The sequence below is a fragment of the Tenrec ecaudatus genome, chromosome 10 (assembly GCF_050624435.1).
Source record: "Tenrec ecaudatus isolate mTenEca1 chromosome 10, mTenEca1.hap1, whole genome shotgun sequence".
NCBI lineage: Eukaryota > Metazoa > Chordata > Mammalia > Afrosoricida > Tenrecidae > Tenrec > Tenrec ecaudatus.
Window position 1 is genome coordinate 117,945,200 of NC_134539.1, and position 70,191 is coordinate 118,015,390.

The 70,191-nt window shown below is 56.0% G+C and overlaps 1 protein-coding gene across 1 annotated transcript; it reads left to right on the top strand.

Annotated features, from left to right (window-relative positions):
- Positions 1-12,685: 12,685 nt before the first annotated feature.
- TMEM132E (transmembrane protein 132E) lies at positions 12,686-38,588 on the top strand. The gene is made up of 10 exons (XM_075559621.1): positions 12,686-12,751; positions 13,244-13,325; positions 26,764-27,700; positions 28,473-28,619; positions 28,856-29,048; positions 29,654-29,797; positions 31,671-31,876; positions 35,240-35,528; positions 36,567-36,758; positions 37,533-38,588. The coding sequence occupies exons 1-10, from the start codon at positions 12,686-12,688 to the stop codon at positions 38,586-38,588; spliced, it is 3,312 nt and encodes a 1,103-aa protein (XP_075415736.1).
- Positions 38,589-70,191: the final 31,603 nt, after the last annotated feature.

Below are 70,191 nucleotides of genomic sequence, written 5' to 3' on the forward strand. Positions count from 1 at the left end.
GTTTATAGAGGTCTCAATACAGGCATGTATATATGTAAATATATTTATGTATAATGATAGGGATATATATATCAAGTATTAAGGTAGCAGACGGACATTGGGCCTCTACTCAAATACTCCCTCAACGCAAGAACACCTTGTTCTAATAACCCGACATTCCTTGATGCTCACCTTCCCAACACAATCACTCAAGACAAAGCAGGTGCATAAGCAAAGTGGTGAAGAAAACTGATGGTGCCCGGCTATCAAAAGATATAGCATCTGGGGTCTTAAAGGCTTGAAGATAAACAAGTGGCCATCTAGCTGAAAAGCAACCAAGTCTACATGGAAGAAGCACACCAGCCTGTGTGATCACAGGGTGTCGATGGGATCAGGGATCAGGCATCAAAGACCCAGAAGAAAAAAATCATATCAATGTGAATGAGGGGGAGTGCAGAGTGGAGAACTAAAGCCCATCTGTAGACAACTGGACATCCCCTTACAGAAGGGTCACAAGGAAGAGAAGAGCCTGTCAGGGTGCATAGCACCGATGGAACATACAACTTGCCTCTAGTTCTTTAATGCTTCCTCTTTCTCACTCCCTGCCCCCACTATCCTAGCCCCAAATCTACCTTAAAACTCTGGCTAGACCAGAGCATGTACACTGGTACAGATGAAAGCTCACAACACAGGGAATCCAGGACAGATAAACCTCTCAGGACCAATAATGAGAGTAGCAATACCAGAAGGGTGGAGGGAAGATTGGGGGATAAAGGAATCGATCACAATAATCAACATATAACCCCCTCCCAGGGAGATGGACAATAGAAAAGTAGGTGAAGGGAGATGGGTCAGTATAAGACATGAAAAAATAATAGCAGTTTATAAATTATCAAGAGTTCATGAGGGAGAGAGGGTGTGGAGGGAGGGGAAAAAAATGAGCTGATACCAAGGGCTCAAGTAGAAAGAAAATGTTTGAGAATGAGGATGGCAACAAATATACAAATGTGCTTGATTCATGGATGGATGGATGGATGGATTGTGATAAGAGCTGCACAAGCCCCCAATAAAATGATTAATAATAATAAAAAAGAAAACACCGTGGCTTGGGTCGGGCACACTTTCGTCCTCAAAGTAACGCCCTTGCTCTAAACACTCTTTTAAAGTCTGTGCCGCACGCAGATCTACAACTCAACACAGCGCATTGCGAGAGCTCCTAAATGCTGCTTCCAGGAGCGTTAACTGCGGACCTAAGGGAGACAACATCCTTGACAACTTCAATCTTGTCTCCATTGACCATGATGTTCCCACTGGACCAGTTTTCATTTCACTGCGTTGTCATTCAGGCTGGACACTGCAGTCCTTCATCACCAAGTCCGTCAGGTCCTCCTCACTTTCAGTAAGCAAGGTTGTATCAGCTGCATATCACAGGTCATTAATAAGCCTTCCTCCAGCCCAGCTCTCGCATCCTTCATGTAATCCACCTTCTCTGGTGATTTGCTCAGCATACAGATTGACTAATTCTGGTGAAAGGATACAGCCGTGGTGCACGCCTCTCCTGATTTCAAACCATGCGGTTTTCCCTTGTTCTGTGTACACTGCTGCCTCTTGATCCATGTATGAGCTCCGCGGGAACATAATGGGGTGCTTTGGGATTCCCGTTCTTCTCAAGGTTCTCCATCGTTTGTCATGATCTACACCGTAGAAGGCCTTAGTCAAGAAAATAAAACACATCATCAGTCGCCTCAGTCAATGAAATACAAGTAAACATGTTCATGATAGGCTCTGCTTCCAGCCGAGGTCCACCTGACATTAGCAGTGGGATCCCCTTTCCACATCTCTTCTGAATCCAGCCTGAATCTCTACCAGCTCCTTGTCAATGTCCTGCTGCAATCGCTGTTGGATGATCTTCAGCAAGATTTTATTTGCGTGTCATATTAATGATATTGTTATACCATTTGAACCTTCTGTTGGGTCACCTTTCTTTGGAATGGGTACAATTGATGGCTCTCTTCCAGTCAGCTGGCCAAGTAGACCTCTTCCAAATTTCCTGGCACGGAGGAGGGAGCGCTTCCAGTGCTTCGTTAACTTGCTGAAACATCCACTTGGTATCCCATCAATGCCCGGAGTCTTGTTTTTGGCTAATGCTTTCAGTGTGGCTTGGATTTCTTCCTTCAGTATCATTGGCTCTTGCTCAGATGCTACCTCTTAAAATAGTTGGATGTCTGGTAGTTCTTTTTCATGTAGTGATTCTCTATCTCCTTTCCATTTCCTTCTGCTGCCTCCTGCATCATTCAATACTGTTCCCATAGACTCATTCCGTATTGTAACTCGAGGCTTATTGTTCCTCTCTCAAGTTCTTGAAGTTTAAGATATGCTGAACGTGTTCTCCTCTTTTGCTTCCCAGCTCTAGGTCTTTGCACCTTTTAGTTGGGTGTTTTGCGTTGTCTTCTCAAACTGCCCTTTGACCGTTTCTGCTCAGCTCTTTGACGTCATTATTTCTTCCAGGATTCTTAGCTGCTCTGTGATGAGGAGCAGGTTTCAGTCTCTCTGGACATCGTGCTGATCTTTTCTTTCTTGGATGCCTTTTAAATGACCTTCTGCTTTCTTCTTGCGTGATGTTCTTCATGTCATCCCGCGGCTCATCGGGTCTTTGGCATGGGTGTTGAGTGCATCAGATCTGTCCTCAAGGTGTTTGGGAAACTCAGTGGGGCTAGATTCAGGGTCATATTTTGGCTCCCATGGACTTGTTTTTATTTTCTTCAGCTTAAAAATGACCTTACAGCTGAGCCATTGACAGTCTGTTCCACAGTCGGCCCCTGGCCTGGTTTGAGTTGCTTATATTGAGCTTCTCCATTATCTCTTCCCACAGATGTGGTCAGTTTGATCTCTGTATTCCACTGGGGGAAAGTCCATTTGTATAGTCATCTTTTGTGTTGTTGAAAAGGGGTGCTTGTGATGAAGTTATTGGTTGGCAAAATCCCCCAGCTTCTTTATTTTAAATCACCCAGGGCATATTTTCCAACTGCTATTTTTTCCTCTGTTTTTCCAGATTTTGCATTCCAATCAACGCCTCTTGATGGCATGCTTGATCAATTTCCCACTGAAGACGTTGGTAGAATCTGTCAACTCTTCATCACTAGTTTTGGTGATGGGCGCATACACTTGAATAACACTTGTATTGGCTGGATTTCCTTGAATGGGGGTAGATAGAATCCTGTGGCGGACAGCATTGCACTCTGCGCTAGATCATGAAATGTCCTTCTGGACAATGAATGCACTGTTATTCCGCTTGGTTGTTTCATTCCCAGAAGAGTAAACCATGGGATCTTCTGATTCCAAATAGCCAATAGCAGCCACTTCAGCTCCGTGTTGCCTACAAGGTTGATTTTATGCATTCCATTTCACGTTTACCACTTCCAGGTTTCCTACATTCATATTTTGTGCATTCCGAGTGCAGATTATTAGTTGCTGTTTGCAGCTGTTTCTCATTTGGAGTCGTGCCCCAGCAGCATCACCACGGTCGACTTGACTTTGAGACAACAGCTCAGCCCCTCTGCAGTCCTATTTCCAGTGCCTCCCGACCCGAGGGGCTCATCTTCAGGCTCACTCTCTGACGATGCTCTTCTTTCCGCGGGCTTCTCAGTACCTGTCCGTGTTTTGAAGCTGGGTGTTAGGATTTCAGTGGCTCCTTCCTCAGAAGCGGACAGCTGTTCCTTCGTTGTTGTCTGGCGACAAAGCTTCCAGCATCCCTGCAACACTCAAGCCACCACAGTACACCAAACTTGACAGACAAGGGGTGGAGTCCATGCCCTAGACAGCTGTAGGACAGCTGAGAAGGAGAGCTGAGGGGCCCTGGCAGTACCAAGAGTTACGAATCAGGATTGCTCACAGAAAGGCCATCAGTTCAGACGCGCCAGGTGCTCCGAGGGAGACTGCCTGCTCTGGAGATTTGCGGTCACAGAAACCCTGTGGGGCCACTCTGCTCTGCCCTGTAGGGTCACAATGAGTTGGCCTGGACTGACAATTGCAGGCTTGTACAAAGCTTCCCTGACAGTGAGTGGGGGGCGAGGAGGACGGTAGCAGGAGTCAAACAGAATCGCCTTCTCAAGACTCATTCCAGGCCTCCTGAATGAGGATGGCTGGAAGGGGCCTGGGGACCCGCCTCCCCTCACTTCTCAATGCTGAGGGCCTTGGGGGCGGGGGGGAGAGAAGTCTAGAACATGGGCTGCAGCCAGATGCGGCCTCTTTTTCAATGATGGGGGCAATTCTTTGTTATTGTAGATGTCCTTGTCTTCCCCCCTCTCTCTTGGGCCCTGCTTCAGAACACAGGACTCCAGGGAACACCCTGAGAATGGCAGCACAGGCTTAACAGACACATAGGCGGGGGGGGGGGGGTGCTGTTTCTTGAATGAATTTCAAATACAGTTGGCTCGACTACCCAGGAAACCCAACCACTGCTGATCACACGGATGCCGTCACTTGTGCTCTGCTGCTGGAAGCCAGGCCACCCAGAAAACTGTTTTAAGTGCCAGCAAGGTTACCCACCATGGTGGATGGGTGTCAGCAGCGTTTCCAGGCTGAGAGAGACTAGGAAGAAAGACCTGGGGATCTACTTCTGAAAAGTCGTCAAGGAAAACCCTGCGGACCCCAGCAGCGAGGCGGCGCTGGATGGTGAGACCCATGAATGGGAAACCAACCAAACTCAGTGCCACCGAGTTGACTCCAACTCACAGCAACCCTCCAGGACAGGACAGGACAGCTCCCAAGCATTTCAGAGACTGACCATAACTCTTGACAAGATCAGAAAGGCTGGTCTTTCTCCTGTGGAGCAGCTGGTGATTTCGAATTGGCGGCCTTGAGGTCAGCATCCACAATGCATAGCTCACTGTGCCATCAGGGTTCCTCCCTAGATGAGCAGGCACTCACATACCAAGTGGCCCCAACGGGCTCGAGCAGACAGGGAAGGCGGGATGGAGCGGGAGTGACCAGCACTCCATTCTGTTGTCCATGGGGCCTCCTTGAGTTAGACACCACTGGGTAGCAATTAACAAGAACACCGGGAGATGGGTTGGAACTGGCTGTCTGAATTCCACCTGCAAATTCCCAGCAAACAGTTGATAAGCAGCAGCCCCTATGTAAAGTGTGTGTGTGCGCACGCGCACGTATGAGAGAGAGAGGGAGGGAACCCTGTAAAGACCCCACATGCAGGTTCTGCACTGAGCCCAGAGGGGGAATTTATGGGGGTGGCAAAAGGAAACCCATCAGGGGAGGAGGAACCCCTTGAATGGTGGCTGAGAAGAACAGCCACGGGAAATGCCAACGCAAGGCTGCCACCTCCAGGGCAGGCAGAGGCTGGGCCAGGAGGGCCCAGGTTGGAGTGTGTAGTCGGGGACTTGGCTGGTGGTGGGTCAGGGCTGTGCCTTGAATCACAGTTGGGTCCCTGCAGAGAAGGGGCTTGCTGGGGGAAGCCTGAGGTCCGGGGAATACTGCTTGCCCAGGTGCTCTGGTCACAGGGCCCTGTCCCAGGCCAAGCAGCAGTGGGCACTAAACCTGTGCTTGCTGTGGGAAGGAGAGGGGCCTAGCCCACCAGGGAGCAGGAAGAAAGGAGAGGAGCCTGGGGTGGGGAAGACGGCCCCTCCTGCTCCTCTGGACTTGGGCAGGAGCAGCCTTAGGAATGTTGGAAGGGAGGGGAGCTGTCCAGAGAGCCCAAGGAGGGGTCTGGCTTCATCTCTATACAAGAGACCTGAGATGACCTCGCCCGGGCATTGGGGAGGGGCGTGGTGGAAAGCCCTGAGAAGTGTGGAAGGGGGTCCAGAGGTCTGGGCAGTGTGACCTGGGGCAGAACTTCCCTTTCCCTTGGGCCCCTAGGAAGCGAAGGAGCTGGGCAGTGTGTCTGGGGCAATTTCATGGTCATGCTAGCCCCTGGCCTCCTGTGACCTTCCCTGTCGGGGGCTGGTGGGAGCCATTGGGTTCAGGACCAGGGTTTGCAGACCTCCTTCAGTACCTAGGACAGCGCTGACCATGAGGCCAGGCTGCCTGTGCTTCAGGGAGCTCTGGTCTCTGCCTACAGACCCTTTGTTCCCAAAGCCCCAGCCTTCCTTGCGGCCACAGAGGGGGACTCCAGAGACTTGGCCATTCACAGGAAAATGACCCCGATGGCATTGGGAGGGAGGGCCTGCCCTGACCACACAGGGTGACAGTGATTAAATGCACCAGCAGCTGGGCCACCGGGACCCTCCCTGCTGCTAATTTGGGTCAATTAAGCCAATTTGTCTTTGTCGACTTGAGGTCCCTTCTCTAGAATGGCTCCAGCCCCCCTGGGGCCTCCAAGAGAAGGAAGGAGGATGTCTCCCCAGCTGCTGGGCTGCCTCTCCCAACCCCAGCCCGAGGCCAGAGGACCTTCCTGCACCATGTGGCAGTGACAGCCCCCATCTCCAAGGTCCCACCCAGGCCCTGCACAGCTGTCACTCTGCAGCTGCCCCCGGTCAGTGCCTACCCCACAGAAGAGGGCAGTTCCAAGCTCAGGGCAGAGAGGGGACGCCTGGTCCCCTGTGCCTCTCTGTGCTGCTGGCCACGAAATCCCACAAGCCTTTGCTCTGTTGGCCTGGCTCTGAGGGGTTCTAAAGAATCTGGTTTGGAAACCATCTCCTCACCCCATTAGAATCCATCTTCCACAAACTCTGGGCTCCCAGAAAGTAGCCCACTGCCCCTGCTCGACTTTCCAGCCCCGGAGAAGCGGCTGTCTCCTAGAAAGGGCAGTGTGCTGCCTTGAAGCTGGACCCTGGGGACGTGGGCCTGTCTGTGTGGCCTGTCTGTGTGTGCTTCGGGCCTGACCTGGCCACCAGAGGGGTTGGGGCGGCAGCATTTCTGGTGATCACTGACCAGCCCCCCAAATGGCCCCTGGTGCAGTCCGTCCTTCACTCCTCTGGTCCCCAGTTCACCCACATCCAGCATTAACAGAGGCAGGACTCTGACAGTGCTCGCATTTAACAAGAGAGTGGGTGGCAGTTACCGTTTTCACTTCCGTGCCTGGGAAATCCACCCTCCCTCCCTCTCACCTGTTCTGAGCAGGTGAGTGCAGACACCACATGGGGAGACAGGCGGCCCTGAGGGTCCACCTGAGTGTCTTGGCTTCCTGAGCAGAGCCTCCACTCTCTTCCCCATAAGACCTGCGTGGCACCTCAGGGAGGTGGGGGAGACTGGTGGATGTGTTCTTTTTCCTGGGTGGCAGACACCATCTTGGGGTGTCCTTAGGGTCAGTGCACCCCCTGGAGGCTCTGTGCTAGCTTCCAGTGACTCCCAGCCACCTGTGGGGTGTCTTGGCTCATCATTTCTGCTTACTTCCCTCCTCTGTGTCTCCGGGCCTGCTCTAGGTCCCAGCCTACTCCAATATCATCACCTGTGAACCCACCGCATTGCCAAAGATCCTGCTTCCAAGCAAGGCCGCCCTCTGTGGTTAGGTTCCAGGTTGAGGCCTTCCACATGTCTTTGTGGGGACCCAGTACAATCCATAGAGGGGTGGGAAAAGTGAACCGGAGTTGGGGGAGATAGTACAAAGTGAGTGTGTTAGTTCAACTGGACTAGAGAAACAAATCTAGAGACACTCATCTGTGTGTAAGAGAGTTTTATATCAAAGAGCAATTGTACATTACGAAAACATCCCAGCCCAGTCCAGATCAAGTCCATAAGTTCCATAATTGCCCATATGTCTGATACCAGGTATAAATTCCTCGTCAGACTCATGCAGCCATGCAATGACACTGAATACAGGAAGCTCACAGGCCAGTGGGTGGAAAGTCTTGTGGATCCAGTGGCAGTGGAAGCATCTCAGCACTGGCGTAGGACCTTCAGCTCCAGGGCCCTGGCTCTGTAAGTGCAGCTCCATGTGGCTTGTCAAAAGGAACGTCTCGCAGGGAGTGAGCATGTAGCTGACCTCCAGTGAGCTATTTATCTTTGTGTGTGCCTCCCAAATGAGGTCATGAAGATGCGGCCTCTCTGGCTAGACTTCACCCCCTTGCAAGTTGACAGGAAATCATGTAACTGTCACTGCGAGGCTAAGTGCCCCCACAGAGCTGGGCGGGAGGTGGAGAAGCGGGTGCTGGGAGGGTGGAAGTCAGGGGACCCTTTGCAGAGAAATGCGGGCTCCTCTCAGGAACCTGTCCTGCAAATTTTGGTACAAAACGCGAGGGCCAGCTGCCACTGGCTGGGCAGCGACCTTGCCCCTGGAGAGGAGTGTTTCCTAAGCCAGATCCCCCAGCCCAGACCTGGCATATAAAGGACAGGGCGGAGCCCAGCGAGGAACATCTGGTCTGGTCTGAGTTACTGTAGCCTGAATGCACCCTAGTGAGGGCCTCAAGGCTGATATCAGGGAAGTGGCCCAGGTGAGGAGTGGTGGCGAGTGACAAATGGAGACCGTGACCCTGTCCTCCAATCCTCTCATCCTGGGCCACTTGTTACAGGACAAGTTGCAGGTGATGGTTCATTTGAGGTGTGTCCGTGGATTTCCCAGCCTGTGGGTCTTGGGGCCTCGAGGACGGGGGACCAGAGAGAGACAGTCCCACAGACCACCCCGAGTCCTGGACAGAATTGGGGGAGCATAGGCATGGTCTGAGGTGGCTCTCCCAGCCAGTGCCTCATCCACACGTGCTCCACGGAGGCCCGCTGGAGACCCCAGGCCCTCAGAGCTCTGCCTTCCAGCTGCAGCGAGCAAACCTCCCTGCTTAGCTATCTAGTGTGCAGCGGCCACGGTGCTGGGGTGGCGATGCTGTGAGGAGACGGTCCCTTCTCTGGGTGTTGTCTGTGCACAAGCCTCCCCTGGCCAGCCAGCCCTTTCTTCAGCGTGTCCTCAGAACCTGGCTCTGGTTTCTCAGTCTCACGTGTTCCAGTGTCCTCACCCTCTGAGATGCCCCCTGTGAGCACCCTTCTGGACACCTCTCCCCTGCCCTGAGTGTCGACCCAGCGCCAGCCATTTCTCAAAGGTCTGTGCACACAGCACCTCATTTCATCCTCAGCCTCCGAGGGGTGCTGGCAGCCCTCCACTGCAGACAGAAGCAGCCCCGTATGCATGCACGCTGCCTGCCACCGGAAGATGGACCACGGCAAGCCCCACACAGCAGCAGCTGAGCTCCCCTACTCTCCTGGGACCACAGCAACTGCCTCCCGAGTCCCTCCCCTGTTCCCAACCTCTCCCTGCAGCCTCCCCTCCAAGACGCCTCTCTCGAGAGGCTGATGCTCATTGCCACTCACTCCCCTTCCAGTATGGCTCCATCTCCACCACCCCTGCCTCTCCCCATACCGCACCCACCTGAGCCCACGCAGGCACTCACCCTGTGCTCCAGCCCTCCAGGGGCTGTGACTGCCCCGCTCACCCAGGCTGCAGGCCCCACGTGGTCACCCTGACCCATCCACCCCTCCACTGCTTCCTCAGCCCCTCCATTCACTACCTGGGCATCTGTGCCCCTCGGGTTACCAATGGTAACCTTTCTGTGCCCTCACCTGGCACAGGGAAATGTTGCTGCATGTCGATGATCGTAAGGAAGGAATGCGTTTTTGAGCAAGATAAAGTCCGAGATCTAATAAGAATGGTTCATTATTAATAGCAATCACCAACATTTATCACCTAGCACTTAATTCCATACCAGTTACCTGGCAAAGCACTGGCTAGTACTGGTGTCAGCACTTTGAAGGAGAAGCGGCTGGGACTCAGAGAGGTTAAGCAATTCACTCAAGGTCACACAGCTGAGAAGAGACAGGTCTGGGATTTGAAGGGAGGTGTCTGTACTCAGAGCCCCTGCCTGCCTTTGGCCCGGCTGCAAGCACTGCCAGGATAACAGCCATGGACCTGCCAGCTGCACCACGGAACATGCCATGCCCCGGTGTCTCGAGATCTGGCTGGAACCCCTGAGTAACCAGCTGTGACTTCCTTAGTGAGCAGACTCAGACCCCTCGCCCCGCCTGTCACTCGGGCAATTGGAGGCCCACAGAGCATGGCCCTCACTGCTGGCTCCAAGGAGGAGTCTCCATCGACAATAAGGCCAGGTGTACTGGGGACCTCGGTGGGTGGCATCGGGCCGGATCAGGGTCCACCCCTCCGAAGCCAACTCTTCCCACCACCACCACCCTTTCCTCACTCTCCAGAGCAGGTCCTGAGAAGCCCTGAGTGCCCCACACCCACCCAGGGTAGACTGCCTCTCATGGGCTCCTACTAAGCTGGGCCTTGGCTACAGACAGAGGAAGGGTGAGTCTTCAGGTGCTAGGACTTCACAACCACACTGCATCACAGACCAGCCCCAGTTCCCTGGCACAAGACACGAGCATTCCTTTCGGGAGTGAGCCGGTGCCTGGCATTTGCCTGCTCCAGACAGGCTTGGCTGACCTGGCCCTGTGTTGCTGGCTGGGACCTGGGCTGCCTGGTGTTGCTCTCATCCCCGTGGGACCAGCCACTGCGTGGAGCTTGCTCTTCTGGTGGCAGGCAGGAGCACCAAAGGACACACACGGTTGGGCCAGCACATCTCCAGCCTCCACAGGGGGTGGGGGGTTCCATTACACTGGGGCTGCAAACCCCAAAAGCGGAGGTTCAAATTCACCCAGAGTGCCTCGGAAGAAAGGCCTGACAATTGCCTCCTAATCATTAGCCACCGAGACCCCACACAGTGGGGAAGAGTTCTTGGACACACCTGGGGCTGTCCTGGGGGTGATGTCAACTCAACAGCCACTGGGAGGGCTGGTTATATGGGTCTCAGTCACTGCAACCTCACGAGCTAAAAGCGAGTCACACAGTGCACCCAGAGGTGGGAGGCGGGAGGTGGGAAGCGGGAAGCATGCACCGGCCCCCAGAAGACCTGGCAGTAAGACTTCCGGGAGGGAGAAATGAGGCGGCACATTGGGCTGCCCCCCAGCCTGTGATGGTCAGAGCTAGAAAGAGTTAGCTTTGGGATAATTGGGGGTAATGTGCGGGGGGAGAAGGGAGGGATGCTACTGTTTCAGGGGTCATAGGTGTGGACACTGAGTCCCAGGGAGGGGAAGGGCTGTGCCCAGGTTGCACAGGGAGAGCTGGTGAAGACCCGCACAGGCTGCCATCAGAGCTCTGGGTTCCTCCTGCCCCCCGCTTATCTCTGCCCTGTCCCAGGAGCTCCCAGGAAAGCCCCTGGTATGGGTGCTGAGGGACTTGAGACCCCAGCCTCACCCTATTCTCAGCCCTGCGTTATGAGGCCCCTGGTCAGAGGGCGGATTGGGAGGCAGGCAGGGCGCAGGGGGCAGACACTGGGATCAGGGAAATGTGCACCTCCAGGGTCACGCTGGGTGGTTCGTCCTGAAACAAGCAGCTTTCCATGGTTCTCACTACACCGGACCCCACCTCCGACACGTTGCAGACATGAGCGCCCCCTCCAAGACAGCACGACTGTCACCTCCCATAAGGTGGGCCTGTGCTCCTGTTAATGTGGCTTGAGGCCTGGAGATAAATGCACCAGTCCAGCCCCGGCCTGAGTGGCCAGGTCCGTCCCCGTGAGCGTGGTGATGCAGTGCGTGGCTAAGCCGCGGGGCCCTGATGTGTACATTTGGGATCACGTGCGGGAGAGAGGGGAGGGGTGGTACTCCTTCATGGTGTCAACGCCCCTGCTCCAGAAGCCCTCGTGGCTCCCTGTGATGCACGATTGGGTGGGCAGGCTTGTAGAGGCCTGTTGTCTGTCGGTGCTGTCAAGTCGGTTCTGACCATAGCGGACCTAGGTTCAGCAGGACAGAACATGAGCCGTTCCTGCGCCGTCCTCCCAATAGCTACATGGGAGTCCATTGTAGCAGCTGCTGTCCCGGTCCATCGTGTCCAGGGCCTTGCCCTCTTTCACCGACCCCCCACTTGACTAGCATGATGTCCTCAGTGTCCTCAGTACACGAGGGCCCGCTCTCCCCTCATGTGTCCTAAGGACAGGAGGTGCACTTTCGCCGTCCTGTTCTAAGGAGCCTTCCATCTGTGCTTCCTCCAAGACAGATGCGTCTGTTCTTCCGGCAGCTCTGGGGTGCTCAGTGCTCTTCACCAACACCATGACTGGAGCACATCCATCCTTCTGCACCCTGCCTTATCCACTGACAGGCGCACCTTACCCTCAAAGAGACACCTCCGCTCTTGAATCCCAGAGCATACCCCAAGTCTCTGCGGGCTTTTATGGTCATCCGGTTCCTTTATGGGTGAAAGTTATGAAAATCTATGGCAAGATAGCTGAAGCTACAAAGTATGTTTATGGCCTCGTTTATTGGAGAAGTCTGGGGCATCTTCAGTGGGCTCGCCAGGCCGGTAGGTCACGCTCGTAAATAGAAGACTGTGTGCTTCTGTTTGCAGGCTCATTCACACACACACACGCCCCCCCCGCACCCCCCCCCAGCGGGCGGTGCATGGTTATGTTCAGCCTCTTCACCGGCCCCATAATTCAAGTGCCTCAGTTCTTTCTGCGGTCTTCCTTAAGCAGTGTCCAACTTTCCCGGGCATGCGTGTCACATGTCGTTGTTAGGTGCTGAGTTGGTTCCGACCTATGTACCATGGACCGGAATACTGCCTTGTCCTTCACCATCCACACAGTTATTCTTCCAGGTGAGCCCATCAAGGCAGCCCGGTGTCAACCCATCTTGTCTGGGGCCTTCCTCGTTCTCACTGCCCCTCTCTACTTTCCCAAGCACGATGTCCTCCTGGGCCGAGGCCTCTCCTGACAGCATGTCCGAAGCACCTGAGCTGAAGCTGCACCATGCATATGAGGCAATGGAGAACACCGTGGCTTGGGTGAGGCTCACCTTGGCCTCCAAGTGACCTTCTTCCTCTCTAAAGAGTTCTCCTGCAACTGATCCTGCCAGGGACGTATGTGACCTGGTTGCTGGACGGCTGCTTCCATGCGCATTGATTATGGACCCAACTAAAATGAAATCCCTGGCCATTTCAGTCTTTCCTCTGGTGGCCGTGGCGTTGTCTGTCGGTCCAGCAGGGAGGGTGGTGGTTTTCTGGACGTTGCCTTGCAGTCCGTACGGAAGGCTGCCGTCTGATTTCCATCAGCAAGTGCGTCAAGTCCCCACAAGGCGAGCAAGCCAGGTTGCATTGTCTGCACATAGAAGGCTGTGACTAAGCCTTCCTCGGATCCTGAGGTGGAGTTCTTTAGACAGCCCATTGGAGCTATTCTTCATGAGAAAGAAACCCACGGCCGGAGAGTCCATTCAGGTCCATCGTGACCCCACAGGATGGGGTAGGGCTGCCTCGCCGTGGTTTCCACCTATCTCCCAGACAGTGGCCAATGGGTTTAAAGCCCGGATCTTTAACCACGGCACCGGCACCGGCACCGGCACTGGCAAGACTCCGCACTCAGGTGAAAGCCTGTATGAAAACCTATTCTAGAGGCTGCCCAGGGCCCCGCCCCCCATCTGGGCCCCTTCCACAGAGCCCCGTGGTCCAAGGAATATGGTTTGGGAACTCCTGAGGGTCTCTCTGCAAAACCAGACTCACTGCCATTGAGTGATACCAGCCCCCCGCGACACGGCAGAGTTGCCCCTGTGGGTTTCTGAGACTTAACTCCGAACGGGAGTAGAAAGTCAGACCAGACCTTCAAACCTTTTGCTTTCCTGGTGCCAGCCACCCTACGCAGTTCTGTCTCTCACTTTCCCCCGTCACATGCCAGCTCATCCAACCACCCACTGGCTCCACCTGCACTGGCCCCAGCCCCCACCTGGCCCCCCGCTGACCAGATCAGGGGGGCTGCATGTCCACTCCAGTGGCTCATCCTCCTGGAACATTCCTTGTGGAGTCACCCGGCTCTTCTGGGAACACCCAGGGAGGGAGCCCTGTGTGCCTGGCCGCACCACTGTGCTTCCCACCTGTTGGCGTGGTAGTTATTTACGGCCCCAGCCACTTGCTCTCCCCATTAGCCGGCAAATTCCTCAAGGGCAGAAACGATCTTCTGGCGCTCGGTCTCCCTGGCAGCGCCCAGCGGGGTTTTGTGCAGAGAGAACGGCTGAATAAATATTTATTTGTAGACTGTGCTCACGGAGCGCCTGTCATACATCCTGAATGCTGTACATGCTAAGGGGCCTGCCCCCTGCCCTCGGTCTCAGAGCAAAGCATGCCACCTGCCAGTTGCCAGGAGGAGAGGGAAGGTCGGACTGCTGGAACCGAGCAGGTCAGAAGTCAGTGCCCAACCCCATCTCGCAAGGAGGGCGAGTCACAGAGTAATTGGCACCTGGGAGAAGCCCAGGATCAGCGACCTATCAGGTGGGCTGCCGGGAACAGCATAGTGGACAGAGGGAACAGCATGTGCCCAGCCCAGAGGGCAGAGCTCGGTCGGACCTTGGAGGGCAAGGCACTGTGGGAACCTGGGCCTGCAGCAGGAATGGAAGCATCTTCCAGGGACCCGACCGAGCCGCACCGAGCTCAAGTGGCTGGGCGATCTCAGCCAGCACTGGCCTCCTCCCTGGAAAGTCAGCTCTCCTCTGTAAAGGTGCCAACAGAAACCATGAGTGGTGCCCAGCAGGGAGGCTCCATGGAGGACAGGGTGGGGGGAGAGGGTGGGCTGGGAACTAGCAAGCACTCTGTAGCCACGGCAGGGAGGATTTTGATACACCCCTTTTGTCGAGGAGGAAATTGGGGCTCAAAGATGAAGTGTCTTGACTCCAAGTCTGTGACTCATCCCCTGAGACCCCCTTCCTGTCCCACAGGCAGGCCCTGCCCTCCCAGGACTCCACCCACCCATGACAAACATGGTCCTGGCCCCACAATCCCCGGTTCCTGGCTACTCCTGCTCAGCGCTAATTATCTCAGCTCTGTGACCACCTGGAGGGGTGGGGAAGGAGGAGGTGGCTAGCTCTGCTCCCAGGCTTTGCCTGGGACTGCGTTCCCTAGCGGTTCACCGCAGGGAGGGCACGGGAGTGTAGGACTTGCAGTTTATGGGACAAGTCAGTCACCCCACTCATTCACCAACAAGAAACGGAGGGCCTCTCACCTCTTACAGGTGACAGGATGCCCACAACCCCAAGCATCTGCCCTCCCAGTGGGTACGCACCCACACTCCTGCCTGGGGATGGACACCAGAGGCTCTGTGCCCCAGCTGCGGCCTCGCCCCTGGGCCAGCACCCTGTTCTGCCTCCCACCTTGGGATCTGGCCCCACGGCCTCCCCTTTCCCACCAGTTGCTGTCCAGTCAGGTCCCTCCCACTCAAGGCAACCCTGAGTGTCAGAGTGGCTGTGTGCTGTGCAGGGTTTTCCATGGCGGATTTTTTTGAAGTAGGGTGGCCAGGCCTTTCTTCCGTGTGACCAAGGACTCCCACTACCAGGGGTGTGAGTTGGTGGGGAGGGAACCGAGCATGTTAACCGGGGGACTTCTTGGGTGCCATGGAGCTGATTTCTGAAGCCATGTGACAGAGCAGGATGGTCTCAGAGGGTTCTGTAGCCAATCATCTGTACTGAAGAAGTGTGCCAGGACTTTCTCCCTTGGAGCCTCTGGCTGGGTTTGAGCCACTAGCCTCCCAGTTAACAATCAAGGGCGTAGGTGGGGGGCCTCTGGGGTATTTCCTCGCTTAGTTGCAGCTGCTGTGCCCCATCGGTTGATTCCGTGGTGGCCCTCTGGGACAGAGCAGGGCTGGCCCTGTGGACTTTAGGGGAGCAGATGGCTGCGTCTAGACTCCCCCAAAGTCCCTGGTGGGCTCGCCCCCTTGACCATCAGTACCTCCAGGGCCCCTCCTTTCCCTCTCTCAACCCCTGTCACAGTGGAGAAGGCAAGCTTCCCGAGACCATTGCCAGAACCTGCAGAGAGCATGCAATGTGGGGGAAGGAGGGGCTTGCCTCCCCCATCACCCTGCTCCCAGCTCTAGCTTAGGAACACCAGGGGATGATGGGTAAGCTTCGTGGTGGGTAAGCCTCACCCCCCACTCCCCAGGAAACGGAGCCAGGGGACAACAGGCTACCCCAGCTATGTTTCCCTGTGCCAGCCTCTTGGCCTCTCCGACCTCCACTGCTGGCATCAACAGGGCTGACACTTCCCCAGCAAGGACAGCTGCCTCTAAATATTACCTGGAGCCCCACTCCTACACCTAGGGACCCTGCCAGGGGCTGTGTGGGCTGGAGGGGACCGAGGTTCCCAGCTCACCCCAGAGCCTCCCCTCCCCTCCCCGAGGCTCAGCTCCAAGCCCACCCCTACCCACCGTGGGCCTGCTGGCTCGCACACACTTTCCTTCTCCGTTGTTTGCGGCTAATTGTTTATTAGGAGATGCAGGCGGCTGCGCCGGTGGGAAGGCTCAGCTTGCTCCGCTATAATTAGGATAATGCACATTAGTCATTTAGTGTAACTCAGAGAGCGGCCCCTCGCTCCACTCCCCCGCCACCGCTTCTCCTGGGGGCACACTGCTCCCAGGCCAGCCATGCACGGGGCTGTGGGGGCCCTCCCACACGGCCACCCCTGCGCCACCACCAGGGCGTGCCCCCACCTGACCCTGGGACTGACTCCTGCACCCGAGGGCCAGAGGGGCTGCCAGCCATCAGCCACCACCCACCAGGTGTGTGTGTGTGTGTGTGTGTGTGTGTGTGTGTGAGATACCTCCCGTTTTCCTCCTGCCCCACCCCTGCCTCTTTTCTGCTTTTCCCTCCCACTCTCTCTTTCTCCCCCCTTTTCACCATCTCTCCCGCAGACTTCCTCGGCCTCACCCCATCACAGTCTGTGGTCTATCCCTCACTCCCTCCCACCGCGAGCTGGAGTCAGAGATGACAAGGTGGACAGGCCCCTGGGCAGTGCAAGGTGCTGGTGCTGCACTATGCAGCTAGAGATTGGTGGCTCAAACCCACAGCACCACAGAAGAAAGGCCTGGCAGTTGGCCTCAGGAAAGATTACATTGTGGGACGCATGCAGTCACCGTGTGTCAACATCCGCTCCATGACAGGGGTTCTTGGGTTTGGCTTAGGACCCCAGAACTGGCTAGGCTTTGGGGCCTGTGAGAAGACCCAGCCCCCACTCTGTTCCTCTGCCCTGCCCTCCCTGTGGCCCTGGCATTGATTTGGCTGAAGCCTAGGCGACACGGGAAGGCCACTGTCTCCAGAGTCCCCTGCCTTGAACAAGCCAGTGTGACTTCACTGTCTCATTCCCCAGAATAGCTAGGGGTCACCCTGAAATCCCCAAATCTGGCCCCAGCAGAGTCATGTATTTGGGGAGCAGGTGGGAACCCTCCACCTCCCATGACCTGAGTTGGGCAAGGGGGAGCAATTCCAATAATACACGGGGTCCTTTTGTCCCTGCCCCCTCACCCCCTGCCAGATCCTAGACCCGGTGACATGTGGGCTTTCCGACCCCTGTTCCTCCACCCCTGAGCCCCCGGCCCAGTCCTCGGCCTACCTACAGGAAACCTCATGCCAGAGCCCATCCCAGCTGGACAGGCAGAGGTCTGGGGCCAAGGAGTCACCCTGCAGTCATCATGGGCAGGGGTGGGGACGGGCTGTTTCTGGGCTGAAGCACCAGGCCTCCTTGTTTGAGCCTCTGGTCAGGGCCTGAGGTCTCACACAGACAGCCCTCGCTGCAATTAAGTGCAGGCTGCCAGGACCACTGTGGCGCCCCCAGGGCACTGGGAAGAGGCAGGACTGCCCCCTAGAACTCTGGCCCCTGGGGACACCCACCTCCTGCCAGCGGCTCTATCTCGAGCTGTACATCCTCCAGGGCTGGGCCCTAAGCCAGGCAACCCCTCTCTCTCTTGCCAGGGCCGGAGGCTCCACAGCCAGGGCCCTTGGAGGCTGGGGGCAAAGGGTGTGAGCCCAGGAAACCTTGTCTTCCCTATGGGCCTTCCTCTGGTGCTAATGCCCTGGGCCTCGCAGGAAGGGACTGACCGGGGACTAGCTGGGTGACAAGAGGCAGGTCTTGGGGAGGACTCGACCCACTGTGGCTGGGCACTCACTTCCCTGGGGCGAGCTCTAGATGGCCAGTCTCCTCTTCAGGGACAGTCCTGCAGCAGCTCCTTGGGTCCTGTATCCACCCGCCCTGGTGCCTCGGGGCTCTGAGGGCAGAGCCAGGGTCCATCTTTCACAGAGCCCATCTTTACCCCCGCTCTCCTCCATCGCTCTGCCGGGGTCTCTCTGATCTGCCCCCTTGTTCCCAGGAGTAGGCAGCCCCTGGCCTGGTGGAGCGCAGGGTTTCAGGCAGAGAGAACAACAGAGGTGGTCAGGTGGGATGTACTGGTAGGGGCAGGAGGACCAGCGTGTGTGTGTGTGTGTGTGTGTGTGTGTGTGTGTTCATGCTCGTACACAATCACAACTTCCCACCACCTCCCCGGTCATTTTCTCGTCGGTGGGTTCATTCCACAGTCCTTAATGGAGCACAGCCCCTGTGCAAAGCCCTGTGTGCTAGGACAGATAGAGCAGCAGGGCTCAGCTCTTAGCAGCAGGCGAGACAGCAGCCAATCAGAACCCCAGAGGGTGAGGGCTGGGGCTCATAGGGAGGGAGGGGCTGTCAGCCATGGGATCTGTGGGCCGTCTTGGCTCTGGCTCAGAGGGCTGTGTGCTCAGACAAAAGCCCCTAAAACAATAGCCCGCTTGTAATGAGGGTTGACTCGGTGCCACGTGATTCGGTGGCAGACTCCCCCTTGGTTTTTGAGGGCTGCGTGCAGAAGGTTCAGTTCCCGGCCATGGCATTGCCTACACAGCCACCCCTCCTATGTCAGCAGAGGACTGAGGGCCACAATGCCGAGCAAAGCTTATAGATGAGGAAGAAAGACTTGGACATCTAGCTTGGAAAATTAGCCCGTGAGAAACCAGTGGCTCACAGTGGTCCGATCCAGTGAGCATAGGGTTCCCATGGGTCCAGGCAGCTCGGTGGCGGCTGACACAGCTCCGTGGCTAGCAGAGTCGAAGCACTTTCCCTCCGTCCTCGCCACTCCTCTGAAATCCTCAAGGCAGCCTGTGGGGGGAGTGCTGTTGGGTATGTTGAGGGGGAGCGAGGCTAAGAAACTTCCCCCAAGTCACAGAGTCAGTCCGTAAGGGGCAGGGTCAGTCAGGCCAGGAACCTGGCTGACCTACCACTTCCAGGGAGGGACCCTGAATCCTATGGCTTCGAGATGGCGCATTCCTAAGCAGATGGCAGGAAATGGCTGGGCCCATCTCCTGGGAGCAGGGGGAGGTGCCCCTCTCCAGCTGATTTAGTCCATTGCTGGGTTCCAGCCCAGCTTGGGCATGGGTGGATGGCGCTATGGGAGGCTGCCTTTCCAAGTGGCATGCCAGAGAATGGGAGCTCTCAGGGGGCGGTGGCTCTTGTGCCCACTGTGAACATGGCCACATGCTAGGTGTTAGTTATGTCCTATGTACTGGACCTTAGTCCAGCCCTATAGACCCACAGGGGCTATAGGGGAAGGGGGATTATAGGGTACAAGCCGTGGAATGAGAGACCCCAAAGAGGCATAAGGAATCCTTTAGGGAGATTGACAAAGGAGACTGAGTGATTGCCAGGACCGTGGAGAACCAGTGACAAGCATCCAGCACGGCCACCATATTGGAGCAGGGCTCCGTTGTTTCCTACTCTACCGGGCAAGAGATTCGGTTGCTATGCAACACACACCCTGACTGTCCTTGTTTACTAGGAGGGAGATGACGTTTCTAGAGGGGTTTGGATTCAAGCCAACATCCCAGTTCACCCACACTTTACAAACTCTGGTCAGTTCCGGTTCTACTTCATCGGCCATGTCTGAACAAATTAGGAAGAGCCCGTTCGAAAACCCTGAACTAAACCGATGTTGGCGGAGGCGCCGCTGTGAATCAGACAGCACACCCGAGGCTGGAGAAAGTCAAGGAAGCACACCCCCTCCTCTCAGGAGAAAAACAACCAGGAGGGAAGGAAAGCGCATGACCGAACCCCTACTCTGTGCCAGGAAGCAGTGCCCTAGTGAGTCATGTCATCTCTGGGAAGTGGGGTCTGTGGAATGCCCCACATCTTAAGACTCTTGCTAACACTGAGAGTCAAGACTCCGAGAGGTCCAGGAACAATGTGCCCAAGGCCACATGCCAGGTTCGAATGTGGGCTTATGGGTGACATGAAAGCTACCACAAGAAAAGCAAATAAACTCGCTGCCCTGCAGAGCCACACAAGATCCTTATTCCTGCCTCTTTCTTGTATCCATTTCTTTTTATAATAATAATTATTATTCTTGGAGCAGCTTCAAACCCTTTCCTTCATTTTTTCATGACATTTATTGTTTCCTTTCTAATTTTACAAGCAATGCGTGTTCATCGCAAATGGATGGAAAATACATAAAAGTATAAAGTAAAAAATAACAGTTCCCTCGTAATTCCCCCCTGCCCCCTGATACCATCATTGGCATGGTGATCATCCCCTCCCTCCCCCGTGTCTACAGTGCTAAACAGAAAATGGGTATCGGGCCCAGAGCCAGTTCAACACCCGGCTGCTTTTGTGAGCATTTTCCCAGCCAAGTTCATTTGTTTAAAAAAGAGGCTTGATTTTGGGTGGCTACGTGTGTCTCCTGTCCCCTTCCCTTGGACATTTAGGTGGCTTCTAATCCTCCCCCAATAAGCAGAGCGTTGCACTGAGCCCCTTTCGCGGTCCATCTTGGAACAGATTCCCCCTTACGCGTCAGGATGGGTTCCCGAAGGCGAGGTTGCAGGGCCGAGGAGCATGAATAGCTTTCAGGGCTTGAAAACAGTTTGAACCTGCTTTCCAGAAAGCTGGCTAGCAGTGTGCGCCCGCCCACCGAGTGTGTGGAACGCCCCACATCTTGAGACCTGTGGCGCTACCCGCCAAGTGTGTGGAGCACCCCACGTCTTGAGACCCTTGCTAACTCTGGGCAAGGTTTAACACTCTCTCCCAAGACCTGGGTTTTTCCCACAGGGGCTGCTGGGTAGTGTTGGCGGGTGCTCCCCAAAGTGCCCTGCTTGCCTGAGCACAGATGCACTTGTGAGCTGGGAAGAGAGGGCTGGAACCCAGGAGCCCTTCCCCCAGCTCCAGGCCCTTTTCAGTGCCCCTGCCTGTCTGCCTCCAGCACAGCTCCTGGACCAGGAGCTCTGCCCCAGAGCCAGGCCCTCCTCACCTCCCCACACTCAGCACACACCACTCCCATTGGGACCCTCCCCTCCTGCATCAGTTGTGGCGCTCAGTATCTGTCATTCTCCCACCTGTTTGTTGATTTGAGAAAGACACGTTTCTCACCATGTGTTCTGGTAGCATAGCAGGTCACTCACTGGGCTGCTGACCACAAGGTCGGCAGTTCAAACCCACTCGGCAGGGCCGTTCTACTCTGTTTTACAGGGCCGCTGTGAGTCGGATTCGACTTGACGGCTGTACGTGTCTGAGTTTTCAGATGTGTGCACTGGTTAAGCATTTGGCTACAATCCTAAAGGTTGCTGGATGGAACCCACCAGCCAATCCACGGAAGAAAGACGTGCCACCTCTGGTGTCTTCAAAGACTGCAGCCTAGGAAACCCTGTGGGGCAATAGGCTAGGCTCTGGTTTACGGGCCTGCCCCAGCCCCCACCTCTCTGATAGCTGTGCTGCTGCCAGCTATTTCACTGGTATTTCAACTGCCAGCAGGACCACCTGTAAAGGACAGGCTCCAGCAGGGCTGCCAGACGGAAACAGACTTGGAAGAAAGGCCTGAGGATTACTTTGGAATATCAGGCCCTGGAAAGCCAGGCGGCTCACAGTAGCACACGAGTACTATCTGAGACCGTGCTGGAAGATGAGTCCCCTGGGCCAGAGGCAGCACTGGACTCCTGTAGACCAATGGCCCTGAGGATGGTGGGGGACAGGCCAGCATGGAGCTCCATCAGTTGGAGCTGACAAAACCACAAGGTGCTCTAACCGCTTGTGTGTGTGGACACCAGCCGTTGGTAACTCTGACCTTGTACCTTGTGGGTCAAGGCCCTGTTCACATCCCCCAACTCTTCTGTGATAGGACAATGCCAGAAATGCTGGGTAAACAGAGTGCCAGGTCTCTACCCTGGACACACACACACACACACACGCATACACACACACAACACCAGAAATTCTGGGTAAACAGAGTACCAGGTCCCTACCCTGGACACACACACACACACACACACACACACACGCACACACACACACACAAAACACCAGAAATGCTGGGTAAACAGAGTACCAGGTCCTTACCCTGGACACACACAGAGAGAGAGAGAGACAGACAGACAGACAGCCCGTCCTGCCTGGGCCCCTGCTGTCACACCCCACTGTGCCCTTCAACCCTCAAAATCACCAAACCTAATGACATTTTTTTCCTGATTTGCAAGTGATTAGTTTTAATTTGGGGACAATTAGAGGTAGACTCCGAAGCATCTGATCTTGATTAGAAGCAGAGAGATGGCCAGAGGGGCCTGTGCCCTAGCCCGGTTCCAAGCGGATTCATTCAAGTATTAAATGAGGGGAGAGAGGCTGGTCTCTGTCCCTGCAGAGAGGGCAGGAGGGTCATCTGGGGGCAGCCAGGGGCCCCTCAGTGCTCCCATATACCCAGAGGGTAGGCATGAGCTCAAGCACACACTGTGTGTCTCCTGGCACAGGGCAGGCCGAGCCAGGTCAGCCCGGGTCTGCCCATCTTGGTCAGAGTGAAAAGGCAAAGCCGTCTGCATAGCTGTCACCCTGGAGCAGACGGTGGCCAGGCGACTGCCCGTGCAGTCCGTGCAGGGACTCACGGGCTCAAGGACAGCATTCAGGGAAGTGACCAGTCAGGCAGGCAATTGATACGTTTGCGTTCTAAACTCACCTCGAGGCCGGGCTCCTGAGTGGGCAGGGCCAGGAAGGCAGGGCGGAACAGAGAGGACAAGGGTCAGTCTAGAAGGATAGGGGGTCCCACCAACCTACACCCCACATGCAAGTCTTCTCGGCACATCTAATGGTGTCCCCAGGACCCCATGAAGCTGCTTTACTGTGTTCCTCTGGGCCCTGGAAGGCTGGGCCCTTGGGGGCGGGAGGTGAAGCATGCTGTGTCCTTAGCACCCCCACCTTGGCTGTGTGCCTGGGTTTGGGGATAGTTAGAGCCCAGGTCGGTCAGGAAGATGCCCTGCTAGGCACAGCCTGGGAGGGGTGGGCAGGCTCCCTCACTGTTCCCCTGACCGGAAGCCGCACAAGCCCCGCCCATCTTGCTCTTGCGGAGGAAGCAGGTGAACACTGGTGCCACTGAGTCATTCCGAGCCCTGTGGACCCGAGGAACAGAGGACCACCCTGTGGGGCTCCAAGGCTGGGCATCTTTATGGAGGACGGAGCAGTGGGTGGGTGCCAACTGGGACCTCCCCGTTGGCAGCCCATGGCTCCTGGAGGGACTGAAGGAGCCAGTCCTCATCTGGGCCAGGAAGGGTCTGGGGAAATGCCTTCCAGAAAAGAGGGAGAGGGTCCTGGGGCTGCATCCATTTGGGAACCTGTGAGGCTGTGCGGCTGCAGGAGGTCCCACAGGGCTCAGCCACAAACAGGGAGACAGTGCTGGTGACAGAGGGTAGGGCCGAGAGCCCGGAGTCTGGGGACAGGGTGGAGAGGTTGAGACAGCAGGGTAGGGCCAGGGTTCCGAAGCAAGTGCCCTAGAACAGGTATGAGCAATATGGTGTATGTATAGCCTGTGTGTGAGAGGGAGTGCGACTGAGTGTGTGTGTGTGTGTGTGTGTGTGTGTGTGTGTGTGTGTGTGTGTGTGACACTCCTGGGTGATTCCGGAGGGCATGAGTAACAGGGGCAGGTTCTGGCTCTCTTTCCCACCCCACCTCACCTCCACAGCCACGCTCCCCACCTTCAACCCGGCCTGCCCTGTTTTCCAGTGTCCACCCAACTCCAGTACTCCGTGCCATCTGGAGCTATACAGGCCAGAGTGCATGTTAGCACAAACGCACACACATGTAACGTGCACACACACTCTTTCATACCGAGGGTCTCCGAAAAGTTGACCCATTTGCTGATATCACTAGTCTCCCCTCCTCTCTCTCTAGCCACACAGATGGCTTCCAGGAGCTCCCCCACACCCTGGGGAAACTGAGGCCCAGAGAGGTCATACAACTCGCTTGAGCCCCCAGAACCAGTTGAGTGGGAGGGCAGAGACATGCCATTTTCTCAGGTCCCCCAGCAGGCAGAGCGTCCTGGGATGGGGGCGGGGGGAGGGGCTGTCTATCACACCGACACCAACATCCACAGCGTTGTGTCCCGATGTCGCCGTCTTTCTGCCTCTCCCCACCCCTACCCTTTCTGGATGTTAGCTGATTTCTTAAGAGAAGTGGTTGCTCCTTTCAGAAACTCTGTTTTCTCATCTGCTGCCGAGAGATCAGACATGCTGAGCCCAGTGCCTGGCTGCCCACTGGCTTAGTGGCTTTCCAGTCTCCCCTACTTGACAGGGAGCTCCTTACCCAGCCACACCCATCCCATCAGGGTTGGACAGCACATTCAGATCATTTCAGTCATTCAACAAAAGCTTCCTGCTGGCCTACTATGTGCTGGTGGCAGAGAGCAGTGACACCACTTGCCTAGAGTGCGTCCTCCGGTTCTCACGGGCAGGAGCAGCAAGCCCTCACAGGGTCGTCACCAACGAGCAGTACTCACAAACTAGGAGGGAGATGCAGAGGGACCCGGGACAGCTTCCCTTCTCAGTGGGATGATCTTGGTGGGTGTGTCTGAGCCAAGGCTGGAGGGAGGAAGGGATGGAGACAGAACCACCTGGGCGCCAAGTGATTAGAGTTCCAGGCAGAGAGGACGGTGAAGGCAAAGGGCCTGTGGCCAGAGGAAGAGCTGCTGGACATAATCAAGGAGCAGCAGCGATGGTTGGAGTGACCCAGCACCTTGGCTTGGCCAGGGTGGCTCTCGCCTCAGGCAGAGGGTGTGTGTTTCTGTGACCCTCCCTGAATGCTGCTGAGCCCGGGGCCCATCTGGTGGCCTCTGCCCACTTTGCCTCCAAGGCGTCCAGATGGTCACCGTGAGGATGGTGAGAGGGGGTGAGAAGAGCTAGGTGCCTCTGGGGGCCCTGCGGATAGATAAACAAGGGAAGGGTCAGTGGTTCTGACCTTCCACAGCCACCCCCCCACCCCCAATCCATGTCCTTCCTGGTTCTGGACAGTGAGCCTTTACAGGTCATTGACCACCTCCTCCCCAGAGAGACAGTGTGGTAGCCCCTCCCAGCCCCACCTCCAGGACTCACAGATCTAGGCATCCACACTCCCACCCTGCAGTATCCAGGGTATGTCCTACCTTGGGTCTCTTAGCATCCTTGTGGGGTAGATAGGGCTGATGTCACCAACTCAGCTTTACCGTGGTTACCAAGGCCCTCTAATGCAGTGGTTCTCAACCTTCCTATTGCCTTGACCCTTTCATACAGTTCTTCATGTTGTGGTGACCCCCCCAACCATGAAATTATCTTCATTGCTACTTTAAAACTGTAATTTTGCTACTGTTATGAATCAGGAGATACCCCCCAAAGTTGGTCGCAACCCACAGGTTGAGAACTGCTGCTCTAATGGGAAGCAGCTAGCGTGAGTCTGGGGCAGAGACCTCAGCCCACCCACCCCACCCACCCACCCAACCCTCTCCCTCTCTGCCTGCTCCCTGCTGATGCTGACAGAACAGGGGGTGGCTGCTGAAAGCTGGGGCAGAGGGGTCCGGGATGGGCAACTCGGAGCTGGGAGAGAGATCCCAGGGAGGGGTCCTGAAACTGGGAGCTGGGGCTGGGCAAAGAGAGGACCCTTCCACCCAACCCTCTGCCTGTCTGGTGCTCCCTGTGTGGCTTACAAAATAGTTGGTGGCTGATGGAAGCTGGCAGCTGGGACTGGGACAGAGGGGTCGGGGTGGGGGGCGAGAATTGGTGTGAAGCAGAAGGGTCTGGGGGAGGGAAGCTGAAGCTGGACCTGGGGCTGGAGCAGAGCAGTCCCAGGGAGGTTCAGAACCCTGTTGTAGTGGCCCCAGATGGTATGCTCAGGCACAGGGTGAGTGTGGGCTTGGTCTACTGATACTTGCTGATTTATCAAGTGTTTCCTCATTAAAACAGCAAGAAAACGTCCTGTGAGGCCGGCCTTCGCATTGGCCTGGGTTTACAGTGAGTGAGCGTGACCAGGGGAGTCAGATCTGGAACTGGATCTCAGCTGTCAATCCCACCTCACCTTCCCATTCCTTGACAGCGGTCAACCGGTTCTGAGATGTGTGTGTCTGAAAGACAGACAGACCGACTGCCAGGAAGGGCAGAGGAGGTGCCCCCAGGGCCATAGCAACGGCCTGAGGGCAGATCTGGGCAGGGGCCTGCTGAAGAGTCCACGGATAGAGTCACTAGATTTGGCCACTCCAGCAGCTAAGAGGAGCGAACAGCCTAAGCAGGAGGGTGGGTGGGGAGAGGCAGCCACCACGCTGCAGGTCCCTGGAACCCTGCACCATCCAGAGGCAGCTGGGGCAGGAACATAGGAATCCCAAGTTCCAACCAGCCCGTGGCCCCTTCCCCCAGCGCATCACGACAATCCCCTGGAGAATGAAGAATGGACATTTTAGAATAGATGTCTGGGGCTGCCGACAGTGGTAGGTTACATCATTCTGTGGACGAGGGCCCTCAGAGATGCCTCACACGGCTGACCTGGGTGGTCAGCCTGCCTCCAGTTTCAGGAGAGAGAAGGCAGCTGCCGGGAGGGTGACCAGGCTGGCAGGCCAGGCGCCAGGACCCACCAGGAATGGGGAACTAGGGTCTTGGCCTAGCGTGGCTAGGGGGCATGTCCTCCTTGAGGGTGTCAGGGACGGATGCACGAGGATGGATGCTATGGGAGTCTGCACATGGGTTTCTTCTGACCACCCTGGGCCTCTGCTCTGTCCCCAGCCTCCAGTCGATCCCACCCGGCCAGCCCCAGCCCGCCGGCGCCGCAGGCCAGCCCGGTCCTGCCGGTCAGCTACCGCCTGTCACACACGAGGCTGGCCTTCTTCCTGCGGGAGGCCCGCCCGCCGCCGCCGACGCCCACGGCCGCCAACGGCTCGCTGCAGCGCTCGGAGCCCTTCGTGGTGTTCCAGACCAAGGAGCTGCCCGTCCTCAATGTCTCCCTGGGGCCCTTCAGCACCAGCCAGGTGGTGGCGCGGGAGCTGCTTCAGCCGTCCAGCACGCTGGACATCCCCGAGCGCCTGACGGTGAACTGGAAGGTCCGCGCCTTCATCGTGCGCGCCCGCGTGCCCGCCTCGCAGCCCGTGGCCCAGGTCCTCTTCTACGTGGCTGGCCGCGACTGGGATGACTTCGGAGTCACCGAGCGGCTGCCCTGCGTCCGTCTGCACGCCTTCCGGGACGCCCGGGAAGTCAAGAGCTCCTGCCGCCTCAGCGGGGGGCTGGCCACCTGCCTGGTGCGGGCCGAGCTGCCCCTGGCCTGGTTTGGGCCCCCCGCCCCGCCGGGGCCCCCCACCGCACGCCGCAAGTCCCCGGATGGACTGGAGCCCGAGGGGGCCGGGGAGAGCCAGCAAGCGGAGCTCTATTACACGCTCCACGCCCCAGACGCCTCGGGGGGCTGCGGGGGCACGCGGCGGGGAGCTGGGCTTGGGGCGGGTGCGCGGGCGGAGAGCCCCACCCAGCACCCCCTGCTGAGAATCGGGAGCATCAGCCTGTACCGGCCACCGCCCCGGAGGGTCCTGCAGGAGCACCGGCTGGACAGCAACCTGGTGATCCGCCTGCCGGACCGACCCCTCAAGCCGGGGGAGGTGCTTAGTATCTTCCTCTACCTAGCCCCCAACTCCTCCGCGGCCTCCAGCCCCAGCGTGGAGCATTTCACACTCAGGTAGGGAGGAATGGCCACATGGGCACCAAGATCGGGCCAGTCTTCAGCCTAGCCTTTCCATTTAGCCCTCGAGCCAGTGCAGGGGGACACCTTGCTGACGCGAACCTCAGGGTGTAGCAGCCCTGTCTAAGGCAGTGGTTCTCAACTTGTGGGTCGTGATCCCTTCGAGGGGTCAAACACCCCTTTCAATGGGCACGGGGCTGAGTGTGTGGCTGCTCCTGGGCCCCAGCAGACCAAAAGCACCCAAGCTCATGGCCATGCAGCCTATGCCAACCCATAGTGACCCGATAGGGCAGGGGAGAACTGCCCCTGTGGGTTTCCAAGACCATAACCCTATTGTAGTAGAACGCCTCGTCTTTCTCCCTCAGAGCGGCCGGTAGTTTCAAACTTCGGACCTTGCAGTTAGCAGACAACTCGTAACCCCTAGGTTGCCAGGGCTCCTTTGGCTGTTATAGCTCAGTTATAACACAGGAAAGAGGTGTTGGCTCATGAGGGGCTTTCTGGGAATGGGACGGCTGGGGGGAGGGGAGGATAGTTCACACACAATGAGCTCTCTGCCCCTGAGCTGTACAAGCAGAAGCTAGTCAGGCTCATCGGGGATGTGGTAGAGGCGCTGGCTGTCTCCCCTGAGGGGCAGAGCTCCACTCAAACATGGAGTCTGGGATGTAGGGACACAAGGTCTACCTGCTTCCCCCTCTGCCCAGCCTAGGGGTGGGGCCAGGCAAGCCCTAGCTCAATGCTCTATCCCTTCTCCCTACCCCTTTGTCCCCAGGGTGAAGGCAAAGAAGGGCGTGACCCTTCTAGGCACCAAGTCACGGAGTGGCCAGTGGCACGTGACCTCCGAGCTGCTGACCGGGGCCAAGCACTCCACAGCCACGGTGGATGTGGCTTGGGCCCAGGGTACCCCCCTGCCCCCTAGGTGAGCCAGGGCTGGTCTCTCTGGGAAGGGTGGCTGTCCTTGAAGGAGGAGGCTGGGGCTTGCTTTATGGGCACTCTAGTCCAGGCCCCGGTGAGGGGTGGGGGGATGTCCTTCAGAAGGGCACTTCAGGCGGACTGGAGAAACCCAGCTATCCCAGCTGCCTGGGGTAGGGTGAAGGCCCCGCTGGTGGCTCCCAGGCCTTCATCCTGGTTGTCCCTCTTTCCCCACACCTGCAGGGAGGGCCAGGTCCCCCTGGAGATCCTGCAGCTGGACTTTGAGATGGAGAACTTCACTAGCCAGTCGGTCAAGCGCAGGATCATGTGGCACATTGACTACCGCGGCCAGGGTGCCCTGACTGACCTGGAGCGGGCGGTCACCGAGTTGACGGTCATCCAGAGGGACGTGCAAGCCATCCTGCCCCTGGCCATGGTGAGCAGCAGGGCCCGGGCCAGGGGCGCGCACGTGTGTGAATGTGACTCCCATGTGCACAGGAGCAGGGGCCCAGGGCCGGTCTGTCCTGGCAGCTGGCAGCCTGTGAGCTGCTGGGCGTGGGACAGTCGCTCTGGGGGCCACTCAGGGGCTGTGGCTGTGCAGTTGGGTCTTGGAAGAAGGGCTTTGCACAGAGACAAGGAGGAGGAGTGTGCCCAGCCAGGGGGGGTCATGTGGTGAGCTGCTGTTTAAAAGAGCAGGGGGGGCAGCACTTGAGGGCGGTTGGGGGGAGGCTGGTGCTGCTGTCTGGGGCCAGGCCAGGGATACTATGAATGACAATGTGACCATGGAACCAGCTCATGGCCCTGCAAACATGTGGGTGCTCCTTTGAGAGTCCTAAAGAGCGTGGCGGATTTGGGGGAGGTGCCGTGAGAACCTGGGAAGGGAAGTCCAGGTGAGCAGCCCGTCTGAGCAGGAGCGGGAGACCAAAGAGGCACAAAGTGAGGTTGTCCACCTTGGGAGGGGCCGCCCAGAGCGGGGACCCTTGGCTAGCACACAGACGTGAGCAGCTGGCCCCGCCCCAGCCCAAGCCCTCCTTCCTGCAGGACACAGAGATCATCAACACAGCCATCCTGACCGGGCGCACAGTGGCCATCCCTGTCAAGGTCATCGCCATCGAGGTGACCGGCCTCGTCCTAGACGTCTCTGCCCTGGTGGAATGCGAGTCTGACAACGAGGACATCATCAAGGTGGGCTTCCCGGAGGCAGTGCCCTTGGGGAAGAAAGACCCTCACCACCAGGGCGAGTGGAACCTGAGCCCAGAGGGGAAGTCACATTCCAGGGAGGTGCCCTTGGGAGGGGCAAATGGGAGAAAAGTAGCTGTGGGTGTCCCTGTCCAAGCTGAGTGGGGTGAGGGGGAGCCATGAGCACCGTTCCCGCCCATCCTGGAGGGCTTCCTATAGGAAGAGGGAAGAGGCTGCTGGGCAGAACCGAGGGGAGACAGCAGTGTGAACAGATTCTCTCGACCAGCTGCTGTGGAGTCCAGTCTGACTCATGGCAACCCCTTCTATGTTGGAGTGGAGCTGTGCTCCCTGGATTCTCAGGGGCTCATCTTTCAGAGGTGACTCCCAGACCTCTCTTCCGAGGGGCCTCAGGGAACCACCAACCTATGGCTAGCAAGGGGCGACTGACTCCGTGAAGGAGATCAAGCTTAGGGAGGAAGTGGGTGGTCCAGGCCAGGAGTGGAGGTGTGTAAAGAGGGGCACGCCTTGCAGTCTGTACCCCCACCCCCCCGTGGGCCTCCTCGGTCAGCCTCCCTAGGAGCGCCTCCAGAGTTCCCCCTTCCTGGGCTTTGGTCAAAGATCAGAGGTGAGCTGGGTCAGTGGGAAACCTGAGGCTGTCCCACCCTGGTACCCACAGCATGGATAAGCTGTTAGCTGTGCCAGTCTTCCGATACCAAATGATCAGAGCAGGGTCCCTGTCTCCTGTCGCTGTCAATAATTCAGCCTGCTCACGGGGCTCCCTTTCCATCCAGGCTGGCAGAGCACAAGGTCACCTCACCCCTCCCTGGTCCAGGAACAGAGCCCTCCAAGGGGGCCAGAGGGGGCTCAATACCCCCCCTTTCCCCTCCTGCAGAACAGGATCCCAGCTCGGTTCCAAGGGCATCTCCCTGCATGGGGCCTGGCCCAGGGGTCTACAGCACCCCTCCCTCTGCTGCCAGGACTCCCTGTCCCAGCCTCACAGGAGGCCAGAGCAGAGTCACAATGGCTCTGACACCAATGGGAATTCAGGGGCAGTGGAGGTGGAATATGCCCCCATCCGCAGGGAGATGCGCTCTAATGCTTTATGGCGGCTGCCAGCATTCTGGATGGAATGAGCCAGCCTTCAGATGGAATTCTCTGCCTTCCGAAGCAGGAAATGAGCACTTCTGGCAAGGCTGTTGTCCCTGTTTCCCTCCACCCACCCCTCTTAGATGCTTCGGGGAGCCTAGCGGATGTGGGGCAGGCTAGGGGCCCAGCAACATGAATGAGTGAGCCTCCCAGATCCCACCCCTCCCCCTGGAGCCTCACGTGCAGGCACACAATCATTCCAGTGTTCGAGGTGTGTGTGGTGGGGGGGCACCTGATAGGCACACCCATCTCCATTTGCTCTCAAGTACTGGCAGAGCCACCTGTGAGTGGGCACAGATGTCCGCCAAGATGTGCTGGAAGGTATATGTCCATCCAGGGTACCTGTAGGGAGGCAGGTTGGTATCCACGTGGTTCCGGTGGGCATGCCAGGGGTGGCGGCCATCATTGTCCCTGAGGACAACTGATGTTTACCCAGCCCCAGTGTCTCCTCTCCAGCCTGTCACCTCACAAGAGTCATGAAGCAGCTGCTCCTCCCCACTCCCTCCGCCTCACCCCTTCCCTGTCCAGTGAGCCCACTCAGGGAACGCTACTCCCCTGTGCCAGAGGAGAGTGTCTGGGCCGGTGGACGGTGGCCACTGAGAGCTTGTCTTTGGAGGCAGAGTAGAGTGGGGGACACCTGAGGAAGGAAGGATCTTCTCCCTCTGCTTTGGACACGGAAAGGCCCTGCCCTGCACATGGGAAAACTCACGGACCTTCTCCCCCCCCCCTCCAGGTGTCCAGCAGCTGCGACTATGTGTTTGTGAGCGGGAAGGAATCTCGAGGGTCCATGAACGCCAGGGTCACATTCCGCTATGACATCCTCCGGGCGCCCCTGGAGATGACGGTCTGGGTTCCCAAGCTGCCCCTGCACATCGAGCTCTCCGACGCCCGCCTCAGCCAAGTGAAGGGCTGGAGGGTACCTGTCCTTCCTGACCGGAGGTACAGCCCCTCCACACTGGGCGACACAGCCTGTGGTGCACAGGACCCTAGCTAGACACAGCCAAGCAAGTCAAGCTGACAGTAAAAACACTGAGCAGCTACTATGTGCTGGGTCCTGGTGGGTGTCTGGGACATGGAAGAGGGTGCATCTAGTATCTGATCCAGCCGTGCTCTTGGTCCAAATATGCCCTGGAGCATGCTGGGACTCAAGGAGCACTCAGGATATCGAGAGGCTCAAAGGGGAAGACCTCTCTGTCCTCCTGGAGAAATCAAGGCAGACTTCCTGGAAGAGGCAACTCTTGAGCTCTCTCTTAAAACCAGGTGCCATGAAGTCAGCAACTCGGGGCGCCCCCATGTGTGTTACAGCAGAACCGTGGCCCCTAGAGAATTTTCAACGGCTGGTTCGTAAAACTTTTCTATTGTGACTTAGGTGAGATCAGATAATCATTTTTGTCCTCCACAGCCTACCAATGTCCCAGTGGCTGGTCCTGTTGCCATCACTTCCCACTTCCCTTTTGCTGGACATTATCTTCCTCTGTCCACCCTCTAGCCAGTCCCTCTCCTTTCTTCTACTCCCATCCCTGGTCATCCTCAAAGTTTCTATCGTTCGGTGTGAAAGTCTTTTCTTGTTTGTCTGTTTTGTAATCACCGTGGTCTCGGGCAGTGGTTTTCCTTTCGTGGTTGGCTAATTTCACCCGGCTTCATGTCCTCCGGTTCTGTCCACGTTGAGGCGTTTCCCAGAGCCGCCATCATATCCATCAGTGCCGCGGAGTCTCCCGTCGTGTGTCTGTCCCAAAGTGGGCATTCAGGTCCGTCCATCGTCTGTTCTGTTGTGACTATCGTGTCATGTGTTCATCGTGTGCCATGACAAACATGAGCCTGCATGTGCTATGGCTCTTATCTCCCGGGGAGCTCTACCAAGTAGAGGGATGGCTGGCTGGTGTGGGATTTCTGTCCCAGTGCTGTACCGTTTCCCAGGCTTCACCACGCCCTCCCAGGACAGCATGGGCCCTTTGCTGGGGTGGGTTCTAATTTTGCTATCAATGCTGGGGTGAGATGACATCTCAGTTTAACCTGCATCTCTCGATGGCTGGTGGTGGCGAGCACGTCTCCCTCTGTCTGTTGGCCACGTGGGGGTCTTGGGTGGACTGTCTGTCTGTGTCTTCTGCTCGGCTTTTGATTGGCTGATTGGTCTTCTGGTTGAGGTGGTCTAGTTTTTGACGGGTTGTAAAGATTCGTCCCTTGTCCGGTGTACCGCTGCTGACACTATTTTCCCGGCCTGTTGGGTTCTCGGTTGACTATTTGGTGAATTCCGTTGCTGCAAGTATGTGTCTTCTTTTCGGATGTCCTAGTCTTCTGCTCTCTACTCTGTGTGTTCTTCGCTATGCTTGATAGTGTGTTTATGCCCTATATTAAGGCTCCCAAGTTTGCCCCAGGAGAAAGACCGGGCTTTCTACTCCCATAAACAATTACCGTCTCAGAACCCCACAGGGGCGGTTCTCCCCTGTCCTATAGGGCCACTGTAAGCTGCCATCGACCTGTTGGCAGTCAGTGAATGAGTAAAGTTTGCCCTTGCTTTTTATTGATGTTCTTTAGAGTTCCAGGGCTTACATTCCGGTCTCTAATCCATCTTAAGTTCATTTATGTGGAGTGCGAGTCCTGTTTCATTCTTCTACAAATGGAAAACTCATTTTGCAACCAATATTTGTGGAAGACACTATCTCTTCCCCATTTAACACGTTCTGGGCTTTGGTTAAAAACCAGGTGCTTGTGAGCGGCTGGACTTCTTTCTGCGTTCTCTAGTCTGTTGCATCGGTCTGTGCTGGTTGGGTGGTACCAGGACCAGGCTGCCTGGCCTGCTGCAGCTGTGGGCTCAGTTTTGAGGTTGGGGAGGGAGCAGCCTCCCAGTAGGTTCTTAATTCTTCAGCGATGCTTTGCTTATCCTGGGCCTCTTTCCTTCCCAATGGAAAGAGTGACAGTCCTTTCTTCTGAGGCACCTCAGGGTGGACCAGAACCTCCAACCTTTGGGTTATCAGCTGAGTGTGTGCACATGTGCATCACCCAAGGACTCCTTGAATCTTAAAAGGGTTAGTTGAAAAAAGCTGACTGGGGAGACAAGAGAAAGAGTCATCAGACCTACAGGACATACATGCCAACACAGACTCACACATGTGTGCCCCGGCCTAGGCTCCTCCATGAATGCTTAACTCCAGGCGCACAGCAATTCACACTCAGGTTTTCTTGCTGGGATCTCCTCGGTCAAGTCCAGGGCCCAGGCCGGCTGTGGGGCAGAGAGTGGCACAGTGGGAGAGAGGCACCGCCCAGAAGAGAGGACAGGAAAGGGAGGAGGCAAGAGAAGCAGACAGTCAAGGGAGCCTTGGGCTCTGATCCCTTCAGCAGAGATTGCAGCAGCAGGGTAGGGCAGACCAGGGCCTTTCAAACCATTGGGATTGCCCGGAAAACCAGCCTCTGTGTAAAGGCACTTTCCCATCCTGTTGCTCGCGTGCTGCTTTGAGTAATGGCCAGGTCGGGCACTCTGAAGCTAGGGAACCTGGATTCTCATCCTGACTGCTGCGTACCAGCTGTATCCCCGGGGCTACTTGCATAGCCTCTCTGCGCTTCATTTTTCTCATCCATAAAACAGGCACAAAGCACCCGCTGCAAACATAGGAAGGCTGCGAGAATCAAGTGAGTGGACCCAGGGAGGGGTCCTCTGTGTGACTGGAGGGTCTGATTTGTTCTCCTCCTGAAGCATGAACGGAGGCTGGCTAGCCACCGCCTGCCTTTCTCCTTAGAGCACCCTCCTGACTGAGAGTCTCCCGATCCATCTGATAGGTGCAGAACCTCCCGTGCCAAGTCCTGGTCCCTTTTTGCTCGCGAGTTCTCCTTTCAACTTCTCGCTTTCCTTTTTAATTTTACCGTAAGCAGCAAGGAGAAACCTCCATCAGCATCTTCAACCCTCTGCTTGGAAACCACCATAGATAAAGATCCAAGCCATTGCCTTTATGCTCCGCTCTCTGCACACCCATAGCGCCGGACTCCACGAAGCTTCATGGCACTCAACTAGCAAGGCCTGCCTCCCCTCCAGTGTAGACCTTAGGACAGTATGGCGTGCTGTATCTGACAGTATAGACACCAACGATGGCCGGGCTTGGGGGACATGCAGCAGAGGCAGGAGATGGACCAGGGAGGGCCCAGAATGGGACTCCTGGAAGAGGCTTGTTGTTTGCAGAGCTTCTGGTTAGGGGGAGCTGGGGAGGAGCCAGCAGGGCCAGGGTGCAGGGAACAGTCAGGCCAGTCTGAGCCAGGGTCAGAAGCCTTGCCTTCAGCCTGGCCAGCCCTGACCCCCGCCTCCCCGCCCAGGTCAGCCCGAGAGAGCGAGGATGAGGAGGAGGAGGAAGAAGAGCGGCGGCAAAGCGCAAGCCGGGGCTGCACCCTGCAGTACCAGCACGCCACCCTGCAGGTCTTCACCCAGTTTCACACGGCATCATCAGAGGGCACAGACCAGGTGGTCACCATGCTAGGCCCCGACTGGCTGGTGGAGGTCACTGACCTGGTCAGTGAGTTCATGCGGGTGGGTGACCCCCGAGTGGCACACATGGTGGACAGCAGCACGCTGGCGGGCCTGGAGCCAGGCACCACCCCCTTCAAGGTAAGAGGCTCTGCCCGGCACCAAGGGCAGTGGCCAGGGTCTTGTTTACCTGTGGGCAGAGAACACAGGTGTTCCTATGAGGGGCCCCACCTAGCCAGCCTCTGGAAGCACCCCCATGCTGCACAAAACACACTTTCCTCCCACCAACCCCTCCCCCTCCAAGGTCAGGCAGGCTCTTTGTGCTCATTGCTGCCAAGGAGCCCCCCCCAAAGCCTGGAAGAGCTCAGTGGGGGTGACTCACACAGAACCCTCCCCAACAGCAGGTGTGGACAGCAGAGGGGGGCGAGAAGGTGAGAGGGACCTCAAAAACATATGCACCAGGAAGAGGCATCCTGGGACGATAGAACTGACCACTGGGAATCGGGGTAAAGCCGTGACCCCTGGCTGGGCTCTGCCAGCAGGGACACTGTGTTTGTGAAAGAACGGAGCCAACATGAAACATGGGTGTTTCTGGTTAAACAAACAAGCAACCTGGCACCACCAGGCTTGCAGTCCACCGGGCAATGATCGGCTGCAGCCAGCCAGCATTTGCATGACCTTGACAGAAGAACCCAGGTGGTATGGTGGTCATACACTTGTTTGTGATCCACGAGGTCAGTAGTTTGAAGCTGTCAGCCGCTCCATGGAAGGAAAAAACAGGGCTTACTCCCATAAGGTTGCTATGAGTCAGCATTGACTCAGTGGCAGTGAGTTCTGGTCCAACACTGACCACATTCTCCCCCCTGCCACAGTCCCCACTACTCCCTTTTGTCTCCCTGACATTGAGGCTAAATGGCAATTGGTATCTACCCTCGCAGGGGGCTGGTGTTTGCCTCAAGATCTGCCCACTGGCCCACCCTGGCTCCTGTGGGCCCCTGGCCCCTGTTCAGCCTCTGGACCCCAGTTCCTGGTTGCAGACTGAAAGCAAGTCCAAGAGCCTTGCCTCCCAGTGTGCCCCCACTCCTCTGGGTCCCCTCCAGCAGTTCTGAGATTCTGAGTGGGCGTCTGGAAGGTGCTGCCTCTCCTGGCTCACTCTGACCCTGTCCCACGCTGCCTCAGGTGGTGTCCCCACTGACAGAAGCTGTGCTCGGGGAGACACTGCTGACCGTGACAGAGGAGAAGGTCAGCATCACACAGCTGCAGGCCCAGGTGGTGGCCAGCCTGGCCCTCTCCCTGCGGCCCAGTCCAGGGAGCAGCCACACTATCCTGGCTACCACGGCTGCCCAGCAGACCCTCAGCTTCCTTAAGCAGGTAACCGGCTTCTCAGCCTGTCAGCCCGGAGTCTGAGGTATAGCAGCACACCGCGGGGCTCTTTGCTGTGACCACCTCCTTCCCCCCAAATTAGGGCCTTAGGTAACAGGCAGTCCATCTCCTCCCTATGCCTGGACCCCTGCCCTGCCCTGCCCCCTGCCCACACCATCTGCTCAGGCTGGCTGGCTTGCTGCTCTTGGCCACCCTCAGGTGTTCCTAATGAGGAGGGCTCCCTCCCCAAATCTGAGAGGGTGCCACCTCTGACCCCACCCACCAGAATTAGGAGCCCCAACTGCAGACCCCACAGACAAACCAGGACCCTGGCTACAGCGCTGGAGACTGAGATGGGGTCACAAGCCAAGCAGTCTCTGCCCCTGCCTTGCTCTGTGGCCAAGCCCAATCACGTCCCTCGGACCCCTGCCTTCTCATCTCAGGGACAGCAACTCTCAGCAGGGTCTCAGCGGCACCGGAGCTGGGGGAAGCGCTGATTGCATGGAGATGTACCGCTGCTCTGCAGAAGAGGCTCCTCCCGAAGCAAGCCTCACCTGCTTCTCTTAAGAGGGAGAGGGATGTGGGCAGGAGGGGCTGGGGGCAGTAGAAGGCTCCCAGGGGCTCTGCCCACCAAAGGGCATTTCCTGAGCACTTGCCACATTTGGCCATGGCCCAGGACGGGGGAGGGGGGGTCAGAGGGTGGGAGGAGTGGGGGTGGGGGGCTGGGATCCCACAGGGAAGGACCAGGATCAGCTCTGACTGCTGCCCTGCTTCCTTCCCCAGGAAGCCCTCCTGAGCCTCTGGCTCTCCTACAGCGATGGCACCACGGCCCCGCTCTCCCTCTACAGCCACCGGGACTACGAGCTGCTGGTGAGCAGCCTGGACGAGCACGTGGCCACGGTGACCCAGGACCGCGCCTTCCCGCTGGTGGTGGCCCAGGCCGAGGGTGCCGGCGAACTCCTCCGCGCCGAACTCACCATTGCGGAGAGCTGCCAGAAAACCAAACGCAAAAGCGTGCTGGCCACCACGCCGGTGGGGCTGCGGGTACACTTTGGGAGGGACGAGGAGGACCCCACCTACGACTACGCGGGCCCCAGCCAGCCAGGGCCTGGCGGGGGCGAGGACGAGGCCCGGGGAGCCGGGCGGCGCGGTACCGGGGGACCCCCGGTAGAGGGCCCGGGCAGGGCTACGGCCAGCCCGGCGATCCCGCCCACGGAGGACTTCCTGCCGCTGCCCACCGGCTTCCTGCAGATGCCCCGGGGGCTGACAGACCTGGAGATCGGCATGTACGCGCTGCTGGGCGTCTTCTGCCTTGCCATCCTCGTCTTTCTCATCAACTGCATCGTCTTCGTGCTGCGCTACCGGCACAAGCGCATCCCACCCGAGGGCCAGACCAGCATGGACCACTCACACCACTGGGTGTTTCTGGGCAACGGGCAGCCGCTACGGGTGCAGGGCGAGCTCTCGCCGCCGCCCGGCAACCCGCTGGAGACGGTGCCCGCCTGCTGCCACGGTGACCACCACAGCAGCGGCAGCTCGCAGACCAGCGTGCAGAGCCAGGTGCACGGGCGCGGCGACGGCTCCTCGGGCGGCTCGGCCCGGGACCAGGCCGAGGACCCCGCCAGCTCGCCCACGTCCAAGCGCAAGCGGGTCAAGTTTACCACCTTCACCACGCTGCCCTCGGAGGAGCTGGCCTATGACTCGGTGCCCGCCGGCGAAGACGACGACGAGGACGACGAGGACCCGCGCTGGGGCTGCCCCGACGTGGCCAGCACGGCGCGGCCAGCCCCGCCCCCGGACTTGCACAATTACATGCGCAGAATCAAAGAGATCGCGTAGACGCGCTGCTGCCGGGGTGACTGGGGACCCCGTCCACGCGAGGGCTGCTCAAAAGGAAGCCAGCCTGGACCTGCGGCGACGGCCGGCTGCATTTGGTTTTATTTTATACTGGGGTGGGGGGGACGTCTAGGCTTTGGTCCTTCCACCTCACCCCCATAGCCCTCCCCCGCCCTGCAGGTGGAGGCGTCTCCCTCCAGGGTTTGCAGGAAGCCCTGCACTGTGCCACCCTTTCCAAACCTCCCCCTGTCCTAGGCAGCCCTCCTGCCCCATGCAGAGGCCTGGAGACCCAAGCTTGGGACGAGGTGGACCTACACTGTGCCCCCGCCCCTGCCTCCCAGGTCCCCAGTCTTCCCCCTTGCTGGGGGAGCTGGGGGTCTTGTATCACAGGCTGCACAAAGACTTTTGAAACCAATATTCAGGGATTTCTGTCCTGCAGGGCGGGGAGGCGGTGGCTGCCTGCCCTGCCAAGGATCTTACTGTGGACAAAGGATGTGGGGAGATGGGTGGGGGGCAAGTTGTAGCATCTGCTGGCTTCCCGGGCCCACTCCCTTCCATGCCCCTGGCAGCTGACTGCAGAGGGCTCTGAGGACCAGCTGGACACCTTCCTGCGTGCTAAGGACTCGGCTGCTTCAAGGGCAGGAGGCAAGGTCCCAGCTGGAAGGAATCCTGGGTCCTTCCCCGGTGTAGCTACGCCCCAGAGCCCCAGGTCTGGACAGACCCAAAGAGGCCAAGGCGCCTCCTGCCGACCTCATAGCAAGGTTGACACCAAGCCTCTGCTCTGCTGACCACTCCTGCCCTTTGCAAAACAGGAGCTGGTGAAAGGGGACAAGAGACCCCAGGGGAGTACTGAGAGGAACCTTGGGGTGGACGGAGGCCAAGGGGAGCCCAGGCATCTCCCCAAACCCCAGCCCACAGCCAGTTTTCTTGCAGGTTCTACCCACCACTGTGTCAGATTTTTCTTAAATAAATGGAGGCGACCAGTCTGGGGGTGGGGGCAGCAGCTCCCGGAGTAGAGACAGTGCTCTGCAGCTGGCTTTGCGTCTTCCTTGTGCACACATGTGTCCAGGCATGTGTGTACATATGCACACCAGAGCGCATGAGACTGAGACAAGGCACCACAGGCTACAGTCCTGCCCTCCCACCCCCTCAGACATGCTGCACCCCTTCAGGGTCTTTAAGAAGGAGGGGGCAAGTCTCAGGGGCTCCAGAGATCCACCAGGGGTAGAGGGCCATTCAGAGAAATAAGGAGAAAGTGAGGGAGGGGTATTGAGTGCACTTCGAGCTCACTCCAGTCTCCCCTCCTTCAGTCCTCCTCTGGGTAGAAGTCCCCCATCACCCCTACCAGAGAGCCCCCTTTCTAGGGGCACCATGGGAGGGCCTGACCAGAAAGAGGCCAAAAGAGGGGTGAGAGCCTATGTGAGAGAACCAGGCTGGAGGGAGCTTCGGTAGCCCGGGAGCTAGTCCCTAGCCCCTTGTGGCACAGTGTGTGTGTGTGTGTGTGCGCGCGCGCACATGAGCAAGCACACACACAGATTCCCATTGTCCAGCCCTGCAGTCCAGAGGACAGGCAACCCCAGTTTCCCATGCCTGAGAACATCACAGCCATTTCTGTCCAGGAAGGCCCTCGGTCTGGAGGCTCACTGCAGGAGAGGAGCTGTGTCCATCCCAGAAGGAACCCTGACCCCCTCTCCACTCACACACACCCTTGATCTACTGCCTGCAGTCCTGGGGTGACTTGTGACCCTGAGAGTGGTAAGGGGCATGGCACCCAGCAGCAAGGCAGACCCAAGCACAGTGTGGTGCTGTCCTCGCTGGTGCAGTTTCTTCCCAGCCAGGTGTTAGTGAAAGGCCAAAGAGAGAGGCCAACTCGGCCCAGGAAGAGGTAGCAGCCAACGCATGTGTAGCTTGGTGTCTCCGTGGTATGCACCGACAGGAAAGCTGTGGCCAGACCCACAGGAGACTTCTAAACCCCGGTGGCATAGTGGTTATGCAGTGGACTGCTAACTGAAACCACCCGAGTTCTACGTGAGGAAGACGGGGCTTTCTACTCCCACACAGAGTCCCAGTCTCAGAAACTTCAGGGGGCAGTTCTACTCTGCCCTATAGGGTCGCTATGAGCCAGAATCTGCTCACAGGCAGTGAGTTGTTTATTTGAGCACACCTTTGGGTAGTGCGAACGGTTAATGCCTTTGGCCATTAACTAAAAGGTGGGAGGGTCAAATTCACCCAGAGGTGCCTTGGAAGAAAGGGCTGGCTACCAACTCTTGAACAGCCAGCCCCTGAAAACCCGGAGGCTCGCAGTTCTACTCTGACAAACATGGGTTGCCGTCTGTCAGAGGCACCATGGTGGCAGCTGAATTGGTTATGAGCTCATGGGAGTGGGGAAGGGTGCCTCAGGTTTGGTTTGGTTTTAATCCCGTCTATCTAGCATGACAGCTGTCGAGGGCTCCACCAATATTTTCCACCTAAAATCCACATGCACACTATGAATGGTTTCCACACAGCTCGCCTTTGGGGATTCTTCTAGACTTAGCAGCGTAGAAAATCACAAATTACCTCAATTCTCTTGGGGTTCTTGGAAGAGGAAATGGCTGTGTGGGGTGGCAGGGTTGGGCAGCTAACTGAAAGGTCAGCAGTTCAAAACCACCAGCAGCTCCTCCAGAGAAAAGTGTGACTTTCTACTCCCAGAAAGATGTAGTCTCAGAAACCGACAGGGGCAGGTCTACCTTGTTCTTCAGGGTTACTATGCATTAGAATCAACTCTATGGCAATAATTATGTGACACTTGAAGCTCAGATCCACTCCATTTGACACACAAAGCCCCTACTGCACAGGGCCGTGAGGAGCCCTGTCCCCAGCCTCAAGAAAGGATGGGGAACCAGAATTGACCGCTGTCATCTGGGATGGTTGATGCTACCTGTGGTAGAACTTGACCGCTGCTGGTGGGAACAAAAAGGAGCAAAAAGGGAGAAGGCCGGAGAAAAGGTGGAAGACCCTCCAGGACAGCGGTTCTCAACCTGTGGGTCATGACCCCTTTGAGGCTCGAACGACCCTTTCACAGGGGTCACCCAATTCATCCAAGTAGCAAGATGACACTTATGAAGTAGCAACAAAAATAAGTTTATGGTTGGGGGTCACCACAACATGAGGAACTGTCTGAAAGGGCCACGGCATCAGGAAGGTTGAGAACCACTGCTCAGGGAGATGGATTGACACTGTCTGCAACGGCCTCCAGCATACCAATTGTGAGGATGGTGCAGGACCCAGGGGTGTGACCCTCTGCACAACAGAGTGGAACGCTGCCCCTGACAAGGACAAAGATGCCATGCCAAGGTGGGAGGGGGCAGGGTGGGAGAAGTCAGCTTTGATCTGAGGGCCGGGCTCCGATGGAAGTTCAGGTGTTTTCCTTTCCCACTGGGTGAAGGGAAGTGGTCTTGCAGGGCTGAGGCAACCAGCACTGTGCTGGGAGCAGAGAGCTGGGTGGAACTGTGTATTTAGAAAGTAGGTGTGGGGACAGGCTCCAGGCAGGAGATGAGGCTCTGCGTAACTGCCAAGACATCTGTCCCCAATGAACATGGGTGACGAGGCCACTCCTGGGAATAATGGACACATGCTCATAAACAGGGAAATGACCCGGGGAGAGGCAGCGGTCGGCAGAAAGTAAGTAGCACAGGAAAGCGAGGGAGTCCCGGCCGCCACCCTGCCCTTTAATGGGGGCTCCTGCCTTGTCAGCCTCACCCTCTGCCCCAGTGAGAGAATTTGAGCGCAGTGGTCGGCATGGCAGGTCCTGACCCTCTCACGGTCCAAGAGGGAGCGGGCTGGAATGAGGAGGGACATTAAGTTAACAGCCCCTCTGAAACGGCCCTGGCTCTGAACTCTTCTTTAAAAATCTGTCTCCAGCCCCGAGAACGAGTCGAGGGACCTTGTAAAGAATCGTTATTGACAGAGAGCCACTTGGGGAGCTCCAGGGAGCCAGGCCCATGAATCAGCTCGCTACTAATATCAGGTTTCTCAGCCAGCAGGGCTGGCAGTAAAGGCTGAGCCCTAGAAGCTGCCTCCAGCCCCTCGTCATGCCACCCCAAGCCTGGATGCCCTCCGTGCCTTTGCCCACCCTACTCCAGCATAGCCATGGTTGACTGACCTACCGATAGCAAAATCCACAGAGCCAAACCTCTCATCGAACAAGCAGTGAGGCCCAGGGTGCTACGCTTTCCTCAGAGGAAGGCTTCCCGATGAGAGAGGTCTCTCAGCCAAATTGAGACCGGGGGGAATTAAAGAAACTCACTCCCTAAGACAGTTCAGCAAGGACCTCAGCTAGTGCTCCACAACCTCTGAGGCCTTGGTTTTCTGGTTCGTGATAAACCTGAGACTCCTCACCACTGGGCAATAGCCGAGGCGCCTGGGTGATGCTGTGGGTTAGACATTGGGCTGCCAGCCTCGAGGTCAGAGGTTCTAGCCCACTAGCAGCTTCTCAGAAGAAAGATGAGGCTGTTTCTGCTCCCATCAAGCTTTACATTGTCAATGATCCTAAGGAGCAGTTCTACCCTTTTCTAAAGGGTCACCATGACTCCACGGCAGTGGGTGGGTTGGGGGCCAATATCCGCCTACCTCCCTGATGGAAAACAAAACCTTAAAACTCACTGGCACGGAGTCGATTCTGAGTCACGACCACCCTGCCAGGCAGAGTAGGACTGCCCCTGTGCGTTTACAGAGCGGGAGATCTTTACGGGAGCAGGCAGCTTCCTCTTTCTCCTGTGGGATGTCTGGTGGGTTGGAACCACTGACTTTGTGGTTAGCAGCCAAACGCTCAACCCTCTGTGCCATCGGAGACGCTGCTATCTCCATCCACACTTGAGTTCTGAACAAGAGTCTTGGAAGATGGGAATCACAATGGGACAGGTGAGGAGACGGGCATGTAGAGAGAGCGTACCGTTTGCCCGGTCTCAGCTTAGCCTCCAGACCTGGTGGCCAGTGTCAAGACCACCTGCTTTCTGCCCATGCTGAGGCGCGGATGGGATTGGCCAGAAGGGGAAGGAGGTTGGAGAGGTTTGGAGGTGGAAGGGGGTAAGGAGAGGTCTCTGAGGATGTGGGACCCTCCTGAAGGCCTAGATCTTGGATAGTCTTGGGGCAGATGGATGACTATGAATTTGGCACACGCTTTGGCCTCTCCTCTATTGCTGCAGGGCCCACAGTCCCTCCCCTTCTGGGGGAGTCATCCCTTCAAGAGACAGAGCACAGGGCCCACCCTGCGGCCCTCCCTGGAATTGAAGGGGTGCATGTAATGCATCATCGCTCTCAGGGAGCTGTGCTGCCCAGCAGGCCGGGGCACTTCCCTGGGCCTCTTCTCCCTGTGCCCACCTCACCTACACATTTGCATGTACACCCCCTCCTCACTTCAGGCTGGGTTCTAGATGTGTCCCCTATGGGATTATTCACATGCGAGGGAAGGGAGGTCCAGAGGGGGGAGCTGGACTGCTAGGCAGAGACCAAGTCCCCCAGGGAGGGGAGACACCCAACAGCTGGATGAAACCTCCAGAGATGCCAGGGTCCCAGGAAGCACCCATTCCAAGAACCACACTCATCCCATGAAGAAGGGGCTAAACAAGCTGAACGCACTTCTAAACACAGTTTGCACACCCACACTCTGAACACCCCCTACTTACCCGCAGGCGACACACACACGTGCACATGGCACGCTCACGGGTGACACACACATGGCGGGAGCCCCGTGGAATTGTGGGCAATGGCAGCAAAGGCCTCTGGTGTGGCTTCACATTGCCTCTCTGGGCCCTCCAGGCCTCATCTCTCTCCACCTGCCAAGGGGTGGCAGCCAGGCCCAGATGGAGCCTAGCTAGGGTGGCTGGGCCCCCTGGGATCTCTCGAAAGAGAGAGACTGCTCCCCCAGGCTCAGAAAGCCCCTGGGATTTACTTAGGAGGTTGTTGGCACCTGAGATTGTTGGAAGGGGGGGGGCAGCATGCTTAACCCATCATCCTTCCAGCAATAAATAGTGTGTCTCTCATAGCACTCCGATGCATATCCATTTACATGCAAGCCATCGCGAAGTTAATTACCAAGATCCGTATCTGTTCATTAAAGCCAACGAAAGGACTCACTATTTGGAAACACTCCGCAGTTAAAGGGACTCTGCTCTCCCCACTAATGAAATGATTTATCTGGGGCCCCTGCCTGGCAAGTGGTGGGGAGGAGCTGGGGACAGGAGTGATCCTTCAGGGGGTTGGGTGGCCCTGCTGTCAGGACAATGTTCTTTGCATGGCAGCCGAGAAGAGGGCCGAGGACCCTGGAGACATGGCTAAGGCTGCCCTCAGGGACTGGCCCGAACCTTAGGGCGGTGGCGCCCTGGCTTTCCTGTCTGGGACATGGGGCTGAAGCAGTGCCTGCTTCCCAGTCTGCTTGTGAGGACCGCAGGAGCGGCTTGTTAATGAGGGGCTGTGCCAGGCCCACTGTCGGTCCCTGTGGGCGCTGGCTCTCAGCACACGTGTCCTTGCTCACCGAAGGGCGCTGCTGTCTAAGGAGATGACAAATCCTCAGAGTCTCTCTGCGGTCCCCCTACTGTCCCGTTGCTGTTGTCTGGTTGCAGGACTTTCCTCCTGGACGCTGGCAGCTCTCCGGGGCACTTCCCCAATCCCGCAACTAGGAGGGCAGTCCAGAAAGGAGGATATTTGCGTTTGGCTAGTGGTTCCGGGGGCAGCAGTCCAGTCGTTAGTGTGACAGCCCGGGAGATGTGACTCCCAGCGGGTGTCACAGAGCATTACCCTGAAAACGTTCCTGGAGACAGGTTTCGTTTGGTTTCCCGCCTCTTGGTGTTGCCTGGAATTCTTCCAAAATTAGGAAGCCTGGATTGATGTGGAAGGAGCCCTGGTGTTGGATTGGGTCAGGTCGTTGGCTGCTCACCAAGGGCTTGGAGAAAGAAGGGACAGACAGTCTGCTTCCGTAAAGACTGACAGCCCGAGGCAGCTCTGCTTTGTCCTCTGGGGTCACTACGACTTGGAATAGACTTGACGGCAGTGACTTTTTGGTGAGTGTGTGTGTGTGTGTGTGTGTGTGTGACATAGAGAGAGAGAGAAGGGACAGGGGCACACAGAGGGACAGTACATTGATCTTCTCGGTCAAGGTGACATTAGAGGACATTACATGGGCCTGGTCTCACTGCCCAGCCTGCTAGCAAAGGACGCCCACCAGGGGAAGGTGGCTATCAGCAGACAGGAGGCAAAGCTCCCCTTGTCCACCCTGCCCTTCTCCACCTGGATTGATAGGCTGCTGAGACCCAAGCCAGGGGTGCCGGTGGTGCCTTAGGGGGACACATTAGGTTGCTAACCACAAGGTTAGCAGTTCAAAGATGAGGGGGTTTTTTTTTTGGTTCTCCACAAGTTTTACAGCCTTGAAAACTCATGGGGGAAGTTCTACCCTGTCCTATAGGGTCGCTATGGGTAGGCCTGGACTCGATGGCAGGGACCAAGAGAGAGCGTGCAGCCTGCTGCACACCCCTCTCCGTCCTCTCGTACCTTCCCGCCATCCTCCAAGTCCTGCATCCATGACCTCATCTGGGATGTCCATGGGGACAGGGACCTCCCCTTCTTGAGGGGGTCACCGCTGCTGGCAGGTCAGGGGGAGGGAAGCGACCACACAGGTCTATGCTGGGAGCCCCTGACACGGCTCATGGTGCTGGTGAAGACCCCTGTCCCCCAGGGCGAGGCTCCTGGTGTGGCCCTAGTCCTGGGAGTGGGATGTGGGGTGGTGTTCTCATCCGCATATCTAAGGGACAAGGGGAGTGTGCAGACCTTCCCCCCAGCCCCTTCTTGTCCCCTCCCAGATGGGGGTACCACAGTGGCTTCTGAAGTCAGTTCAGACCATGAGAACCACTGCTTCTTGACACTGGTCTGCCCCAGGCAGCTCTGCGTCATTTCCCAAGACTGGAAACTGCTCTCTGTCCTCGGAGCTCAGAACTCTGCCGCTCAGGCTGCCAGCCTACTGGGGTCTGGACCAGGTGCGGGAGGGAGGAAGGCAGGCAGCCGGGCCAGCGAAGGGGCGATGCTGAATGGCCTGAGCCTGCCTCCCCAGCTCCTGGGACTGAGAGATGGCATGGGGCTCTGTCAGCAGCCCCGGCCACGATGGATGTGGAACCTGGTAAGGTGGTGTCGGGAACACTTGGCGAGATTCATTTTCCCCGCTGCTCCAGGAGAAAAATGTGGCCTCCGGGTCATCCATCTGCTCCGCAGCCAAGTGGTAAACAGGCGAGCGAGCGCTGCCTGGAGCAGAGCCGGCTCAGCCGCTTCCCCGCGGGGCCCAGGCTGCAGGAGCACCGCTCCAGGAGCGCTCCTGGGGGAGGCCTGCTCGGTAGATGCCTCCAGGACTGCCTGCACCTGCCCTGCAATAAAAGACAGAGAGCCCACACTTTGGCCTCTGCCTCCCAGTTCCTTCGGAGAGTCACAGGGGGCGGGGAGGGGGCGTCTGTCTGCTGCCTGATGTCTTTCCAGCCACATCCCAGAATCAGGGAGAGAGAGGAAGGGACCCCTGACTCCTGGCATGATCCTTCTCACCTGGAGACAGGGCAGAGAAAAATGGCTGGTTTTCTCCGTGGTGGTTGGGATGGAGATGCCCACAGACTCCTCGCAGCCTTACAGGACCGAGTAGAACTGCCAGCGGGTTTCCTAGGGGCCCTGGCTGAGAGCAGTGCTCCGGGCCTTCCCCACCTCAGGGCACTGCTGACAGAGAACTGGTGAGCCACCAAGCACTTAACCATGGCGCCACCAGGCTCCCAGGCATCCCAGAAGTTCCCCCTCAGGGCTAGTACCGGCAACATTTTCACCAATCAGCCCCCCTCCCCACCCCATCCCATTCCAGCCTTAGTGGTAACCTGAAGGTGGAATTCCGACCCAAGCCTTTGAGTGGCTTTCCACCTCTGCCCGACCTCACCCCGGCAGCTGTGTCATTCCTCAGCCTAGTTCACCACAGCCTGCACCCCAGAGCAAGCAAACACAGGGACAGGAGTTAGCACCAAGGGCCACAATTTCCCTCCCAAATCAGAGGCCACCTGGCAGGTCTGCTCACACATCTTGTCAGATGCACTGTAGTCCGGGGAAAGCAACCAGAGGCCTGCAGGTCGCGGGCTCCTCCCCACCCTCTGCCCTCCTCTCTTTTGCGTAGCCTCTCCCAAGCGGAGTCCTCCGTCTGTCCCCCCAAAATATCAGCGTGCACCCGTGCCACCCTCCGCCTGCCTTTGGGATTCTTCTCCATGGAGCAGGTGGGGAAACTGAGGCAGGTGCCAAGAAGACTCCTGCGCAGAGAGGCAGGACGGGAAAGCCGGGCTCAGGCTGGGTTCATCCCGCAGTGTCAGAGGCAGCCCCCCTGATCGCATTTCGAGTTTTCTGCAGCCTGGTGGGGCCCTGGGGGCTCTTGCACCACAGGCAAGGACAGGACCCATTCCAATGCTGTCACTCTCCCTCTGTGCTAATGCCCTGAATCTGATTGTGTCCCCACACCCTGTCCCTAGGCAGGTGTCATTTGGGGGAAGTGCTCAGGTAAGTGGATGCTGCCCAAGCAGAAGGGTCCTGCATGTACTTCTGGTCTGCCTCCTCCAGTCCCAGACCCATCTCCCCATTCCCAGGAGGGGGACAGGCAGCTCATCCACATGCCACCAACACACAAATACGACCCCCGCCCCCCTCTCTCCTGGCTGACCTTCCACAGGAGGACGGAGACCTGGCTCTTCAGTCAGGCCGTGGGCTACAGAGACTGTGGGTAAATGGAGAGGACCCAAGCTCAGCCACCCCTGTGTGACACTGGACACGCCCCACTGATCCCATCTGCTATGAAACTCAGTGGGGCTGGGGGTGGGGTGGGGGGACAGGGACAGAGCATTGGACCTTTTCCAAAGCTAATGACGACCAGATGTACGCCTTTAAAAACTAAACATTCCCGCTTATACGAAAGCGTGTAGACTGTTAGTTGGGGGGAGGGGGCATGGAGCCCTGAGCACCCCGCCCCCAAAGCTCCAAAGAATCACTGTCAGAAGACCTTGTAGAAAGCAGACAAGAGCCTTCCAGATTCCACTGAGATGCAGTGCTTCAGCACCCACAGGCAAAGAAGACCAGTTGGAGGACTGTCCCTCCCTGTCTCCTGGTGGCCAGCCCCCGCAGAGGCCGAGGGAGTGGGTGGTTCTCCCGTCATCCTTCACCTGGGGTGTTAGCAGATCCGGCACCACCATGACTCACCAAGCCAATCTCTCTCCGAACAAGGGCCCGACCCCCACCCCTCCTCCAAAGAGCAAAATTAAAAGAGATTTGTCCTCCCGAAGAGACAGCTCATCTCTCTCACCTAAGCAGTGACAATTTTCCTGGGCCAAAGCTCGAGCAGCGATTGCTGGCTGAGAGCCTGGGCAGGGGGCCCGGGACCCAACCTTGTTGGGCCTCATCGCCTCAGCTGCCCCGCCTCCTGGCCCTTTCCGCCAGCCCCATGTCATGGAGCAGAGAGGGACATTTTAAATGGCTGGGTTTCAAAGGACAGAGGCAATCCCTTTCCACAGCTGTAAAGTTCGTGGCCCAGCGTTAGGTCCCATTGGCTCATTTGTTCACTCCTTCGTTCAGCAAGGAGCTCACTGTGTCATCTCTTTGCGGAAGCCTCCCCAGTCCCACCAGGCTAAATGGAAACCCCTTGCTTGGGCATCTCATCGGTAAGTGCTTCCTCGAGGTTTCTATCCACGGGGCGGGGAGATGAAGTGGGGGGCTGAGGGGCGGGGGCTGGGAGTCGTGTGAGGGCATCAGCTCTCTGAGTTCATTTCTGTAACGGAGCCAGTGACTGGGATAGAGTATGTATGAAAGGTCACGAGTTTCCCATTGATGGTCAAGCACTGTGCATGACCAAACGGATGGACCAACAGTGGTGTCCATAGGAAGGGGACAGATGCAGAAGCCAACAGAATGCCACTGTGACCGGGGTGAGCGGTCCTACCCAGCACTCTATCCCCTTTATCTACATCACCTCAACACATCCCTGAGCCCACTGGTTCCCCAAGTAAACAAGGTGCCCAGTTCCCCGAGACCCTTTGAGCATTACCTCTTCTGTCCAGAAGAGCATGGAGTGAAGGATTCTGGGAAACGCTTGCCTGGGTGTTCTCATGCAGGATGAGAGGGAGGAGCTGGCTAAAGGTCAGGAGAGGAGCGTAGGTCGCTTGCTCTGCCTCCGACCACTCGTTTCCTTTGGCCTCACCAGCAAGAGACTGTCCCACATGCCATCGGACAGCAGGTCCACTTCGGGAAACCACTGGCGCCCTCACAACTGGACCTGCAGGGCCTGTAGCTGTGGGGGCCTTCCCAGCTCCCTCCCTGAACCACGACAGCAGAGGTCTGCACCAGCCTCCTGTTGCTTAGGAGAGCCCAGTTCTAGGGGCTCCAAGGGAAGAGGGGAACCCGTCGCGGGTCGCCTTTCTTCTTTTCTTTCCTGGAGTCTCTGGATGATGCAGCTAATGAGCTTGCCTGTTAACTGCAAGGTTGGTGGTTCAAAGCTACTCAGAAGCATTTCAAACGAAAGATGTGGGACCTGTTTCCCCAAAAATTCAGCCTGTCGACCGCTCTGCGGAGCACAGTCCCACTCGGACACTCCTGGGGTCAACAGGAGTGGGAAGTCGACTGGGTGGCAACTGTTACTTTTATGGGATTTTTTTTCTTTTTCCTTCATTTTTAAAATTTAAATCATTTTATTGAGGACTCGTACAACTCTTAGCACAGTCCCTGCGCCCATCCATTGTCAAGCACATTTGTACATAGGTTGCCATCATTGTTTTCAAAACATTTGCTTTCTACTTGAGCCCTTGGTATCAACTTCTCATTTTCCCCTCCTTCCCTCTTGAACTCTTGATGATTTATAAAGTATTATTATTTTCCCGTGTCTTACATTTTACTGGTAGAATATTTCAGAATGAAAGCTGCTATTTATATGTATGCGTGGATAGAGATAGCTAGAAGAGAGATTTGTTTCAATCCATGTGTGCCTGTGTGTCTTATGGTTAATTCCCAGCCCCCTCCCTTACCTGCTTCTCTTCCCCCTGCCTCCCTGAAGCCTTCAACATCCACTGCTTTTGGTGCATAAACCAATTTCCTTGATGTATTTTCCTTTATGGTAGTGGTCTCATACAGTATTTCTCATACAGCCTCTTTGCGAGACTGACATGTCTTCTAAATCCGTCCATGTAACAAGGTGCTTGAGAGTTTCATCATTGATTTTAGGGATGCATAGTATTCCATCATGGTATGCCACAGAGTTTATCTATCATTCCTCCACAGGCGCATTCGGATCCTTCCCACCGTTTCGCTAGTGTGGTTAGTGCTGGTTAAGCGTGGGTGTGCATCAGCAAACTCTTTTAAGGGGCTAGGTACAAGCATTGTGGGCTTGCAGGTCACATGATAGCTGTCAGAACCAAGCTCCCCAAACTGGATGGTGCTGCCTCCTGAGGGGGTGGGGGTGGGGGGCTGGAAGGATCCAGAGAGCCTGCTAAAGCAGATGCCTACACTTTATCCCATGACCCAAGGGCAGTGAGCTTGGTTTTGATTTGGTGGGTTAATAGTACACAGTTATCGTTGCCAAGGGGTCATTGAATAGTTTTTGTTTGTTTGTTTTGCTTTCTGAAAATTGGACAGTAAGCCAAATAAGAGGACTCTCGGGAGCTAGCTGTCCCTCGGGAGAAAGATTGAGTCTCCGAAATGCACAGGGGCAGTTCTGCCCTGTTTTAGAGGAGTGCCATTCGTCGGGATTAACTCAATGGCAGTGAGAGGGCAAATAGGCTTGGGAGCATATGATCTAATCTTCTCTGCCATGGTCATTTGGGAACTGCTACAGAACAGGAAATAAACAAATAGGCATGCCCATGCTCTGCTGAAAGTGCCTGCTGGGTGTCGCACATCACACACAGAACACGTGAGCACCTGCCGTCCCCCGGGACGAGCACAGCCAGCACTGGTCCCATGGGGCCCAGTCTTTTCAGCATCAGCTCCCACAGGGAACACGGTTCAAGCCCCTGGGGAACACCTGTGCCCAGCTTGTGCTCGTTGGCCTCACAGTAAAGGGCAACCGAGTCAGAATGCCTCGAAATTCCTGGGAGCTGCTGCCGCCAACAGCAAAGCCCACTGCAGAATATGAAGAGGTCGGAGCAGCAGGAGCCCTTCGGTAGGAAGAGAGATTTGTTGGCTTTCCAAATACTTGTTCCTAGATAACACGCATGCAATATATCCTTGGAAAACAAAGTGTCCTTTCCTCGTAAAGCCAAGACTCCAATTTCTAGCTCTCTGCAGCACCAATGAATGGTCCTGGCGGCACTCACAAGGGATCAAAGGATCCTTGGTGGCTTTTGTTACAGTTGACATGGCAGTGGAGGGACGTTTTGCTGCATTAAGCAATTAACATTAATTATAGGATATATATATATATGGATACCAATTCATTGCATGAACCAAAAACTGTTAGGATTGTGAGCATTTTTATTTTGCCATAAACACTGGAGACTTAAATATTTGGAATTTTTAAATGAACCTTAAGCTTTCTCTAAATGATTTTGATTTTAGAGAGTTGATAGTCCCTAATTACAAAGTTCACTTCACCATCTTGCTTTTAATCTAGAGTGCATTGCATACTCTTTTGAAAATATCCATAGAATACTTTTTTTAAGTTTTGAAACTTGTACTACTTCTGGAACTAATGTTTATAGAAAATACCTTTAAAGTTTGCACACTTTGACTCAAACTGCATTTAAGTTCTAATCCTTTATCTGAACTGCCCAACAGGGAAGCTGCTATCTACACAGGGCTACCGGGCGCCTGCAATGTGGCCAATCCGAAGGAAGATGTGCTGTCAGTATAGAATGAGCGTCGAATTCCAAAGCCTACTAGGAAAAACAGTGTCTGGATCATCGTTTTTTGTATTGATTACCTATTGAAATGATATCACTCGGGACACTCGGGATGAAATAAAATATATTACTGGAATTAATTCCATGCGGTTTCCTTTACCTTTATAGGTGTGGCTACTCAGAATTGGCAGGCGCGTGGCTTCCATTGTGTCTCCATTGAACAGGGCTGCTTGTAGATCGCTTCTGCCAACAAGACGGTGATACCAGAGTCTTGGTTATGACAACAAAATTGGTGCATCGGACGGACAGACAGGATGGCCAGAAAATAAAATTCATGGAATAAATATGTCTTCATTTAAGCCTGAAACCAAACTCTGAACTCACTGCCATCGAGTCCATGGCGACTCACAGCGACCCTATGGGACAGGGTAGAACTGCCCCTGTGTGCTTCCGAGACTGTAACTCTTCAAGGAGCAGCTGGTGGCTTTGAACCGCTGAGCTTGTGGTTAGCAGCCCAATGCGTTAACACTTCGTCACGTAACCTCTAGGCCACCAAGACTCCATCAGGCAGGTCCATTATAGTACCCGTTTATTTTCTCTGACTGAACCGCTCCTGATTCGATCGTTCAGTTCTTTGTTGGCTTTTGGGAACTGGTGGGGGTGGTGGATGGGATGTAGAAAGCAAGAGACACAGGTTCAGCCATGGCTCGTCCACCATTCCATCCTGCCAGCTGTGCGGCATGCCCCTCCTCTTTCCCTGTGCCGCCCCCCCCCGCCCTTTAGCACACTTCCACTGACCCCTAAGGTGCCTAGCTTCCAAGTTGCCATTGTCCTTGGATTCTGTAGAGACGCGTCTTTGCAGAGCTGGAAGCTCAAGGCAGGCGTCCTTTACTGCTTTAAGCTGGGCTGCTGTTTGGTTGCAGGAAGACTTGGGGGAGATTTTTGCCTTTAGGCTTAAAGATGATCTGGGGGACGATGGGCTTGGGCGTCTTTGTCATGGTGTCGAAATGCATCCACAGACGGTGAGAGGCCTTTGTCTGCGGTGTGCAGTTGGCTGACATTGAGTCAATGTGCGTGGCCAGGCACCAGCACCCCAGCCAAGACGTCAGAGAAGCCCAGCCCCCCACTCGGCTCCCTGGGACTCCTTTCTCATGGGGCCCTGAGTCGTCTCGTGGAAGAATCACACAGGCTGTGCTCTGTTGCAGCGGGCTTCTTTGATGTCTTTGTGAGTTCTCACAACATCCCCAGCCCACCAACTGAACACCAAGTCACACACCACGATAATGAACTTCCGCTGTGTTTGCGGTTGGCCGGCACGGCTGCGTGCCTCCTTTTCACTGCTGTCACTTGGAAGGTGGCTCTGTCGCGGCAGAAGCACCCAACAGGCTGTTGGCTGGATTCATAGGCCTCCTGGTTCAGCCCTTGGCTTCTAATGGAAAGGTCACAGTTCAAACCCACCCGCCACTCATTGGGAGCAAACATCTGGTGATCTGCTGTCATAAAGGTGACAGACAGCCTGCTCTGCTCTACAGCGAGCTGAGTTTGTGGTGTGTAGAGATCGGCAGACGTGGTGGATGGGCCGCATTGTACACTCATGCCCTGGGCCCTGTATGTAAGTGGTAGGTACAGGTCTTCCAGCAAGGAGAGAGGGTCTCTGCCTTCTAGTCCAGGGGGCCTAGTGATACACAGCTAGTGGGGTTCAACCGTGGGGAGCTCAGATCAATGGAGAGAGCTCAGAAATCTCTCACAAAGGATGCATGGCTGGGAAGATCAGGGGGACCAGAGGTCTGTGAAGGGCATGCCACCAAGCTGAAATGGGCCCCATCAATGGACAAATATTCACTGGGTGTCCACCGTTGGTCATAATCTATATCCAGCACGCTCTTTCAGGGTTGTAACATAAGAGACTTATGGAGACCCTTCAGGACAGAATAGAACTTCCCCTGTGGGTCTCCTGACTTTGTAACTCTGGACAGGAGTCGAAAACTCACGTGCCGCCCAGGGAGCCGCTGATGGTTTCGAACTGCCGACTGGTTAGCAGCCCAATGCATGGTCTACTATGTCTAAAGAATCGACTCAATGACAATGAATTTGGTTTAATAGAAAATCATTAGAGACACACACACACACATACACACACACACACATACACACACACACACACACACATACACACCTTCCTGGGTAGAACTGACAGAAGAGATGGGCAGGGATCCAATGCCCTATATTCAAGGGAGAAGACCCACAGGATTCAGTTCAGACAGTAGAGGGGAACCTGCAGACCTCTTTGTCCTGCTCTTCCCTCTGCTGGAAAGGGGGCGTCGGTGGTTCACCAGGAGAATGTGTACCCTCCACACAGAAAACCTGGGTTCCAGTACCAACCGATGCACAGCGCGTGTCTGCCAGAGAGGCTCTCATGTTGCCAGGATGCTGAGCAGGTTTCAGTGGAGCTTCTAGACTAAGGTGATCTAGGAAGAAAGGCCTGGCAATCTACTTCCCAAAATTAGCCGGTGCAAACAGCCCTGTGCACCGGATGGGGTAATGCTTTGTTGGCACCCCATGGGCTGAGGACAGGGTAGCAGTAACAAGTTCCACCAGAGAGATTCCTCTTGCTTCGTTTCCCCACCTCCAGAAGCCCGTACTCACTTGGCAAGGCCTGGCCCCATAGCTGTCTCTACAGCACCTTCTCTGGTGGTGCCCGTCTGAGTTTGCCACGCCATCCCAGAATCCCCTGGGCAGCTTCCTCACTTCCTTTATCACAGGGGTCCCACACCCTTACCTCTCTCTGCCGAGAGCCCCTGCCTGGGGCGGCGGGGAGGTCACAAGGGAAGAAAGACTGCCAGGCAGGCCTTTGCTGGCCCCTCCATCTGAAAGTCTCAGTGCGTTGGTGTCTGAGTCTCCGTTTCCTGGTCTGTACACTGGGAACAGGGACATTCACTCAATGCAGCCTCTGGGCAGATGCAGACACGAAGTAAAAGTAAGTCATCACACACACACACACACCCAGTCACCCCCCATCCTTCCCACTTGTTGTAAGGGAGGCCTAGCACCCTCTTCAAAGAGGGTGGCCTCAGTCGCCCAAGCCGGCAGGCCAGCCTGGTGCCAGCCTTGAGCAGAGTGGGTGGAGCCAGGCCGCAGGCTCGGGCCCAAGCTCCCTTGCCAGCAGAGTGCCTGGGTGATTGGTCCCTCATAAGATGGGAAATCATCTAGGCTGGGGTCGGTGGACAAGGTGAACTCTGTGTGGGCAGAAAATGATTCCGAGCATCTGGGATCCAGGTGGGCACTGCCAGCAAAAGACCCAGGACACTGGATCACTGCCAAAGCCGCTTCCCAAATCCCATCTTCTCTCCATTCCCGGAGTGTGGCCACCATCACTGCCAACAAGCCTGGCAGCCCCTGGGCCCTGGGCTTCCAGAGCTGCCTGAGAGCCCAAGAAGTTGCCAAGCCAGCCATGCTGGCCAGGGCGCCCCTGCCTGCACCCTGAGAGTAAAGCCCCTCATCCCTCCAACCAGGACGCTCTGGACTTTGAGGCCGGGAGCCAAGCCCCCACCTCCAGATCCAGGGACACCACCCTTCTCCCCAAACAGAGATGGCAGGCCAGGGCCCAGCTGATGAACTTGCTGCCCCATCACTGCCGCATTCTTTGAGAAAGGCTACTCAGCCACCTTCTTGCCGCATCCGTGAAGAGGAAGTGGAATCCTCTGCCCTCCCTCCCTCCCTCCCTGTGCTGTGTGGCCTTAACCAAGCTGCGGCCCTTCTCTGTGGCCCTCTGAGACAGCACTGGGATTAAAGCTAGTCTGTGGTCCCCCGCCCCCACCGCCACGCTCCCAGGGAGCAAGGAGAGCACACCTCTCATCAGGAGCTGCCTGGGACCAATGTCAAGCTCGCCCCCCACCCCACACCCCACACCAGGAACTACAGCTCCCATCTCCACCCATCCTCGGGAGATCCAGGGGACTTCCTGGGTCCAGACAGCTCCAGTGCAGAGCAATAAGTCCCAGCCAGATGCCAGCTCTCGTCCCAGCAGCCAGGCTTAGCTGGGCCCAAGAGAATGATTGCTGTCCCTGGCAGCTCTTCCTGGCAGCTCAGACCTCCACACCTTGTCCAGCCAGGGCTCTCCGTCCCTGCTCCTCCTCTGCTGGCATCTTTTGGCCCAAAGCACTGCATCTGATAGGAATTCAGTGAGAGCCTGAGAAGGCCCAGCCGCTGACTTGGCTGACTGAAGCAGGCCTGCTCAGCAGGGCACCCGGACAGATCTGCCCCAGCGCTCCCAGGCCCCAGCGGGCATCTTCCTTCTGACTGTGTTCCAAGGACAGGGTGGAGGGATTTACAAACATTATCTCCTGGAAGGATCATGGCACTCTGAAGGGTGGGCCTGTGACTAGAATAAAATGGCCCCATTATCGGTGTTGGGCGCCCTGGCTGATGCAAAGGGTTAATGTGTTTGGTGCAAACAGAAAGGCTGGAGGTTCAAGTCCACCTGGAGGAACCTGGGAAGAAAGTCCTGGGAATCTACTTCCAAAAAACTCAACCATTGAAACGCCCTAAAGAGGACAGTCCTACCCTGACACACGGTGGAGCTGGTTCGCCAACAGCTGGTCTGTTACAACCATTGTGCAGATGATAAAACAGAGGCTCAGAGAGGCTGCTTCTTGTTCCAGATCGCCTGTCCCCAGGTGCCAGAGAAGGGTGTGGGCGTAGTCTGTTTGATTCCAGCGCCCTTGTTCTTCACCGATGGCATTATACCATAAGCAGAGCTGCGAGATGAACAGGTAGCAATTGTACGGGGAGGGCCTGGGCATGCCCAAGGGATGTGAGCCCTGGACAAGGAAGGGCAGGCAGCTTTGGGCGACACCAAGCTCTTGGGTATGACTAGACCCACAGAGAAATCAGAGTAACAGGGTGCATGCAGATCTTCTTATGTCACCCTTTCTTCACAAGCAAGAGAAGGCCCAGAAAGGCTTGACACGCATGCACCCTCTCCCCAAGGCCAAGGCAGGCAGCCAGCGCTGGGTCTGGGCCTATGGCTCCCCTATGGACTCCTTTCCTCTCTTCTCCCACACGTCTGTCAAACCGTCTCTCTCCTCCACCAGCCACAAGAACCACACCAAAGAGGTGCTCAGCTTCCAGCCATCCCTGGGCTCCTCCACCTTCTCCCCAAGAACTTTGGCCCCAGCCATCCCCATGCAGAGAACGTCTTCCTTGGCTGGGCTGGGGTTGCAGGGGCCCTATTACAACTGTGTGTGGACAGCCCAGACTGCAGAGGGTCACACACTGCTTGCCCACCACTGGCTGACCTAGGCCAGCAAGAACTCCCTCCCTCAGCTTTGTTTCTACAGCAGGGCCAGGCCTCGAACCTCAGGAGCCAGATGCACTAGCTGTTCCCCAGCCCTGCACTGCAGCAGGGCACAGCCTGAAGGGCTGTGGGGAGGGGCTGTCCAGCCCCCAGTCCTGACCTGCAGCTGCTGCGTTTAGAGGGGAAGGGGGTGGTCTGGACCAGTGAACAGGCTTGCTCTGGAATAGAAAGCTGGAGACAGAGCTGCGAGAGAGACAGAGAGAAGAAAACTTACAGAGACAGAACCAAAGAGACAGGCAGAGAGCAGAGAACACAAGAGATGCACAGAGACAGAGACCCAACATCAAGAGGGCGCCCAAGAGACGCCCACTACAAATCCCACCCAAGACCCGGGAAGGAGACGCAGTGCACACACACACACACACACACAGCGAGGGAGGACGAAGGACCCAGTAGTGCGAAGAAACAGAGGGAGCAGAGACACACCCCCCCCCCAGGAACATTCCAAAAAGAAAAGAAACGGTGCAGAGGGCACCCCCTCCCTCCTCCCATAAGCACATCCCCTCAGGAAGAGGGCAGGGAAGCGGCGCCCCGCCCACCGGCCCCGCCCCCACCGCAGTCTGCAGCATATGGCTCCGGATTTCCTAATGGCACCGGAACGATAACCATTAATCTCTATAAATAATTTTATCCACCGAGCCTCTAAATGGGTTCTCTGTGTTTAGGAAAGCTTTTAAAAAACATTTGCCTGGTAAACACACAGGCAGCAAACAAAGGCCCCTTCCTAACTACAGGAGAGCTGGCTGAAAGAATGATTCGGCTGCAGGGGTAATTAAAAGGGGGAGAGTGTGACCCCACACCCCCCTGCCCGCCTCTCCCCCACTCTGGACCACTGTGCCCCCTGACTCTTCAACCTGTCTCTAGCTCAGGGGAGGCTCCCAGCCAAACCCTTGAGCTGGAAGGGACAGCTCAGCCTATCCCCACAAGGAGGGCGGACCTTGTCCCCACAGAACCCCGAGGGAGGGAGAAACCTTGGCACAGGTATTCCTGAGTCCAGAAAGTTCCTCTCAGCCTCCAGCCTGCGGACCCTGTGCGGCAGCCTTTAGATGATCCGGGCGCTTCTAGACCCTATGTTCACTCTTGGCCCCAGGTCTTCTTCCAAGTATGACAGGGTGTCAGGACCCCTCCTCGATCTCCTTGGACACAGTCCAGGCTGTCCCAGGTGCCCCGAGAAGAGCAAGTTGGCTCCTTTGTTGGCTGTCGTTCTAGGATTCACACGGCCTAGGTGAGCATGTGGGGCCCTAACCGCCTGGTCAGCAGGTGGAAACCACCAGAGGCCACTTGGAGGGAGTGGTCCTGATGCTGAGGTCCTGCTGGGCTCTCCGGACAGCTGGGTTAATGGGTGCAGCACCAATGGAGGTGTGACTGCAGGCACACAGGGTCATCCCTGAGATGTTGGGGGGCCACGAGTCCCCTGTCTCCAGCAAGTCCCCCTCACTGCTCCCCTGCCCAGCAGGTGAACCGAATCGAGAAAACCAAACCAAACCAAACTCACTGGCCTCACGTGGATGTCGACTCACAGTGACCCTATAGGACAGGGTAGACCTGCTCCTGGGCATTTCCAAGGCCATAACTGCTGACGGGAGTAGAAAGCCCCATCTTTCTCCCAAGGAGATGTTGGTGGTTTCGAACTACCAGCCTTGTGGATCATCACCCAATTCACAACCACTGTGCCACCAGGACTCTCTAGAAGCCAGAAGGAGGTGTGCTGCACTAAGGACTCAGAAGGTCTTGACCGATTAAATGAAGAGCGGACTCAGACAAGATGAGAGGACCAAGGTGGGGGCAGCGCTCTGCTTTGGGGGTCCTAAGAGTCCAAGGCTGTGACCAGCAGGCGTGATGGAGACAGCTAGCATCAGGCAGCGGTCTGTGTGTGTGATGGGGCTAACGCTCTCACCTGGGAGAAAGACGTAGCAATCTGCCAATGACGATTCCCACTCCTCCACCCAGGCAGGGCTCTGCATCTGCATGGCCACCCAGGATGGCCAATGCAGGAATGGACCACGTGACACACAGCTCCCCCACCCAGAAACCAGAAAGCACTGGGCTATCACAACAGAAATCCCTGGCAGAGAGGGAGGAGGAAATGTAGACCGAAACCCGGTCTCCCCTCAATCCATGCCTCTCTTGGGGGGCAAACGGGGAAGATTTCTGTTCTGTGGAAGTGGAATGAAGTCCCAGGCTGGGGAGTGGATTTCCCGGGGTTTGTCCTTGCCGCTTCTCTCTTCTTTCTGGGAAGGTCTTTCATCCTTAGCCCAGCCCTGGCCTCACCCTGGCTGGAGTCAAAGGTTCTCTAAAGCTGGAGCCTAAATAGTGGGCAAGGGTGCCCATGGGCTGTGTGCGCGGAATCGTGAGCCAAGAACAGGCTCCCAGGGTGCTGAGACAATGGACTGACATTGGCTCAGGGCGTGCCATCCTGCCCTCCAGAGAGTGCCCCCTTGCCCAGCCCTCCCCAGCAACCACAGCCACCTGTACCTTGGTAGGGGCAGCTATGCTGAAAGGGCAGGCTTGACACTTCCTCCAAGACCTGCCTCCAGGCTCCCCGGGCCCGGCCACAGCTGCCTCCTGTAACCCTAATGGTCTCTGCCTGTGTTGCCGAGGGCCTGTGCACCCATCTCCCGCACTCCCTGGCCTGAAGCAGTCCTGTGACCGGCCCCTACATGAGAGCAGGCTGCTTCCCCACATTCTGCAGGAGCCAGACAGGCAGCCTATGGCCAGGGAGGACTCGGGCTGGGGAGTCAAGTCTGAGTCCACACCAGGCACTGCCAGTGAGAGCTGGGGGGCTTGAAGCAAGTGAGCTGAGCTCTCTGTGCTTCCGTAGGCTCTTCTTTCAGCGCTGTGGCAGAGGGTGCAGAGGACATGGGAAAGCTGCAGCTCCTGGCCTCCTGCAGAGCACCTTCCAGGGAAAGGCAGGCGGGGAAGAGCCTTGTGTTAGTCCGGGGAGACGAGAGAAACAAATTCATGGACACTGATAGGTGTATAGGAAAGAGCTTGATACACAAGAGCAATTGAATATGGAGAAAGCAGCCCAGCCCAGTCCAGATCAAGTCCATAGGTCCGATATTATCCAAGATGTCCGACACCCATCTATAAGTCCTCTTAGACTCATGAAACACATGCAATGACGTTGAATGCAGGAAGATCGTCGGCCAATGGGTGGGAAGTCTTGTGGATCCAGTGGCGTAAGCATCTCAGCACTGGCAGGGGTCTCCACGTGGCTCCTCCAGGTCCAGGGCTCTGGCGGCATCAGGGCAGGTCCATGTGGTTTCTCTTCAGGGACATCTCGCAAGGAGTGAGTAGAAAGTGTGTGTCTCCCACCTCCAAGGAGGAAATACGGGAGTTCCCAGAATCCTCAGAGGAAGGCCATGCCCACAGAGAAGCCTCACTGGCTACAGCCTGATTGACAGGCTAGACTCCACCCCAACAAGCACTTAGTCCTCAAATGGACACCAGGTTATGTAACTACCAGTTGGTCCATACATAAAATGTCAGGTTGTAGGGAACATTATTGTGGAGAAAAGGAAGCCAAAAAAAGGGTAAAAGGATTAAAGGCCAGGAAGGGTGTTATTTAAATTTTAAAAATCACCAGGGACAGCCCCTCTGAAGAGGTGCCATTTGGGCAGAAGGAAGTAGACCTGGGCCTGGGGTGCCTGTGAGGGGGAGCTTCAAGCAGAAGGAAGGTGTCTGGGGGTGCCCAGAGGTTGGGGGTGCTGCCTGGGGGACATGCAGCAGCACCAACACCAGCACCAGCACCAGCACCAGGCTGCCCAGGTAACCGCACCTCCAATAGACCAGTGCTGTGAGGTCAAAGGCATGGGGTCTCAGGAGACCAGGGAGGCCTTTGGGATGATGCTCAATCAATGGTCCGGCTGTGAGGAATAATAGCTTTCTGGGACTTAATGTTGTGGCAAAACACCCAGCATGCCAGCGGCTTTATCCCCATGCGTCCCTGGTCCCTCTAGGCAGAGGCCACCTCTCGAAGTCATTCTGGGAGCCCCTTGGGCTGGGTTGTGTGTCCCCCATCCGAGTAGAGGATCTCCTCAGACAGGGCATCTCCCCTCCGGCTGGTGGGGGTGGGGGCCGTTGGGGGCCTGCTCACTGCACTGACCCAGCCTCTGCTGGCAGCCTCCTGAGTCGCTGCCCGTCTGTTTGCTTAGCATTTCCTCACAGCCCCCGCGGGCCTGGTGGTTTTCCCGGCTCCTTTATTAATTGGCTTTTTGTCCTTGGGATTATTTGATTTCCACTTAATTGCTTGATGACAGCGGGTTTGTTTTTGTTCTTTCTTCCTCAGAGGAGGGGTGGGTGCTGGAGAGTGGGCCGGCCTGACTGCCTGGGGCTCTCAGGGCTCCCTATGGGTGGCCAGTCCTCTCTCTCGATGCTGGCTCTTGGTCCACTGCCCAGAGGAGGGAGGCAGGAGGCCAGGCCCTGGGGCTGAGGGGCAAGGCCACTGCCAGGGCCTACAGCCTGGCTCAGGTGTTGTCAATGCAGCCAGGCCCTCCACCGCACAGCACCGCACCCTTGCAGTCTCTGGCCCTGGCCATGAACACACACCATCATGCACCCAGCAGTGTGCAGGTGGGAGCCATTGATGCCCCAGCTGAGGCAGCGGGAGCAACCAGGGAACGTGTCTGGGGCACAGAGCCAGCGGTGGCAGGGGAGGAAGGGGAGGCCAGTTGCAGATGGGGACGCTGCTCCTTTCAGGGCGTGAACTTTGCCCTGGCCGCCCAACAGGTGCACCAATCGTGAGTGCTGATGATGGCTGACTGAAAAACCGGTGGGAAAAACACATTGCAACATGTTTCCCTTGTGATTCAACAAACACTATGTGCAAGCATGTATGGAAAGAGTCGTGCCCTCAACAAATACTCTCTGAGCGTGTGTGTGTGTGTGTGTGTGTGTGTGTGTGTGTGTGTGTGTGTTCGAGTTCGTCGGGGTGACGAGGGCGACAGAGGTAAGCCCCTGCTCTGTGGAGCTTGAATTACAGAGAAGAGACCACCAGCAAGGAGTGACACTGCATCAGAGAAGTTTAAATAAAAATGCATCAACCTACACCTGTGGGGATCCAGCCCCCGGATTCTTCCATGTCACGGTGCTGGGAGCTCACGTGGGCTTTTCTGTGAACTAGGAAGGCTTGAACCTGTGGCTGGTGGAGGTGGAGGTGGTGGAGGTGGTGGGGGTGCTGGTGGTGGGGCATGATCCTGTGGTTGGGTGGTGATGAGAGAGAGACTGAGACTGTGTGTGTGTGTGAGTGAGTGAGAGAGAGGGACAGAGACTGTGTGTGTGTGTGTGTGTGTGTGTGTGTGTGTGTGTGTGTGTGTGTGTGTGTGTGTGTGAGAGAGAGAGAGAGAGAGAGAGAGACAGAGCCTGAGACTGTGTGTGTGTGTTTGTGTGGGGGGGGGGGTGAGAGAGAGAGAGAGAGAGAGAGAGAGAGAGAGAGAGAGAGAGAGAGAGAGAGAGAGAGAGAGAGAGAGAGAGAGAGAGAGAGAGAGAGAGAGCAAGAGAGAGAGATGAGGCGGGGTTCCCAGGACTGCCAACACCTGGGGTCAGGGGACAGTGGGGAATCGGGGCTGCGGATTGGGGAAAGGAGGGTATACCGTGCAGGGTCTTCCCGTGAGCCCCTCTGAGCTGCGCCAGCCCTGGAGCTCTCTCCACGGAGCCCCGTAGTCTGCTGTCTTACACCCCCCATGAGCTTCCAAGGCGGTTTGCTCGCACACAACCAAAACGAACGACTTCCTCCCCCACCATGTACTCAGCTGAAGTCTCCCAGTTGTACCCCACACTGAGCCCTCCTAGCCTCGAGTTCAGCCTCGGAGGCTCCCAGCACAGGAGCCCCCCGCAGTGAGCCAGGGGTCTTCGCTCAGCGGGCTTGAGGACAGGAACAGATGCACAAGCTCATGGCGCTGCTCCCTCAGAGGGAAGGGACTTCCTTCATGGAGGGACAGCAGAACAGAGAAAGAGACCCTGCAGGACCCACGCTCTCCCAGCCTACGGGGTCCCCGGGGTCTTTGTGCTGCTCTTCCCTCTATGCACCTTGTTCTGCTTATGACAGGCTCTCACCTGGACAGGCAGATGGCTCTGGCTCACCTGGCTCCCATCCCGCCCCACGCCAAGCTTCCTGTCAGCTCACCTGCCCGCTATCACCCAGGATTATTCCCAGGAGTGGAATTTCACATTCCCAGGAGCAGGATTCAGCCAGGTCTCACACTGGTCAAGTCAGCTGGAGTCCCAGAACGTAGAAATATTCTCTTTTTTTAAATCATTTTATTAGGGGCTCATACAACTCTTATCACAATCCATACATATATCAATTGTGTAAAGCACATTTGTACATTTATTGCCCTCATCATTCTCAAAACTTTTGCTCTCCACTTAAGCCCCTGGCAACAGATCATTTTTCCCCTACCTCCCCGCTCCCCCTCCCTCATCAACCTTTGATAATTTATAAATTATTATTTTGTCATATCTTGCCCTGTCCAACATCTCCCTTCACCCACTTTTCTGTTGTCCGTCCCCCAGGAAGAAGGTCACATGTAGATTCTTGCAATTGGTTCTCCCTTTCCAACCCACCCTCCCTCTACCCTCCCAGTATCGCCACTCACACCGCTGGTCCCGAAGGGATGGATCATCCATCCTGGATTCCCTATGTTTCCAGATCCTATCTGTACCAGTGTACATAACTCTGGTCTAGCCAGACTTATAAGGGAGAATTCGGATCATGATAGTGGGGGGGGGGAGGAAGTTGCATTTAGGAACTAGAGAAAAGTTGTATTTTTCATCATTGCTACATCGCGCCCTGACTGGCTCATCTACTCCCCAAGACCCTTCTGTAAGGGGATATCCAGTGGCCTAAAAGTGGGCTTTGGGTCTCCACTCCGCACTACCCCCCTCATTCACTATGATAAGATTTTTTGTTCTGATGATGCCTGATATCTGATCCCTATGATACCTCCCAACTACTAAGTGGACACTTGCCCCTCCCCCAGAAAATTTTTTTTCAAAAGACGGCATTAAATCTGCAGCTCCGGGAGAGGGACATATCTGATCAGAGCACATGGGAGCAGATACAGGGGGAGAAGGAGAGAGTGGAGCACATCCTGACCCACCAGGCCTTGAGGACAATGTTCCCAATTAGAGCAGCCAGTCCACAGAGAGGACCACATGGCCAGCCCCACGATGAGACATGACGCCCCTCACTGACCCATAGCCCTACAGGGGACAACATCCAGAGACACAGTGTGGGAATTGCACCGATCTGATCCCACCACACGGAGGCAAAACACAGGGGGTGCAACAGAACAGCAAGGGAATGGAGTGGCAAGGTCTCCAGGGAATGCTGAAGGTGGACTTTGGGGCCAGGGTGTGGTGCCCCAACAGACTGGACTGGAAAACACTCCGAAAGGTCAACAAGCTATCCTTGAACTAACTACAGGCTTTTCTTTCTTGTTGTGTTTTGGTTTATTTTTTGTCATTGGTTTGTTGTTGTTGTTTTGTTGTATATTATTGCTTAGTTTTGTTCTGTATTGTTTTTGTGCATGTTATTATCCTCGCAGGTCTGTCTAAATAAGATAGGCTGGATGAACAATCTGGAGGAGAAAACAATGGGACCAACAGTTCCGGGGGGACATGGGAGAGGGGGAGGTGGGGGGAAAGGTAGTGGTGTTAACAAAGCCAGGGGCAAGGGAATAACAAGTGATCCAAATTGGTGGTGAGGAGGATGTGGGAGGCCTGGTAGGGCATGATCAAGGGTAATGTAACCAAGAGGAATTGCTGAAACCCTGGAGGGGACTGAGCATGATAGTGGGACAGGAGGCAAGTCAAGGGAAATAGAGGAAAGAGCTGGGAGGCAAAGGGCATTTATAGAGGTCTAGATAAAGACATGTACATATGCAAATATATTTATATATGAGGATGGGGAAATAGATCTATGTGCATATATTTATAGGTTTAGTATTAAGGTAGCAGAAGGACATTGGGCCTCCACTCAAATACTCCCTCAATGTAAGAGTACTTTCTTCTATTAAATTAGCATTCTATGAAGCACACCTTCTCAACATAACCGCTGAAGATAAAGCCGGTGAATAAGCAAATGTGGTGAAGAAAACTGATGTTTCCCGGCTATCAAAAGATATAGCATGTGGGGTCTTAAAGGCTTGGAGGTAAACAAGCAGCCATCTAGCTCAGAAGCAACAAAGCCCACGTGGAAGAAGCGTGGGGCTGTTCTTTCAGAAGCCTGGTCTCTAAGAACGGGCAATGGCTGACATTCATCCACTTCCTGTTCTGTCATAGACCTACACTGGCCATTTACTGAGTTCTCGCTCAGGCTGCCCCCTCTCAGGCTGAGACCCTCTGCTCCCAGACCTCTGTCCTTCGTGGTCAAGGTCAAGGTACTTGATTTCTCCAGTCCCCCCAAGTGAGCACCATCCTGTCTTCTGAGCATCCAGTAGCTGGCCTCTCCTGCCTCTGGATCCTGCCTGCCTGAACCTTTGCCTCACACACACAAGTAGGTCTTGTCTGGGGCCCCACTTGTACCCATCACACTCACATATACACGGGTAGGTACGCACACACACTCTTTCACAATCACAAACTCATACATACTCACACCCAGGCACACACCTACACACACACTCACACAACACATTCACACACAGGCACACATTCAGACAGGGACACACACATACCCACAGACACACACTCACACACAGGCATTCACACTCACAAACACACAGGCGCACACCCAGGCACACATGCACGTGCGCAGCGTGGAAGCTCACAGGACTTCAGTGAAGGAAAAGCAAAGCGCATGCTGAATTCCCAGCCAGGCCCTTGCTGCCCTGTTTGCCACGCTTGTCCTGCTCCCAAAGCTGAATCCCTCTCTAGATCCTGCTCTCCCTTGGAGTCTTCCCCAACCCCCACTTTCAGAACAGAACTATTTGACGCCCCCCCCCCCCACCCAGCTGCCTGTCCATCTTTCCCAGACCCCTCAGGACCCCACTTCTTCCCTTCCTGAACTGCTCTTGGGGGCCAGGTGGGTTTATGCCTCCCCCGCTCCCTGCACCTGCCAAGCCTTCCAGGTCCATGCTGAATATGGCCTCGCCGTGTGGATGCCGAAAATTAAGCACGGCCCTCACCCTCGGTCCTCAGAGCAAGAGCTCCCTTGGACTTTCCATTCTAAGCCCCATTAATTCTCTCCCTCTCCCGCTTTTAAGCACAGGGTAATTTAAAAACCTTTTCACAGATGAGAAGCTTTCAACTTTGGCACAAGAACTTGGGTTTGGTTTTTTTTTTTATCTTTCTGATGCTCAGAATAGATTTTTCAGAGCCAGGGAGGCCGCTGACCCTCAAGGCCAAGCCTGAGTTTTCACATAAATGAGGAAGGAGAAGTGACCCACCCAAGGTCACACAGCACAGCCCTCCTGACTCCTCATATTGGGATCTTTTACTCGTCACTCTGCTGTTATATTAAAAAAAAAAGGGGGGGGTCTTTTTTTGGGGGTAACTTGCAGGAAATATGCACTTGAAGAGAATAAAACAGTAGGCATCCAGGACACAGGGAAGGAAGGGGACAGGACTCTGAGAACAGTCCTCATGTAACCCACGATGCTGGGGGCCAGACCTGGGGAGTGGGGTTGGAAACAAAGCCCCCAGACCCCTCTGAACACCAAGCAGAGCCTCGGCACGGAGTTGGAGTGGGTCCCATTCCTCAGCTACAGACCGCAGGCCCCATTCATGGGTCTTACACCCCAGTCTTTTGCATGCATATCCAGGCTCAGCCTTCCCAACAATCCCATATGTCCCAAGGAGAACATTCAGCAACTTGCTCAAGGTAGAGAGCAGGTCTGGGACTTGAAGCTATCTATCTGGCTACAGAGCCCAAGCCCTTCCACAGACTGGCCTCAGATTAGATTTTCAGAATCCCATGGGCTGGGAAGGGCCAGCAGGAGAGGGGAGAGTTGGACTAAGCAATTATTGTAGCCACTGAACAAAAATGTGTCATGGGAACCAGCAGACAGAAGACCTTGTCTAAACCATCAGGGTGGGCTCCAGGCTCATCAAGCCTTTGTATGCGCCCCCACCCCCGAGTCTGACCCTTCCCATGAGACAACCCAGCTGTCCCGAGGTCAGGACACCTGTAAGCCCCAGAACAGAGGGACTGGGGGCAGGGAATGTGAAGGAAGGGACATACACACATGTCCCATTTCAAATTGGAACTAGACAGAAGCAGACTAATAGAACCGATGAAGGAATTAATGAATGAATGGCAAGGAGGAGGAGAGAGCGGAGGAGACGGCCACAGCTCCTTGCCGATGCCCTGCGGCAATCGTTGTTGCATTATCTTCAGCAAAATTTTACTTGTCTGCTGCGATGTCCATGCTGTTGCTGGATAGCTTCTTCAGTCTGTTGGGTCACCTTTCTTTGGGATGGGCATGAATCTCTTCCAATCAGTTGACCAGGTAGCTAGCTGTCTTCTACGCAAGAGTGAGTGCTTCCTGTGCGTCATCAACTGGTTGAAACATTTCAATGGGCATTCCGTCCATTCCTGGAGACTTGTTTTTCACTAATCCCTTCCCTGAAGCTTGGACTTCTCCCTTCGGTGACATTGATGCTTGATTATACCTCTTGCAGTGGTTCAATACTGACCAGCTCTCTTTAGTGGGCTCATGTATGCTTCCAATTCCCTTTTTGTTTTTTTAAGTTTCATTGGTGGGTCTTTTAAATCATTTTATTGGGGGCTCATGCAACTCTGATCACAATCCATACTCCCTTTGATCCCCCTCAAACACTCAGTGACTTATCTGTAGAATCCTGTCATGTGGCCATTTGCGGCTTGAATTGCTCCTTCCGTTCTTTCGGTGTGAGATACAGAGCACGTTCTTCCTCTTCAGGCTTTGAACGCCAGGTCTGCATACATTTCATTAGACTCTGTGTTCTCAAGCTGCCCTTGGAAATGTCCGTGCAGCTGCTTTTACGTCGTCATTCCTTCTATTCGCTGTAGCTACTCCACGTTCAAGGGCAACTTTCAGTCTCTTCTGACATCCACTTTGATCTTCTCTTTCGTCCCTGTCTTCTCAATGACCCGCTGCTTTCTTCATGGATCATGTTCTGGATGTCACCCCCTCACCCCCCCCAGCTCATCAAGTCTTCTGTTCTTCATGTTCAATGTGTCAGTTCTGTTTCATAAATGTTCTCTAAGTTCAACTAGGGTATACGCATGCGTGTGTTCTGGCACTTTGTGGAGTTGTTTTCATGTTCTTCAACTTCAACCTGAACTTACATCTGAGCAATTGATGATCTGTTCCATAGTTGGCCCCTGGACTTATTACGGCTGCTACTATGGAGCTCCTCCGTCATCTCTTCCCATAGATGTAGTCAAGTTGGTTCCTGTGTATTCCATCTGGTGAGGTCCATGTGTACAGTCATCATTTATGTTGTTGAAAAATGGTATTTGCAATGGGGAAGTCTTTGGTCTTGCAAAATTCTATCATGCAATCGTACTCTTATGATTCCTAGTTTACGGATGAGAATCTGGAGGCTCAGGAACCTGCCCAAGGCTGCATGTTGCTGTTAGGTACTGTCAGTTCTGACTCATAACCACCCCGTGTGAAACAGAAGGAAGTGCGATGGGGTCCTGGGCCATCCACACGCTGTTGCAGTTGTAACAATCTGCCTAATTCCTCCATTTCTCTGATCCTCTACGTTACCAAGCATGATGTCCACTTCTTAGGGTTGGTCTCTCCTGACAACATCACTGTCTCACCATCCTCAATCTTAAGGAGACCACAGAGCTGGCAGCAAAACTGGCATCAGAAACAAGAAGCCCATCCATGTGTTCATAGCTACTGCATCTACTCTGGGCCCTCCCTCTCCTCCTGCTTCACCAGGCTCAGCGCCCAGGCCCTCTCGCCTTATTCAGTAGGCACAGGGAGCTCCAGCCTCTGGGACTCTGGGGCTCTGGGGCTGTGCTAGGAGGGCTAGTGTCTTGGAGTCATTCCTGCAGAAGCTGACCCTAAGCCCTGCATGGGAGAGGGGCCTGGGAGAGAAGCAAGGTGGGGGCCTGACCTAAGGGAGACACTTGTCAAGCATTTGTTAGGAAAGTGGGGGGTTGGCAGAGTGCATGAGGGGGCGTCAAGGGGCTGGCTGAGGGATAGGGGTGGGAAGGTGGGAAAGAACCAGGCAGGTCTCCTGTCACAGTTGGCTACAACATCAGAAGAAAATTCCCCAAAGCACCCAAAGGGAATGTCACAGCTACAGGGGCTGCCTCCTCCCTTCCAATCGGTCCCTCAAGGGGATTGTGGGACGCTAGGAGGGGCTGTGGGAGGACGCAGCTAAGGGCCCACCCAGCTATATTTATCTGACCTCCTACATCTGGATGGAAAGCAAATCCATC

What these genes read in the sequence shown, in the direction of transcription:
- TMEM132E (XM_075559621.1), top strand. Translation starts at nt 12,686, where the DNA reads ATGTCCGAAGCACCTGAGCTGAAGCTGCACCATGCATATGAGGCAATG. An exon ending in TGGAGAACACCGTGGCTTGG is followed by an intron (nt 12,752 to 13,243) that starts GTGAGGCTCACC and finishes CCTATCTCCCAG; the next exon opens with ACAGTGGCCAATGGGTTTAA. An exon ending in GGTACCCCCCTGCCCCCTAG is followed by an intron (nt 28,620 to 28,855) that starts GTGAGCCAGGGC and finishes CCACACCTGCAG; the next exon opens with GGAGGGCCAGGTCCCCCTGG.